The 72,089-nt window shown below is 38.4% G+C and overlaps 1 non-coding gene across 1 annotated transcript; it reads right to left on the minus strand.

Moving 5' to 3' along the window:
• Positions 1-31,968: 31,968 nt before the first annotated feature.
• On the minus strand, positions 31,969-32,183 carry LOC125995116 (small nucleolar RNA U3). Its single transcript, XR_007490718.1, has one exon. It is a non-coding gene; the product is annotated as a small nucleolar RNA U3 (small nucleolar RNA).
• Between the last annotated feature and the right edge of the window lie 39,906 nt (positions 32,184-72,089).

Raw genomic sequence — 72,089 nt, forward strand, 5'->3', positions numbered from 1 at the left:
GAAAGAGGCCTAGTGGATATATATAGGGCACTCCATCCCCAGAAACCTGGATACACATTCTTCTCCAATGTACATGGGACATTCTCCAGGATAGACTACATGCTGGCACATAAAACATACCTCCATAAGATCAAGAGAATAGAAATTTTGCAGACTACCTTCGCTGACCACAAGGCTATGAAATTATTTGTGAACTCCAAAGGGACTCAGAAGAAAAACTTTAACACCTGGAAGTTAAACAGCCTCATATTCAATAACCAGTGGGTCCGAGATGAAATCAAGGAGGAAATCAAAAGGTTCCTGGAAACAAATGACAATAAAGACACAAACTATCAGAACTTATGGGACACAGCAAAAGCAGTACTGAGAGGAAAATTTATAGCTTTGCAAGCACACATCAGGAAGGAAGAAGGAGCTTACCTGAGTAGCTTAATGACACAGTTAATAGAACTAGAAAGTGCTCAACAAAAGGACCCAAAATATAGGGAGACAGAAGGAAATAACAAAGCTGAGAGCAGAAACCAATGAAGTGGAAACCCAAAAAACAATCCGAAAGATCAACAAAAGCACAAGTTGGTTCTTTGAAAAAATAAATATGATTGATAGATTACTGGCAAAACTAACAAAGATAGAGAGAGAGAAACTTGATAACTCGTATTAGGAATGAAAAAGGAGAGATCACTACTGATCTGACAGAGATTCAAGGGGTATTCAGAAACTATTTTGAGAGACTCTACACCACTAAAAATGAGAACCTGGAAGAAATGGATAAATTCTTGGACTCTTATAATCTTCCACGGCTGAAGGAAGAGGATGTAGCATATCTAAACCCCCCATCACCATTGACGAAATTAAAATGGTAATCAAATGTCTGCCGAAAAACAAAAGCCCAGGCCCAGATGGATTCACTAATAAATTCTTTCAAACTTTTCAAGAGGAACTACTACCAATCCTGGAAAGACTCTTTCATGAAATTGAACAAACGAAAGCACTTCCAAATAGCTTTTATGAAGCCAACATCACCTTGATACCTAAACCAGACAGAGATACTACCAAAAAAAGGAAATTACAGACCAATATCGCTGATGAATGCAGATGCAAAGATCCTCAACAAAATCCTGGCAAATAGGATTCAATGCCTCATTAAGAAGATCATCCACTGTGATCAAGTAGGTTTCATCCCAGGAATGCAAGGATGATTTAACATCCGTAAATCTATCAACATAATACACAACATCAATAACAAGAAAAATAAAAACCACATGATCATATCAAGAGATGCAGAGAAAGCATTTGATAAGGTCCAACACCCATTCTTGATCAGAACTCTCAGCAAGATGGGAATTGAAGGAACATTTCTCAATATAGTTAAGGCCATCTACAACAAGCCAGTGGCAAATATTATCCTCAATGGAGAAAAAATAAAAGCCTTCCCTCTAAATTCTGGCACAAGACAAGGCTGTCCTCTCTCACCACTCCTATTCAACATAGCACTGGAAGTACTTGCTATAGCGATTAGGCAAGAATAGGATATCAAGGGAATCCAGATAGGAAAGGAAGAAGTCAAGCTCTCACTGTTTGCAGATGACATGATACTCTACTTAGAAAACCCTAAAGACTCTATCAAAAAGCTTCTAGAAATGATAGACTCATATAGCAAGGTGGTAGGCTACAAAATTAACACAGAAAAATCAATGGCCTTTCTATACCCCAATAGTAATTAGGATGAAATAGACATTAAGAAAACAACCCCATTCACATTAGTGCCACACAAACTCAAATATCTTGGAATCAACTTGACTAAAAATGTGAAGGACCTATACAAGGAAAACTATAAAACTCTGCTCCAGGAAATAAGAGAGGACACACAGAAATGGAAGCACTTACCCTGCTCATGGATAGGCAGGATTAACATCATCAAAATGGCAATACTCCCCATGGCATTATACAGATTTAATGCTATCCCTCTAAAGATACCCATGACATTCTTCAAAGAAGTGAATCAGGCACTTTTGAAATTCATTTGGAACAATAAACACCCTCTAATAGCTAAAGAAATCATTGGGAAAAAGAATATGGGAGGAATTACTTTTCCCAACTTTAAACTGTACTACAAAGCAATAGTTATCAAAACAGCTTGAATACTCAGAAAATGTTCCCCAGACATACAATCACCTAATTTTTGATAAAGGAGTAGGAAATCCTAAATGGAGCAGGGAAAGTCTTTTCAACAAGTGGTGTTGGCACAATTGGATAGCCACTTGCATAAAATTGAACTTAGACCCCCAGCTAACATCATGTACGAAGGCAAAATCCAAATGGATTAAAGACCTCGATATCAGCCCCAAAACCATAAGATATTTAGAACAGCACATAGGCAAAACACTCCAGGACATTACAGGCATCTTCAAGGAGGAAACTGCACTCTCCAAGCAAGTGAAAGCAGAGATTAACAGATGGGAATATATTAAGCTGAGAAGCTTCTGCACCTCAAAGGAAATAGTGCCCAGGATACAAGAGCCACCCACTGAGTCTGAGAAACTATTCACCCAATAACCATCAGATAAGGGGCTAATCTCCAAAATATACAAGGCACTGACAGAACTTTATAAGAAAAAAACATCCAATCCCATCAAAAAATGGGGAGAAGAAATGAACAGACACTTTGACAAAAAAGAAAAAAGACACATGAAAAAGTGCTCCACATCAGGGAGACGCAAATGAAAACAACTATGAGATACCACCTCACACCACAGAGAATGGCACACATCACAAAGAATGAAAATAAACAGTGTTGGCGGGGATGTGGAGAGAAAGGAACTCTTATCCACTGCTGGTGGGACTGCCGTCTAGTTCAACCTTTATGGAAAGCGATATGGAGATTCCTCCAAAAACTGGAAATCGAGCTCCCATACGATCCAGCTATACCACTCCTAGGAATATACCCTAGGAACACAAAAATACAATACAAAAACCCCTTCCTTACACCTATATTCATTGCAGCACTATTTACCATAGCAAGACTCTGGAAACAACCAAGATGCCCTTCAACAGACGAATGGCTAAAGAAACTGTGGTACATATACACAATGGAATATTATGCAGCAGGAGAGATGAAGTCATGAAATTTTCCTATACATGGATGTACATGGAATCTATTATGCTGAGTGAAATAAGTCAGAGAGAGAGAGAGAGAGAGAGAGAGAAAACAGAGAATGGTCTCACTCATCTATGGGTTTCAAAAAAAATGAAAGATATTCTTGCAATAATAATTTTCAGACACAAAAGAGAAAAGAGCTGGAAGTTCCAGCTCACCTCAGTAAGCTCACCACAAAGAGTGATGAGTTTAGTTAGAGAAATAACTACATTTTGAACTATCCTAATAATGAGAATGTATGAGGGAAATGGAGAGCCTGTTTAGAGTACAGGCGGGGATCGGGTTGGGAGGAGGGAGACTTGGGACATTGGTGATGGGAATGTTGCACTGGTGATGGGTGGTGTTCTTTACATGACTGAAACCCAAACACAATCATGTATGTAATCAAGGTGTTTAAATTAAAAAAATTTTTTTGAAAGAAAAAAAAAGAATGTTGATACTGTAATAAGTGGAAATGAACATTATTAAAACAGATATAATAGAAAAAATAAGTTACAAAAGGAAGAAACTCTTAAAATGTTTATGTTTTTAAGAAGCAATGAATGGGGCTAGAGAAATAGCATAGAGGTAGGACATTTGCCTTGCATGCAGAAGGACAATGGTTCAAATCCTGGCATCCCATATGGTCCCCGGTGCCTGCCAGTGGCGATTTTCTGAGCATAAAGAAAGGAGTAACCCCTCAGCGCTGTCAGGTGTGACCCAAAAACAAACAAATAAACAAACAAACAAAAAGAACCAATGAATGGTGTATCTTGAAAATCCATAGCATATTTTTTTCCTTTAAACTAGTTGCCAGTTAAAAATTATCATATTGTAATAATGGAAGAAATTCTTTTTGAAATTAGAATTAGAAAAGATATATTAAATCAAAGTTTTAAAATTCTGCATTCTGAAAAAAAATTCTGTATTCTGTCTTCAAATTATTTTCCACTAAAATATATATACTTTCTATTGTAAGGCAAGAGTTTGTCAAGTTTTAGGAAACTAAGGTTTGTATATATAAGATTTCTCACTTTGTGAAACACTGTTCATGGAGAAATGTGAAGAAGAGATTATAAAATCTATTATGCTTTATATATGAAAAAATTGTTTTATCTTTGATTAAAAGTGCATGTGAAAAATACATTTTTTGAAATTAAAAAAAAAATCTGTGAAGATTAAGCTTCCCTAACCCACCTAAAATGAGTGAACTCCTTATTGAGAGAAATATGATTTAGATTATAGTATCACTCCCCTGCTAAACAAGAAAATAACACTCTGAGTATCTGTGTGTAGAGGTGGATAGTGATGAGTCTGATTCAACTTAGAAGATCTGAGTTTATTAAAAACATGTATGAATTCAAACATGTATGAATTCACTACATGAAAATGTAGTTACACAACTAAGAAAGACATGAAAGGAGAAATTGCAGTATCAAGAGAAAATGTCGATAGAGCAAACTTTTCAAATCTGGAACTTTGAGTCAAATATAAGGGTGATATCTTGCATGCAAAAGGCCAAGGAGTTCACACTATATATTACATGGCAGCTAAAACTGGTTGTGGCCATGTTAATGCCTTAGAACTGTTCGCACTTTCCTTGATGTATCTCTGGTATCCACTAAGCTCCATTTTCTGCAACCATTGTTAAATTGCTCCCCATAATACCATTGACAATATTTTAGCTTCTATTTAGAAGCACCAAGATTTAAAGTGGAAAGGCTGAAAAACACAGATCATTGAACTCTTTTGATTGAACTCTTTGGGTACTTAGATGATACAAGTGACTGTTGGCTCATAAAACATCAGTATGCTACTTGGAACTATCTAAAAACTACCTGAATTGAAAAGAATTGCTCCTATTACATGGAAGTTTAAAATTTCATAACACTTTAAACACTGGTGAAATGGGAAAATGAAACTATTTTATGTGTCATGTTTTGGTAGAAACTCGTCTGTATATGACATTTAACAAAATAAATATAAATAATTTAGTATATATGGCTATAAAGTTAGACTTTTTAGAATAATTGTTTTGGATTATTATTCAGCTTAACATCTGCAAAATCACGAAAATAAGTTCTCTTTTAGTTCTCATCAGGAAGTGGTTAATATTTAGGGTAATGAATAAAATGATGCTATAAACCAGAACTTAGAATATTTATTTAACTTTAATAACTATGAGTATTTTACTATGGGATTCTCTATTTAAAAAGTAAATGAGCACTTCAATTTTGAGGGTTTACTCAGACTACTAAAATCTCAGAAGTTTTAACTCAGAGATAAAAGTTGTCTGCCCAAACTTGAATTGATTCATGACAAATGAAGTATTTCCTTCCCCTCTCCTTCCCTCTCCTGCCTTTTACTCCCCTTTCCCTCCCTTTTCTTCCTTCTCCTCTTTGTTCCTTTCCAGTCCTTTACCAGCTCCTTCCCTTCCCCACCCTTCCCTTTTTTCTTTCCTTTCCCTCCCCTCCCCTTCCCTTCCCTTCTTTTCCTTTCCCATTCTTTCCCTTCCCTACACTTCCCTTTCCTCCCCTTCACCTCATGTCCCCTCCATCCCCTCCCCTTCCCATTCTTTCCCTTCCTTTACCTTCCTGTCCTTTCCTACAAAAGAACAATTCCTTAGTACTGCCTGATTCCATGCCCCCACCAGAATCAGTTAGCAGAAATTAACTCCCAGGCCAGGCAGACCAAATGGATGTCAGGTGTGGTTTAATAGCTAGGGAAGCTGACTGGACTTGAGTTCCATGCTGTTCAATGGCTCATCATATACTGTTAGAACTAGAATTCCTCATAGGTTTCTCTGCTCAGCTGGTGGGGGTGGGTGGGAGAAAGGAGGGGGAGAGAGAGAAGAGAGAGGAGAGAGACAGAAAGACAGAGAGAGAAGGGGAGAAAGAAGAGAGAGACAGAGAGAGAAGAGAAAAGGAGAGAGAGAGGCAGAGGCAGACAGATTTCTTTTAAAGGCTATTTTATCTCTCTTTCTCACATCAAATAAGTCACCTGGGAATCTCCAACAGTATCATAATCATGGTAATATTTCTCTGAACCTAGGTTTATTTTTATATTTTGCAAATCAAATAAAATGACATAACCTGAGTTAGAAACATAACTAGAATTCTTAACTGTACATAAAAATAATTTCCTCTAGTTTACCACAGGATTTGTAACAATAATACCCATAAACTTTGATGTTATTAAATCTCAGGCACACAATATCCCAGTTTAGTCCTAATCTGATCAAATCCAAGCTGTTCCAGGAAGGCAGGGTGACCCTGTAGGATAAACTTTGGGAAGTAATAAATTTAACTGAGATAGCCTAGGCTTCAAATAGCCCAAAGACATGTAGACCTTTCATATTCAAATTCTGAGCTTTTTGGAGAGGAAAAAGGAAACACAACCAAGTTGCAGAAATTCAAGACCCCACACAGAGATATGTGGATGTCTCAGAAAAAAAAGATGCTATAGAAGAATCTATGAGATTATGAAAAAGATCATCAACAGAGCAAAGCTTTTCTTCTGCAAGTTCCCTGATTAACTTTTATATATGTAGAGAACCCCAGGAAAAACCTCTTAGAAACATTGCATAATCTCCTAAAGAAAGCCATTCTAAACTTGTTCTTCAAGTCCCTGTTCTCCCTTGAACATATGTCTTGCTTGTCTCTTTGCTTGCTTGTTAGCTCTTTTGAGCTCCTTTTTCTCTCTTGAACACATGTTCTTTTCCTTTTCCTCACAGTACATCTTTGAAAATAAGTTAATAAATTCTGTTCAGTAACAGCTATCTTGTTTCACTATTTTACCACCTCCTGATTTTTTTTATTATTAGAGAAAATAGGATCAGAATGCTTGTGCCAGTATTAGGATGAACTTTGCCTTCCTGAAAATATCAGTTCCTTGCTTTTCTGTGGGTCAGTGCTCCCTGGGAAACAGGAGTTTAGGTCTCATCTCATTATGCGCAAAATAAATGAACTTCAGATGCAGTATGACAACTGTTTTTGAGATGGCAATACAAGACCAACTCTCTCATGTATGTGATGACAATAGATTTCAGTAGTCCTGATCAATGTCAGACATTTTTCCTAGTGCAAGAGGGTCCAGCAGTGAAGTGGAAGCACTTTTCTTAAGTCCATCTTTTTCACTTCCAAATTTACAGAGCATATACTTTTTCTGATATAGCCTTAAATATAATATTCTTCTAATTACTTTCCTTATGTATTTTCTTCATGTTTGGGTATGAAAAGGAAGAAATATTAAAAGGTGATAGAATTGTCAATTTTCTTCTGTCTTGTTTTCAAAATTCAGTAATAAGAACTTTCAGTAGCAAGTATTTTTAATGACTATACCTTAGCAAGCCAAAGATAAAGCAAAATGATAGTCTACTATTATTATTTGATTATTATTTGCCACGAATCAAGAGAATATTCTACAAAGAAAGGAAGAACAAGTAGGAGAGTAGAAGAAAATTTCCACTTCTGAAAACTATAAAAGTAAAATAAAGAGACAAAAAGAGCAGCAATAACAAGAAATTCTAACAGTAAAACTGCTATCTGGCACCTTATGAGCATCAAAGTCGTATAGTAAGCTTAACCAGGTAGGGGTTCCTTTTGGTCATGCAGGGTGAAAATAGAACACATAAAAAGTGGCATCCATTCAGTGCTTTTTTTTTTTTTTTCATTCTTTTGATATATTTCAAAGTTAATTTGACCTCAAAGGTAAAAAAAAATGTCCAAAGAAAAACATCAATATGTTCCTGCCAAGGGAACCTCAGGTAAAGTTTCAGCTTTCTCTAGGATTAGGCAAATCCCTTTGTCACGAAAAAAAAAAAAAAAAGGGTCTGAAACATGAACATACAAAGGCAGCTTGGCTTGCACTAAGTCAGGGAATTGTTTTTGTTTTGGATATCTTAATTTAACCTCACATTATCCAAAAGCACATAGCTAATTTGAAAATGGTAAGAACATATTTACACCTGAAAAATAATTTCTGTAAAATGTGTTTCAGTGACTCTTAGTTCTAATAACTTTGGAAAAACTATGAGTTATAAGGCTTTCTTTGTGGTTTTTTTTTTTGTTTGTTTGTTTTTTTGTTTTTGGGCCACAACCAGCAGTGCTCAGGGGTCACTCCTGGCTGTCTGCTCAGAAATAGCTCCTGGCAGGCACAGGGGACCATATGGGACACTGGGATTCGAACCAACCACCTTTGGTCCTGGATTGGCTGCTTGCAAGGCAAACGCCACTGTGCTATCTCTCTGGGCCCTTTCTCTGTGTTTTTTTTTTTTAAATGCAGGCAATGAGAGTGTTTTTAAAAATCTCAATTCCAATTCTGTTCTGAGGACATGTTTTAAAGGAAAAAGTAAGAAAATAGATTTTAATTGTAATATATTTGTTACTTTTTGTTTATGATTGGTGGTGTTCAACATCAAACCATCAAGATATTCTGTATTGGGGCCAGCCAGAGTGGTGGCATGGAGCAGTAAGGCATCTGCCTTTCTGGCGCTAGCCTAGGATGGACCATGGTTTCATCCCTTGGCATCCCATATGGTCCCCCAAGCCAGGAGCGACTTCTGAGTCCATAGCCAGGAGTAACTTCTAAGCGTCACCGGTGTAGTCCAAAAAAACGAAAAAAAAAAAAAAAAGCCAAAAAAGATATTCTGTATCACACTAGATAGGATCTCCAATACATATTCAATTTATTTTACGGCAAATGTATTTACTGTATTTATATCATTTATTAAATATTTGAACTAATAAAAAGAATTCTAAATTAGCTAAATTTAGTAAACTAATTATTATTTAGTAAAGTAATTGTTATTCTTGGACAGTTGACTAATTTATATGCTCTCATCTAAATACATTCTCTTCTCCTTATTGTGGAAATTGGGAGGTAGCTGAAATTTAATTGTGTTTTATACATTACTGTAGTCTGTGGCTTCTTTTTATATAGTCTTTTATAAATAATTACAAATTTGTTCATGATTGAGTTTTTGTCATAGATGTATATGACCCTTTCCAGTGTAGTTTTTTCTCTCAGCAATGTTCCCAGTTACCCTCCCACATACCCACCATACATACCACTGGGAAAGGCATTTAATCCCCCCCCTCTCTAATCTCTCTATCTATTTCACTTTCTTTCGTGACTTTTGTGATTTGTACTATTGTTAATGAAGGGGTACCATGCATATCATTTTATCTTCTTTCAGTACCCAGTTTGTGTCCAGAAAGAACAGTTCAACTATTGGGACTGAGTGAACAGTTTCAACAATTGTAATAGTGGGCCCATCTCTACCCTAAATGCACTCACAGCTCTTTGTGGAAAGCTACCTTCTGTGGATCAGTCCTTTTAGCTCTCAACTCTATTGACTCTGGATATTATTACCATATTATTGTTTCTGTTTTTTTCTTTATTTTTTTAATTTTGTTTATTTGTTGGACGACACCTGCAGTGCCCAGGGTTACTCTTTTGACTTTACACTCGGAAATCAATACTGGTACGTGTGGAGGAACATATGGAATGCCAGAGGTTGAACCTAGGTTGTCCGATTGCAAGACAAATTTCCTATAGCCCAATCTTTTATTTTTTTACGTGACTTCTTGGCTACAATACTTTATGTTAATCATATTGTGTTCCCTACTTCACTTATGTCAAGGGGTTTTGAATGAAAATACCAAGTATGAATAACTGAATACTTACCATAAGGACTTGGAAAAGTATATAATTTTCTTTTCATTTTTTACTGGTAGGAGTGTTTTAGCCACATAATGATGTGCTCAGAGCTTAGTTCTAGCTCTGTGCTCAAGAATCATTCAGAAAACCAAAAGTGTTTTGAGAATTTAACTGGTATTGGTCATAGCAGGTCGAGATTCTTATTCCCTATCATATATCTTCTCCTGAATGGTGTATTTTCAAAAATTATTTGGTTTATAATTTTGGGTTTTTTATTTTTTATTTTATTTGGGGATTTATCTGTTATCTGAGTTAAATTAATAGTACTTCTCATAATATGAGACATACTCATTTCATTAACACACTATTTTTATAGTAAACACTTGCTGGTTTTTGAAGTACATATTTTTAAACTGTTTTAATATTATAAAAGTTATGGTATAGGAGCTGAAGAGATAGCAAGGAGGTAAAGCATTTGCCTTGCATGCAGAAGGTCGGTGGTTCAAATCCCAGCATCCCATATGATTCCCCAAGCATGCCAGGACTGATTTCTGAGCATAGAGCCAGGAGTAACCCCTGAGCACTGCCATGTGTGACCCAAAATTTAAAAAAAAAAGTTATGGTATAATAAGATTTTGTAGTTTTCCTTTTATAAAGTCATTACATTTGTAATTTTATTTATTTTTAAATTGTTAAGTTTTTTGGCATTAACTTAATTCTAAATGTATCATATTTCTTTCTTTTTTTTTTTTTTTTGGTTTTTGGGCCATACCCGGTGACGCTCAGGGGTTACTCCTGGCTATGTGCTCAGAAGTTGCTCCTGGCTTGGGGGACCATATGGGACGCCGGGGGATCAAACCGCAGTCCGTCCAAGGCTAGCACAGGCAAGGCAGGCACCTTACCTCTAGCGCCACCGCCCGGCCCCAATGTATCATATTTCTAAAGTGGAAAGTTGCCACATTATATCCACAATCAATATGCTAGTAATCCTACACTTGTGTCCATAGACCCTCTTTCCTTACCACCATAGATAACCTCAATTCTGTCAGTAGAATCCAAAGATTTTTTTTCATTAAAATTTCATATTATTTTGTCTTTTTTCTCTCTCTATAGTTCCTATCAATGAGGTCACTTGGAATTTGTAATAGTACTGATTTTTTAAAATTTTTATTGAGACCATTGTGAATTATACATTTCATAGTTATATCTAATTTAAATATTTATATTTAATTTAACAGTTATATTTAAAGTATATAGTGAGAGTGAATTAGGGCAATTCTTACCACCAGCGATGACCTTCCTCCACCAATGTTCCCAGCATGCAACCCATAACTCTATCCTTAGACCCCTGGACTGCTAGTGTAACAGAAACCATTGGTGTATAGTTTATTATAATTTGGGTCTCTTGATTCTATTGTCATTAACTTTGAGTTGTTTATTTAAATCTGATAATTTTTTATTTTCACTCAATGCTCATAAGAGTGCTTTGCCCCTGGTATCATCCATCTTTTTTTTTTACAGTAGGTAGAAAGACATAGAAATATGAGGCAAAATAAGATGATTCATTTATAAGGTTCTGATAAAAATGCAAAAGAAAGAAAGAAAGAAAGCAATAAAGCAAGAAAGAAAGAAAGAAAGAGAGAAAAAGAGAAAGAAAGAAAGAAAGAAAGAAAGAAAGAAAGAAAGAAAGAAAGAAAGAAAGAAAGAAAGAAAGAAAGAAAGAAAGAAAGAAAGAAAGAAAGAAAGAAAGAAAGAAAGAAAGAAAAAAGAAAGGAAGGAGGGAAGGAAGGAAGGAAGGAAGGAAGGAAGGAAGGAAGGAAGGAAGGAAGGAAGGAAGGAAGGAGGGAAAGAAGAGAAGTAAGGGAAGGAAAGAAAGGAAGGGAAGGAAGGGAAGGAAGGAAGGGAAGGAAGGAAGGGAAGGAAGGAAGGGAAGGAAGGAAGGGAAGGAAAGGAAGGAAGGGAAGGAAGGTAGGGAAGGAAATGAAAGAAGGGAAGGAAAAGAAGGAAGGGAAAGGAAGGAAGGGAAAGAAAGGAAAGAAGGGAAAGAAAGGAAGGAAGGGAAAGAAAGGAAGAAAGGAAGGAAGAAAGGAGAAAAAAGAAAAGAAAAAAAGAAAGGAAGTAAGTAAGAAGAAAGAAAGGAAAGGAAGAAAGGGAAGAAGGAAAGAGCCGCTCTCTAGAAGTTATAAATATGAAATTAAAAAGGGAGTGTGGGCTGGTATGGCAGTTGGTATTGGGGAAATTAGAAAGGAAATTTGCTTGGCCTAAGAGATACAGGATGTCCCTATTGCTGAATCATAATTTCATATGTCTCCACTGTTACAACATAGCCCCACTACAGGTTTTGGTCCTGCTCATTGTCAAATACAAAGTCTTTGTGGTGTCAGGGAATGATCTGCGCAGTTGTGGTTGTTAAAGTCAGTCCCCTGTAATTGGAGATCTTTTTTTTTTTGCACAGATCATAGCATGAAATCTAGGATAGAGTCTTTCTTTATGGTTCCAAAAGTTCTGCTCAGTCACAGTAGTTGTAATCAGTCTTCTGTATTTAATGATCTTGGTTTTTGCACAGATCAAAGGATGTAATGTCTTTTGATATCATCTTACCGTTAGGTGATGAGGTAGGGCAACCTGCCCTTTGATGAAGTTGTTGCTGCTAAATCATCGTCAGGATGTCATATGAACCTACCCTGGGCAAGTTGGTACAAGAGCGGTATTAAGGACTACATCGGACTACCCTGGGAGGAGTTTACTTCTTGGTGCTGCTGCAGGGAATTGTACCAGTTCTAAGGTAGGGATCATTGGATTGGGGATGGATGTTTGATATTTGATCACATGAGGTTTAAATCAAGTCCCCATGACATAGTTCAGGGTGGAAGGAGACCCAGTATTGTAAAATTTATGGGTTTTTATCCTTATTAGATAAGAACTTGTTTCTGGAGCCAGAGCTGTGGCACAAGCAGTAGGGCTTTTGCCTTGCTAACCTAGGATGAATTGTGGTTCAATCCTCCCAGGGCCCAGGGTCCCCTATGGTCCTCCAAGCCAGGTGCGATTTCTGAGCACATAGCCAGGAGTAACTCCTGAGAGTCACCATGTGTGACCCAAAAACAAAGACAAAACAAAACAAAAAAAATAACTTGTTTTTATACATAAGATTTACCCGTTTTAGTGTATCTATGCAAAAAGGAACAATGCCATATTACATCGTTGGTGCATTTGGAAGTAAAAATGACAAGTTATTCTATCCCTGTGCCCTGATTTTGACATGAATTTTTATCTCAAGCAAGAGTAGAATTTTGTACTAAGAAAATCCAAAATAAGCAAAAATAAAAAAATAGAATTAAAAAAGGGAGTAGGTCAGGAGAGGTGGCACAGCAGTAGGGCATTTGCCTTGCATGCAGCTTACCCAGGACAGACCTCGGTTCTATCCCCAGCATTCCATATAGTCCCCCAAGTCAGGAGTGATTTCTGAGAGCACAGCCAGGAGAAACCCGTGAGCATCACTGGGTGTAGCCCAAAAACAAACTAACAAAAAAAGAAGGAGACTACCTTTATATTTGGAAATAAACAAAATAAGTATAATACTAAGATGTTAAATATACAAGGAAAGTATAAATATCCCTATTAAGTCTTTTGAGATAGTCTTTGGAAGGATGACCAGGGTCTACCGATTTATTTGGTTTGCTCAGTCTCAGATATATGGAATGTAATCAGTTTCTTTTATTCAATAATCTGTATTTTTGATTTACTGGTAGCTTATTTTACTATAAAAATGCTTCCAATTTGATTTAATCCATTTGTTTATCATATTTTGTTTTCTTGTCAATAGTATTGCGTTATTGATGACACCAGTAAAATCTATATCATGGAGTACTTTATATATTTATTTATTTTGGATTTTAGGTCATAACTAGTGACCCTTAGGACTTACTCCTGGCTCTTCTCTCAGAAATCGCTCCTGTCTCAGAGGACCATATGAGATGCCCATACCCGTATATCTACATTCATCCTGTGTCATTCATGTGCAAGGCAAATGCCCTACCACTGTGCTACCACTTGGGCTCCTCACAGAATACTTTAACTGCCTTCTTAAATTTATTGTATAGAACCTGTCTTAATCTGTCTAGATCTTAATTTGAGTTAACTATTTACACATGATTTGAGATAGTGATCCAATATTATTCTTTTGTATAAACTTATTTTACTGTTTTGATTGCTATAACTTTCTTGAATAATTTAAAGTTGGAGAATATAATATAATCCTTCATTTTTTCTTAGAATTGCTTTTAGTTTGGGGGCTGGAACAATAGCAAGAAGGTAGGGTGTTTGCCTTGCATGCAGAAGGATGGTGGTTCAAATCCTGGCATCCCATATGGCCCCCCGAGCCTGCAAGGAGTGATTTTTGAGCACAGAGCCAGGAGCAACCTCTGAACGCTGTTGGGTGTGAACCAAAACCAAAAACAAACAAACAAAAAGAATTGTTTCTAGTTTTTAGAGAGTTTGTACTTGATAATATTTCCATGGAGGCAAAGACAGCATCCTTATTAAATATTGATATATTCAAAATCCAGATAAAATAGGGAAATAAAAGTAATTTTCAATAAGTATTTTAATTCTTTTCTATATCTTTGAGCTCTTTAATCTTTATGTTGACTTCCACTTTGTTCATATTCTTAAAGACATATCAAAACAAGGAGAAAAGCATTCATTATTGTCAATATCACTTTTCTTATTTCAGACTAGTTCTAATATTTCACTTACTTAGAAATCCAAAAATATCCCTTTCTGTTACTCAAAATATGGGTTCTTACTAACTTAAATTTTGGAATACTTTTGTGTGGTTCTGAGACCTTCAATCTCTGCTTTACCAAAAATCATAGAGCAAAGATGCCTGTCTGCTATGTTGATATTTTTGAGGAATAATTCTCTTGAGTACCAACTTCTTTAAATCTTATGGTTTCTTTATTATTTTTATAACTGTTAAGGAAGTTAAAATAAATGAATGATGACATTTTCCTCTATTTGTTTCTGTTCAGCACAAGAACATGATTCAGCACATGCAACTTGCTAATTTATATCAAGTATATTCATATTAAAACACATTAGAGGTGCCAGAGCAGTGGTGTAAACAATAGGGCGTCTGCCTTACACGCACTAACATAGGATGGACCACAGTTCCATCTATCAGTGTCCCATATGGTCCCCTATGCCAGAAGCAATTTTTGAACACATAGCCAGGGATAATCCCTGAGCATCACTGGATGTGGCCCCCAAAACAAACAAATAAAAAACCAAACAAACAAAATAACACCACATTAGAAATGTCTCTTGCCATCCCCATTGAACTAGCATTCTTTACACTATATTGTTTGACATCAATAATTTCTATTGTGTTTTCTTTAAATGATCACTTTGCAGTGACTAATTTAAGTTTGTTTAAATGGTGTCTGGTTTCTACCAGCGGTTTATGAGTATATTTCTTAACCTGAAAATATACTTAAACTACTTATTCATTGTAAAAGTACCATATATTATGTTTACATCTACTATATACATTAAATCATTTCCTATAATCCTAATGTAATTTTATTTCATAATACAATGGTTATGAGATAATGTAAATTTAGTTAGCAATATTGTTAGATGCTGTCTCTCATTCTACTAAATATTTAATAAAAAAACTTTGGCATTTTAAAATGTTTGGAAGTTCTAGGATATATTAAGGAGGTCCAAATATTTTAAATTAAATGGTACAGAGTTTTATATAATATCGACATGACATTTTATATCAATATTATAATTATGATGTGATACTTGTAATACTAAATGTATTGTATTCTCCAACAAAATAAGTTAAGATGGCATAAATTAAAATTATAATATGGTAACTTAGTTTTATGAATATGTATTAATGAACATTTTTAATTTTTAATTTATTTTTACTTATCTTTATTTTGATTACAAGTATATTTTTGGTGCTAGAAAAGTCATACACCATGATAAGTTATACAAAATTCTCAGATAATGCACATTCAGTAATTCTTAACAAAAATTTATGTCGGAAACATTTTTAAGTTTTGATAATTAAAAAAATTTCTATATTATTTATCTTTTTCAATAATTAGTTAATAATCATTAAAATAAATAATGTATTCAATAAATAATTGAATAGATTGCCTTACTTATAAGAAGACTTTTTTTTATTACTCCTGTTTCTTCATTAGCTCATCCTATTTACTAGTTATACGGTGTTTAGCTGTTTCTTTTAAAAATTTTTGTGTAGGGGCTGGAGCTATAGCTATAGCGCAGTTGTAGGGCAATTTGCCTTGCATGCGGTTGATCCAGGTTGAACCTTGATTCACTCCTGGGCATCCCAGATGGTCTCCCAAGCCAGGAGAGATTTCTTTAAAAATTTTTGTGTAGTGGCTGGAGCTATAGCTATAGCGCAGTTGTAGGGCAATTTGCCTTGCATGCGGTTGATCCACGTTGAACCTTGATTCACTCCTGGGCATCCCAGATGGTCTCCCAAGCCAGGAGAGATTTCTGAGCACACAGCCAGGAGTAACCTCTGAGCATCAGCGTGTGTGGCCAAAATCAAAATAAAACAAAACAAAAAAAAAATTCTTGCATAACTTATAAGCAAAAGCCTTGATTAGAACCACAGATTTTTTTTAAGAAATCTAATATATTTAAGCACCTTGATTACAAACATGTTTTTAGTTGGGTTTCACTCATAAAATGTACACCCCCCTTCACTAATGCAACCTTCCTACCACTAGAATTGCATGCTAAGTGCACCCGTTCTGAGCTATATCTATCAACCATCATCATATCATCATCCATCATATAAAAGTATGTTTCTATCTTTTATTACTCAAATTTTATATACTTGCTGGCATAATTATTGATCAGTCTTCCAAGATACTTTCTGTGTATTTAAAGATGAAACAACATAATAATCCATAATGTTATAACTAAAGACAAATATTAGTAATATGAAAAAATATCCTTATAATACTTATGCTTACTAATCAACAAATTGTTTCTTGCCCAATCACTATGAGGGTGATGGTAACAGTACATTGTGATGGTGCTTTTCTTGTATATAACTGACTTAGATTTAGTCCCTTGTATCATATAGAGCCCAAAAATTCTAACAAGAGTGATTCCTGAATATAGAGCCGAGCCAGGAGTTGATTGTGACTATAATTCCGTGCCTCAAATAAGTTTGTAAACGATAAGAAAGTATGCCAATCATCATACTAAAAAGTTTTGATTTTATCTCTAAGTATACTACTTTGTAATAAGGTTCTATAAGAGTAATGTAATAAAGTAATATATTTTATATAAGAGTTACTGTGTTTGTTTATTAATCATTTTTATTTGGCTGGTTTTAAGCAATAAAGCAGTGCTCCAGAGCTACTTTTGGCTCTGTAACCAGAAATTGTTCCTAGAAGTTCTTGGAGAATATATGGACTGCTGGGGGTGGAACATGAGCAAGCAACATACTCAATACTCACTATATCATTTCCAGATCCTACCATATGTTGCCAATTTTATCTAATTTGTTAAACAAATATTATTGGTCAATTGTTAAATAATATTAGTATTGGATCATAAAGTTGTTTAGATTTAAGGACCTACAAGATCCTTGATAAAATGTGCTAAGAAATTCATCTTTGAATACTAATTGATCTAAGAGAAATAGCTGCAATCTGCACCGTTTTGCTCTCCAATATTTTATTTCAAAATCAATTTTGAAAATTCATGTTCATAAACAAAAATACCTGCTTCTAAACCTACTGAGCTTTAACTTATTACATTTTAAAGCACATGATTTAGAAATACATTTTCATGTTTTCAAACCTAAATATCAATAAGATAAAAATGAACAAGCAAGTCCAAATCCAATGGGACCTTGTCTTATGAAGCAGATCAATGAAGATTTCAGCTAAGCTCCTAAGAAAAGAAAAATTGTCCACCTGCTAAGAAACCTGTATTTCTTCAGGCTGTTTGTATATTTCTGTCATTGAAACAGAGCCAAATGCTATGGCTTTATCTTTTAGCTTTTCCATACAGGTCCTTTCCCTATTAATATAGCTCCACCTTTAAAACAAATTAAATTATTCATTTTGAGTGTTATATGTGAGGAGAATCATGGGTTTAAAATATAAAACAAAGATAAAATTTCAAAGATAATTTAAATTTGAATAACTGGTACATTCAATTTTATATTTTCCATTTAAGTTGGTCTAAAAATAGATTTTGACAAGAAATAGCAAACTAGGTCAGTTAAGATTTTGTGTGAGCAATTTCCCAATGCATGTGTGATAAGAGAGATACATCAAATAACATGGACATAAAAATTTCCCCCAACTGCTATATTTGAGAGCATCAAAAATCAGTGGTGACTATTGGTAGCAAAATTCTTTTCCAGGCCACTCAATGATGCAGTAACTTGAAGGGAATCAATAAGAGAGAAAGATGAGAGAGCAAAATGCCTTTAAGCTATGGAATAAAAGTTCTCAATCTTTCTTAAAAGTCTCTTATGGTCAGGTTGTCGAACTACAAAACATAGAAACCCTGTGCAGCTGTCACAGAAAAAAGATGCTTGACTGTGAAAGCTAATTCTGTTATAAACCTTTAACTAAAAACACACTTTAGTTTAAAGAAGGAATTTGTAATTGGAGAAATCTTTATAAAAATCCTATTTATTTTATTTCTCATATAATTTTCTGTGTGCCTAGTTTAGATTTTTTTCACTCAATATTTATATTTTTGTTCAGGGGTCATTAGCGCTTCTCAGAGTTTACTCCTGACTCTACACTCAGAAATTATTCCTGGCAGGTTCAGGGAACCATATGAGGTACCTGAGATCGAACCTGAGTAGGCCACCTTCAAGGCAAGCATAATTCCTTCTGTACTATATTTCTTTCCTCAACACTGTTTTTCTTTCTTTTTTTTTTTTTTTTTTTTTTGGTTTTTGGGTCACACCCGTCGGTGCTCAGGGGTGACTTCTGGCTGTCTGCTCAGAAATAGCTCCTGGCAGGCACGGGGGACCATATGGGACACCGGGATTCGAACCAGCCACCTTTGGTCCTGGGTCGGCTGTTTGCAAGGCAAACACCACTGTGCTATCTCTCCGGGCCCATTTTTTTCTATTTTTAATTATGTGAACAATGATGCAAAAAAAAAAGGACAAGGTAAAGTTACAGTGGAAGGACAATCACTCAAAAACAGAGTTCTCAGAAGAAATCCCCCTGCTGACACCTTAATTTTGAACTTAAAATCAAATATCATTAAGAAAAATAAAACAGAACCCATATACAATTACTTTGTTCCTCAACCCCCCAGATTGTAGTACATTACAACATTTCTTAGCAGTATACAAAGCAATCCAAAGCCATACAATTTATGTAACTTCTTAAATTTGAAGGCATAGTAGTTTTTTACATTTCCATGCACACACATATTAGTTTAAGTTAACCTCAAAAGTTTAAGTGATTTATTTTTAAGGTTTAGAGTCAAAGGAACACAGTAAAAATGATGTTAGAGTGGCAAATATTGTTTTCATAAGCCCACCAAAGTATGGGGGACATGGAAAGGAAAAGCCTTGCCCTAAATACAAGGAGACCCTACCCCTGAAGTTTCCTGACATAAGACCAACTCTAGGCTCCAGGCAAACTAGTTTGTCCCATCTAGGTCATTGTCTGTAGTGCAAATACAGTTTTATTTTTCACAAAGTCTCTGTTGTTGGTATCATGACTCTGTATTGAAGATCCTGGAATCTGTATATCCTACATTGAAGTCAGGATGATGGGGAGTGTCCTTTAATTTCAACTCACAATTAAAGGGCAATGCAGAAAGCCCTGTCCAGTAAGCAAGTTGTTGTTATTGTTTAAGCCTTCTCAGTGTTAAGGGAAGAATCTTTTGAGTAGATCGATGTCAGAGCAGCAGTAGGGTCTTCCCTGGAAGAGGAATGCTTCCAGGTGATGCCATAGACAACTTTGGATGTTTCATAGATGGTTTCCCTGGTTCAGGGGTGAATGGAGAATGCCCATTCTTCTGAGGCCTGTGCCAGGTCATCATGTCAATGTTCAGGGTGTAAGGTCTCATTGCACTGTAAGATTTGTGTGTTCCTATCTCTATTATATAAGAACTTATTTGTATGTATAGTATTTTCCATTTTAATATGCCTATGCAAACAAGGAATAATGCCACGTGGCATTATCAGTGCACATGGGGGCCGCAAGAACAAGTCCAACAATTCCCGTGACTTGGTTCAAACATAAGCATTAAACCGGGGGACTATTTCACAAAAAATTCCATATTGAACAGTTCACAAAGAGAACGAAAGATAAAAAGTGGGGAAAAATAAACAATCTAACTTAAGACAGTGGACACAATTGTCACCGTTTAAGGGGATATTCAATAATAGTTATAGCGGTTGAGGGAACATATCTACAATATTCAAAGAAGAAAAGCATGTCCTTTTTATGTCATTAGAAATAGTAGGGAGGAGGGTGCTGAATCCTGGACACCACTTTGGTCTGTGATTTAGCCTTTGGGAGTCTGCAAAATGACTCCCCGCTGTTCCATATAGGGAAATGAATTTGAGTGGGAACTAATCAGAAACCTAGTATAGTAGCAACCACAGTTACACAATGAAAGAAGGAAGAGGCCAAGAGGGCGCTGAGAGTAAACAAGTAGAAAAAGAGTACTGGTCTCTTCCCAGCCTGAGAGTCCATCCTTTAATTTTTATTTTGAATATAGCACCCCCACATGGTTTTTAAAATGGAGACAAATGAGAAAAAAAATTACCAGTGAATGTCCTGACATATACCAATGCTGCATCGGCCCGCCCTCCTCCCCACATGTACTCCCTTAGTATAGAGAGAGAAAGGGGGAAAGCCTGAGGATCACTATAGAGTCCACCTGGGCCAGCAACCAGGGAAGGCCTGAAGTCTAGGGGAGAAATAGGGGAAAGGCTGGGGGTCTGCCAAGCCTCCCAGAACCCCCTAAGCTAGGGAGTAGGCCTCTGGCATGGGGTGTCCCCTAACGCCATACCTGGGAAGAGCTGGCCTCCAGGATCAAGGAACCAGAAGCTAGCTATCTGCCTGTCCTCCTCCCCATGCTCCTCCCCCCTAGAGTAGGGGGGAAGCCTGAGGACTCCAAAAGAGTTCACCTTGAAGCCACTTCAGGCCACCCGAGCTGGCAGTCAGGGAAGGCCTAGAGTTCAGGGAAGAAATAGGGGAATGGCTGGGGGCGGCCTGCCACACCTCCCAGCACCCCCCAAGCTAGGGAGTAGGCCTCTGGCATGGGATGTCCCCTAACCCCATACCTGGAAAGAGCTAGCCTCCTCTGTTTTTAATCTATGAGCTGAATAGGTAATCTAGAAATCATAAATACATAAATAAGGCATGTAATATTCACTTATTCAATATTAACTTAATGTTTTGAAGAATAATTTTTGAAGTATGTTCTATTTAGTTTTCTGTTTCTTTATGACTTCCATCACAATAGTGTGTAGGAATGATTTTTTTAAGCAGTAACATTTTAGACCTATGTTGAAGGGCAATGCTATTCTGTTAATTGTCCAGCATTTATTACAATTTTAGCTAATTTATTACTAAGATACATGGTATAATGACATTGAAACTATAGTAATTAACCTTGATATATTTTGGACTCTCATGCAACATGTCTGGGGTTTTAATGACATTATTTTTAAATAAATTTGTTGTTTAAAGTATATAATGTTGATATTCATCTAGTGGGGCATAAGAAAACCACTGTAGTCTAATAAGACTCTTAGACCAAAGGTATAACCTACCATTTCTGGTGTAAAAACACTCTATTTATGTTTCACTTAATAATAAATGCCAACATTAATCTAATGAGCATGACTGATACTTTATCTGAACCCCAATTATCTTTTTATCTAATTGTATTTTTACCATAAAATCATTATTTTATGAAACCTATTATTTCATCTTTCAGGAATATATTTCTTCAGTTTATATGAGGTCAGATTTTATCCTTATATCAATGCCATATTTTAATTAACTTCTATGATTACTTGATTACTGTTGTTTACTTTCTTTACTTATTTTACAAATAATTTCATGAAATACAGTGGCCTTCTGCACAGTTGAAGTCTTCATTCTTCCATTACAAATGTATTCTGTGAAAGTCTTAAACAGCAGAAGCAGAGACTACTTAAAAATTCACGTAGTAGATCAACAGACTCATAAAATTATTAATATTTTCAGATAAATATTCATTTATGTATCATTTCATATAGTGTATAATTATATTTGAGGATAGTTATGAAAAATTATAAACATCTGGCAAGGATAAAGATATTACATTAAAGTAAATTTGAACATATAATGAAATTAAATGAATAAGTTAGAAAAGGCTTTAGAATTATTAAGAAGTTAATGATGAGTAGACTATAATAGGCATTAAATTTCTACAGAAATTTCTAAATTAGTGGTATTATTTCCTAATTTCTTAAGATAGATAAATCTTGAAACAACATGAAGAAACAAGAATTCTGGAACATTGTTGGTGGTAATAAAATCTGTGCCAACATTATGGATAACAGAGTTAGGTTTTCACAAACATCGTGTTTATTAAATATGTTATGTGGAATATTTTAAGGACATATTTTATCTATATACATATATCTTCCATATAATCCAGCAACCATGCTTGTGGTTATATAGATTCAGTAATTAAATTAGAATCTTAGAAATAGTATTTACATCTTCATCAAATAATTATTTATAATAGCCATGCCATTCATACAACCTAGTTGTCTTTTGATAAATTAATTATCAAAGTTTATGTGGAATATTCATGTAATGGTGTTATGTATCTTTTAAACAGAGGGATCCTTGAACCTATAGATCAGAGGTCTCAAACTCGCGGCCCGCGAGTACAACATTTTGTGGCCCTGCCCTAGAGAAATCTTTTTTTGTTTTGTTTTGTTTTAGTTGTATGGGTCACAATGTTCAAGGCTTACTACTGACTTTGCACTTAAGTATCACCCCGACTTTGCATCCTGTGGCCCCCAGGAAAATTGAGTATGAGACCCCTGCTATAGATAGTACAACTATTAGGACTCATGTTTAGGATGAACTAATCAGGTTTAATTCCCATAGCCACAAGGTCTCTTGAGCATTACTATGTGCAGCCCTGGTTTTCAAAAACTCTAGCAGTTTGGTACAGGTATCCCTAACACTTCAAGACTGAGATGTATCATTTCTTCTAACAATTATACTGAAACTTGCCCTTATAGTCAAGAATTAGTGGTGGAGGAGTCAGGGACTTCTTGAGTTTCAGTTGAGGGTTAAGGTTCCTCTCCCTCTTTCTGACAAACAAAACAATAAGCACAAAAGAATTATAGTTCCTCTATAGTTTTCAATGTTGATATATGAATAAATATAATAATAAACTAATATGAACACAAGAAGAAAGAAAGCAAAAGAAAGAGAAAGAAAGAAAGAGAAAGAAAGAAAGAAAGAAAGAAAGAAGAAAGAAAAGAAAGAAAGAAAGAAAAAAGAAAAAAGAAAGAAAGAAAAAAAGCAGGAAAGAGAAAGCAGGAAAGAAAGAAAGAAAAAGAAAGAAAAGAAAGAAAGAAAAAAGAAAGAAAGAAAAGAAAGAAAGAAAAAGAAAGAAAGAAAGAAGAAAGAAAGAAAGAAAGAAAGAAAGAAAGAAAGAAAGAAAGAAAGAAAGAAAGAAAGAAAGAAAGAAAGAAAGAAAGAAAGAAAGAAAGAAAGAAAGAAAAGAGAAAGAAGAAACAAGTATATCATTATACTCAAATTAACTGGATCCAGAATATCAAGTGCTACATGAAACTGGTATGAGGGATCTAAAATAGACCATCAGACAGCAGAGAGTAGAAAAAGGCATAAATAGGCATTATTAGGGAGACATAAATCAAAGGGAAATGGCACAGTAAAAAAAAGATGAATTACTTCTAAAATCTATCTTATTGCATTGCCATTTAAAAATACTAATAATGTACTTAATTGTGTTTAAATGGAGTAACTTAGATTAATTCTTCTACTTCTTGTTTGAGTATTTCCCAAAATTACTCAATGATTTAGGTATTACTAAGATGAACCAGCTGAATGGTTGAAATGTGAGAGTCTGGAAATGTGGTCCAGAAGGACACTACAGGTGTCAGTGAAATCTAAGGCCATCTTAGTTGATACTTGGGGGCACCATAGTCATATCCAGCAGTACTTAATGGCTTCCAGAGTTTATACCTCAGAGATGCTTGAGAAGTTAAATAGTGTCAGATTCAAACTGGGTTATGATGTATGCAGACTAAATCTACACCCCTATAGAATCTCTCTAGTTCCAAGGGTACTGTTGTTGCCACAAAAGGTAAATAGAGTATCAAGAAACTTTTTGATGGTACTGAACAATACACAGTAGCATTAGAAGTCTTTTAATTTTGATCATAAACATTGTGTTGATTTAATTTATACAGCCTTCATATTTACCAATTTGCGCTGGGATTAATTACATTTTAAAATAATGCCAATAAAAAATTATAAGTGTTTTATTGCCCAAAATGCAAAATACAACTCCATATAAATCTCAGAAATATCAGACAGATTCAATATAAAGGTGACTTTACTAAATTATAAAAATTAGTAATTGGAAAATGTCAAGGTTATCAAAGACCGAGCAAACTGTTATATGCTCAGTAGTCAAAGGAAACATGAAATTTTAAATGCAATGTGAGCTCCCTCAGTCGAATCTGTAACATGAAAATACACTACTTGAATAGGATGATAAGGTATTAATAAATTTATATAATTTAAAGTTATTGTATTATTATAAGCTGCTTTTATATGTTAAACATTTGTTAAGTATCACACTTTAGTGAATATCAGTCAATTCACTGAAATGTCTTGTATTCATAACATTTCTCTATATCTAAAAAAAATGTTCTATGCCAGATTTTATATGTTAAAATAAAAGCTTTCAGAATAACCTACATTGTTCAAAACTATAAATTTGAAAACGTTTTTTATATTTTAATTTTAGTCTAACTTACCTGGTGATATTAGGTATTTATCCTGGCTCTGTACTAAGAAAATACCTCCTAGAGGTGCTTAGAATGTCATAAGTTCTGTAGGATATTCATGTTCAAGACAAGGTCCCTTACCCACATACTAAGATATAGAAATAAATAAAACATATGAAATATAGACATAATCCACTTTATAAAATATGATTTTGGGACAGTGCTATTAGTTTTAAGTTGTAAAATTAGAATGCAGTGCTTTATGTAAAGCCTTCATCGATATTTCTCAACACAGTTATACATTTGTCAAATTGGCTTATAGAGTTTACTTATTACATTCATGAAATATTTCTATTCCACAACCACACACACACACACACACACACACACACACACACACACACACACACAGATATAATCTTTTTTTTTTTTTTTTTTTTTTGGTTTTCGGGTCACACTTGGCAGCGCTCAGAAGCGCTCCTGGCTCTATGCTCAGAAGTCGCCCCCAGCAGGCTTGGGGGACCATATGGATGCGGGATTTGAACCACTGTCCTTCCACATGCAAGGCAAATATGCCTTACCACTGTGCTATCTCTCCGGCCCGACACATATTTTTAAATTTAACTATATTGTTGATAGTTTACTAAACTCATCATTTTAATTAATATCTTCTTAGAATTTTTTGTCTTTTTTTCCTGAAATTTGTGTGCGTTAGTGTTAGGTCACCCTAAATCAGGGGTCTCAAACTCGATTTACCTGGGGGCCGCAGGAGGCAAAGTCGGGGTAAGGCAGGGCCGCATAAATATTCGCAATAAAAATTGCATTAGTTAGAAAAAATCGCAAAAAATCGCATTAAACATTTGCATACCCTGAACGGAACTGCTTGGGGTATGCAAATGTTTAATGCGATATTTTTCTTACTAATGCGATTTTATTGTGATTATTCGGTAAGAGAATAATCGTGAATACTGCAATATTTGAAGGCTAGCCCTGGGCCACAAAATGTTGTATGGGGAGGGCCTCAGGCCGCGAGTTTGAGACCCCTGCCTTAAATAATATGGCCATATTGCCCTTAACCCAAAACAATGATGTCTTCCTCTTTTTATATGTCAAAGACTGACCAAGGTGGGATGAACTTCTAGATATGTTCTTTACCTTAATTCCACACCTCTCCTGTAGGTGGTCTTATCTTCCCAATAATACTGTGGACTGTCTGGGCTCCTTTTCTTGCTTCACATGTGGTGGAAAAATCCCTGAACCCATGTTTCATTTCTATTTTAGCCTGGGTTGGATTTTTTTCCTGTGGTGGTCCTGCCTGCAGACTTGCTTCCCCATTACCATGGGCTTAGAGAATGTGGATTTAGTCAGATCTGGCATGGATCCCATTACACCTCGTCAAAAGCAGAATTCTTACAAGTGATGTAGCCAAGCCACAGATTCCTTCTATGGGATAAGGAACATTCCAAGCTGAAGCGTTCCTTCACTTCCCCACGGACAATACAAACTTCTCAAGAGAAAGAGGAAAGGAAACCAGTAGAAAATCGAAAAGGTAATCTGAAAAACAAGTGGACATATCACACTAAAGCAGAGATTATAGAGATAAAAAGTAATCAAATTCAAAATTTTAGTTTTGCTTTTTGATCCAGCTCTCACTGGACTTCAGAATTTCATTACATAAATTCAATACTATTGTACCTGTGTAATTCTACATGTTTGACTGACTTTTTTTTTTAACCAAAATCATTATTAGGGAGATATAAAGAGGTCAAAATTTTTTAGGCAAAAAGGTTTGTGTCCTAGTTTATGAAAGGCCTAGTTATGAAAGCCTTGTGGGCAATATAACACAGGTATAATTTAAGTATGGTGTATGCATAATCTATGCTTTTCTTTTTTTACCACACTTTCCTTTAGTACATCTTCTTACAGCCAAACTCTAAAATTTTCTCACCATCTTACTCCCTGGCTTTGTATTTAGGCAGTGCTTTGCTCTTTCCTGTTTAACATCAAAGATGGGTCAGTCTTTACAGATGTAATATACTCTTATTTATATACTATGTATGTGTGTGTAGATATGTGTGTGGTGGCCACTGTTACTCTCATTTAATGTCCATCTGTGTCATACATAACTGTCTATCTGTCGTAGCACAAAGTTCTTCTCCTCTTCCCCCTCTCTCCCCCTTCCTTGCCCCACTCTACCAAACCTTTTCTATTGTTTCCCTACTGTTCACTTAACCCTGATTTGTTGCTATCTCTATTAAACCACGTTACCTTTAAAGATCTACACCCCCTTAGACCCTGTTGCTCACACCCAACTCTACCCATTCACCCACTCATTACCATGGACTGCTTCCCTTGACCAAAATTCCATGAACAGAATCAGCTTTTCGAGTGGACCTTACCTCAAGAACTTATCTTAACCCACGACTCCACCCAACAGCTGCAGAACATTTCCACTGCTGCGTGTCTGCCATTAACTAACAGATAACCTCTTTGACTGAAGCAGTAATCCAGATTCTATCCAGCCTAAATTCGTTAACAGACAAATGGAGGATATGTCTATTTCTTTATTTGCATTTATTTATTGGGATGATGTATTGCTCCTTTGGACTTGTTCAGTACAAAATATTAGATGATATATGTATTTCTTTATATGCATTTCTTGAGAGAACAGTGTTGCTACTATACTTATGTATTAGTAATTAAAGAACAAAACATCAACTGAGGGATAAAAACTACAACCAAGCTATAGTCCACCGGTACCCCAGTAGTACTTTTTGGCATGATCCTTTTTCGTTTTTTGCATATACTCAGAAAAATGGGGACATTATGTAAGAGAGGACATCCTGCTATTAGGGTTAGGGACTCCAAAATGTATGTGCTGTATGTGGTACTGTAACTTTGAACATTTGATGAGTTAAGCTTCAGTTGCTCTGAGACCAGCCTCACACACCCTGAAATTTGGGTGCTATCAACAGAACCAATGATAGATTTCAAGTCATATTGTCAATTACTATCAAACCAGGCCAGGTTTTGTGATCTTCAGTCAATAACTAGCAAACCAGGGCAATCTTCATGACACCCTGGCAACTTTAGGTCTTGTAAAGAAACCAAGGATTTTAATTACAGAGCCTGATTACAACAACCATGAGAAGAACTTTTTCAAGGACCTTGAAGAATTAATTCATAGGGTTAGGCAAACTAAGATTGTCTGAATACTGTAGTGTGAAATATGTTCAAATGTTTCCTGGGAAAGGCTACCCTGTTCTTATGCTAAAAGTTTTTTTTTTACTTTTGTATTTCCCCAGTTTTTACTGTGCTTGTGAAAAACTATGCCACCCTTTTAGTCATTTAATTTTTTGCTTTTTAATAAACAGAAAAGAGGCAGATGTTAGGTCAAGCAGCCTTTAACCTATATAATTTGGGCGTTTTGGCTTTCACTCTTAAAGATGATGGCTCCCTCTCTTACATGTCAAAGACCGACCTGGGCAGGAAGAACTACTAGATAGGTTCTTTACCATAATTCCACACCGTCCATGGGGGGTCATTCTATCTTCCAGTAAATACCATAATTCTGACTGGCCTCTCTCTCTCTTGTTCCTTGTGGTGGAAAGGTGTCTGGACCCATGATACATCATGTATACTTTGGGATTGTATTATTTATCCATATGGTCAGGAATCTCATCTTCCTGTTGTTCAGTGTTTATTGCAGCTTGGGTCTCAGTCTGTCCCACCACTCAGCTCTTCTATAAGTAACCTTGTTTCCGTTTTCCATATTGAAAAGTGAGTGAAAATAATTTTAATAAAAGTTATAAAAATGTTGCTAAAATATATCTCTATGGCAAGACAAGTTATTTTAGAGCATTTATTGAGCAGTGATTTATATTCTTTTATTTTAGCTTATAATACTATTATAATAGCATAAACAAACTTTTAAAAACTATTTTATATTAAACTGAGAAAAAGGAAAATCTATAGATAGTAACACTTTTGCTACAATTGCACTTTGGTAACTTTAAACTATATTCTTTAAAAATTTAAATTTTTTAAATTTAATCATCTTTGTTTTGCCATTCTGCAAATAATATAAAAATATGCTTATACTTAAAATTGAAATTCAATTTTCTTAAGACTAAAAAGTGTATGTAGAGGGACTAAATCTGTCAAAATGTAACTTTTGATAGTTTTTACTTCCTCTATTAAATATATATACTAGGGGTCATAGTGATAACACAGTGGTAGAGCATTTGCCTTGCAGGCAGCTTCCCAGGGTGGACCTGGGTGCCACCCCTGCTTATATCATCCCCTGAGCCAGGAGTGATTTCTGAGCGCATAGTTAGAAGTAATCCTGAGCATTACTGGGTGTGGCCCACAAACAAATAAATGTATATATACTAGGAGCTACAGGGGAGAATGCAGGGGATAGGGTGCTTGCCTTCCACATGGCCAACCAAGGTTTCAATCTCTGGCACTCTATGTAGTAAAAATACATGTTTTTACTCTTTTTTTTTTTTTTTTTTGGTTTTTGGGCCACATCTGGTGACGCTCAGGGGTTACACCTGGCTATGCGCGCAGAAGTTGTCAGAAGTTGCTTCTGGCTTGGGCGACCATATGGGATGCCGGGGGGATCAAACCGCGGTCCCTCATAGGCTAGTGCTGGCAAGGCAGACACCTTACCTCTAGTGCCACCGCGCCAGCCCCCATGTTTTTACTCTTATGTGGAATATATTTACAGAATATATTTTACAGAAAATTTCAAACAAAATAAATTCACCGAAAATGATGTTTAAGCATAGAAGAAAAGTGAAGTTCTGTGAAACTGAAATTACGTTTATCAACCAATATAAAATATATAGATTTAAAAAAATCCAAAATTCTTAGTATCACATAAAATGCACTATGATGAACTTTAGGGAATATGTACTCATTTTGTGGTATATTTTTCAAGTGAAATGAATATCAGAATAATAGGAATTAAATTTCTATATAAAAGTCTTTCATTTTTTGATGCAATAGCACGTAGGATTATTCTTTTTCCAAGATCCTGCTTATTTTTTTTTAATTTTTATTGTGACCAAGTGCATTACAAATCTTCCACTGCATCATTTATGGTACATAGTGACAATGAATGAGGGGCATTCCCACCACCCTCCACCCCTGTTCCCAGCATGTATCCTATATCTCCTCTGTTACCCCGCAGAATGCAAGTGCAACTGGTCTCCACTTTACAGCTTGTTGTAGATTGAGCATCCATTCCACCATCATTGGAGAAAAACAGTATAAGAAAAAAGGGAGAAAAAAATTTGGTAACAACTACCAAAAAAAGAAAGAGGGAAATAAAAGAAAAAAGAAAGAAAAATGGAAGAAGAAAAAAGAAAAAATGCACTGGGCAAATAAAAATAAAAATAAATCACCAAATAATAACCACAAGAGTGAGCAGAAAGGTGCCTCCCATCCTGAACACGTGTCATGTGGATATAACGCAGTCTCAGAAGATTGGACAGTGTTAGTCCAATCCCAAACCCCAGATCCCAGACGTACAACTCCAGGCAACACTACCAGGAACTAAGCTCCATTGGGAGATTTATAACACTGCTCTGGCACCAACTTGTGCCAGTTTTGATATGACAACGAGGAAAGGACAACTTGACCTAAAACCAGGTTGTCCTATCACATCACCTAACACTAAATGGAAATCAGAAGAGGTATCATCCTTTGAACTGTGAAAAATATGAGCACCAACAACAGAAAACTGACTTTGACAACCGTGACTGAACAGAACCTACCTTGGGACCAATAAAAAAAACTCTACTCTAGGCTGTAACCCAGGACTCATAAAAACAACAACAACAACAACAACAACAACAACAACAACAAGATGTCTTATTGCAGAGGTCCAACTTGGACAACAGAGACTGAGCAGAACCTTTGGATCCATAATATCCTAGGCTTCGGCTTAGGGACTGAACGAAAACAGGGAGCAAGTGTTACAGAAGACTGAACACAACTACAATGATGAATAGGAACCTCTAGAACCGTAAAGACTCTATCCTAGACCTTGACCTATGCGCAAATACCAAGCTCGCTAGCTACAGTGGCTTGATTTTTCTCACACACAACTGAGAGGAAAGTTTCCTGGCACCACAAAAAAAGCCTTTGGGATGGGGTAATGAGTATATATGGAGCCAGAGGTTGATCACATGATGGTATGCTTCAAGGATGGAGAAACCCTGAATCTCTTAAGCCACGGGAATTCCCTTTCTTCCTCAATGCTTACAGTGCCTATGCAAAAAAAAAAAAAAAAAAAAAAAGTGGGGGGGAAAGCCAAACCCTGCCACTCCAGAACCTCTACGTTTTCTTGTTTTGTTTTGATTTGTTACTTTTGACTTTATTTTCCCTCTCTTTTTTCTTCCACTTTTCTCTTTCTTTTTCACTCTTGTGGTTATTAAAAGTCTTTCATTTTTATAATTGACAAATTCTACAGAGTAAAATCCATTAGAAACATAAATTTCAAACATTTGAACATTCAAACATTTGAAACACCAACACCCCACCTGTCTCTATGGCAGGTATTTTGCTTCTCTCTCTCTCTCTCTCTCTCTCTCTCTCTCTCTCTCTCTCTCTCTCTCTCTCTCTCTCTCTCTCTCTCTCTCCCTCCCTCTCTCTCCCCCCTTTCTGACACTGTTATTTGCACTATTGTTAATGAAGGGGTGCCATACACACCACTGTAACTGTAACCCACTTAATAACCCAGTTTTTGTCTAGAGTGATCAGTTCCAACTGTCATTGTTATAAATGACCATTCCCTACTCTAATTATATTCATCTTTCTTTGTGGCAGACTTCCTACCATGGATTAGTCTTCTTGATCCTCATCTCTATTGTCTCTGGATATTATTACCATACTTTCTTTTATTTACTGAATACTCATGTGTTGGCTTGTGACATTTCCAGATATAAAGATAAAAATGAGGCTATGATCAGTAAATGGCATATTACTAAAACATAGATTTTGAGACAAGTGGATTTATTTAGCATATAAGGTACTTGCTTTTGTATATAGCCAACCTGGATTTTGTTCTTGTTACTAGATATGATTTCTTTCTTTCTTTCTTTCTTTCTTTTTTTTTTTTACCACTCAGACTGCATCTTCTCCCTCTACACCTTCCAAAGGAAGGGGAGAACAATCATCAATGGCCAAAGGTAGTCGCAGAAGCAACACCTAGGTCCGGCTTCATGCTAGGAGAGGATGCTCTGGGTCCTCCTCATGTTTTTGGGTGCTCTACATGATCAGAGAAACTTCTCTCTAGTCACATACTATAGAAATGATCCCTGAAAGTATAGTCTTTAGATATGATCTCTTTAACAACCACAGGTGTGAAATAAAGCATAGAGTCAGAAATAATCCATAAACACAGTGATCCAAACATCATAAAAGACAATATTTTTGTTTCAGCTTTACACTATATATTATAAATTTATAAATTAGCTTTACACTAATTTATACCATCTTATATTTCAGCTTTGTATTTCATCTTGTTTGGAACACATTCTTTTATCCTTTCTAAAAATACTGGCCTGTATAATTAGGATAACAAATAGAATTGCCTTTTAAATGTTTAAGCACCTGGATGTAGCCCTAGTGGTGCTTCACAGCAGAATCTGTGCAGAACAGACCCTAGCATTGAACATTGAGTGTGAATTGCCAGGAAGGAGAAGATCCTGGGCTTCCTTAACATCTCTTAGAAACAGTCTACTTACTAAAAAAATTTAAAATTTGTGAATTTGAGGTTTTTTTTTTTGTTTTTGGGTCACACCCAGTGATGCTCAGGGGTTACTCCTGGCTATGCTCTCAGAAATCGCCCCTAGCTTGGGAGACCATATGGGATGCTGGGGGATCAAATTGAGGTCTATCCTAGGTTAGAGCATGTAAGGCTTACCACCTGTGCCACCACTTCAGCCCCAAATTTGAGATATTTTACTTTATAAATACACCATCAATTTTAGTAGTTTTTCATGTTACCTGTTATATTTGTACAACTTTATTATAGTTATTTATATCTATGGGTTATTTCTAAATAATGATTTACATCAATTAATTTATCATTGTTTCAAATATCCATAATATTAAAACTATTTTTTGTTATTTTTATTTTTTAAATTTATCAGAATTCATTAAATAATTAAAAATAAACAATTAAAATTCTTTGAGGGTTCCTGTAACATGGAGTAAAATGATTCCAATTTCTTCTTATGCAATCTTCACTTCACTAATATAAAAGAGCTGCAAGTCAAGTTAACAATGATGTCATCTCAGAGCACAGACACTCGCATGCATCACACAAAGCAAGAACAACTAGTGCTGGCACAGATGCAGGGAGAATGCTACTCTTTCACTGCTGTTAAGAATTCTGTCTTGTCTAGTTTTTTGGAAAACAATATGAATATTCTGCAAAACATTGGAAATTGAGCTGCCATATAATTCAGCATTATCATTCCTAGGAAACTATATTATGAACAAAAAACACAATATAGAAATGCCAACTGCACTTCTATGTTCACCACAGCACTATTTACAATAATGAGAAACTGAAAGCAACCTAGGTGCCGAAGAACAGATGAATAGCTAAAGAAATCACGGTACATCTGCACAATGAAATATTTAGCAGCTGTTAGCAAAAATAACATCATGAAATTTGCTTATACATGGTTGAATATGTATCATACTGAGTAAAATGAGTTGGAGAGTGATAGATATAGAAATAATTTTACTCATTTACAGGATATGTAATTAAATATGTTGTGGGAATAATATCCAGATACAATTGAGAAGATCAAGATAAAGAGTTCATGGTAGAAAGTTTGCCACAAATATTGGAAAAGTGCAGTTACTGTACACAATTGACCACTATGAAAATGATAATTGGAACTGATTACTCAGATTAATAACAGGGTGCAATATGGAGTTAAATAATATCATTATTAATGATGTAAACCATAGTATCTAAAAATGCTAAAAAAGAAAGAGAAAGAGAGGAGCAAATTTCCTGCTCTAAAGGGAGCGTAGGAGGGAAACTGCAGACATTAGTGGTAGCAAATGTTCATTGGTAAAGGGTGATATACATTGTAAGACTGAAACTCAATTATGAACAACTTTGTGATCATATTATTTAAATACAAATAAATAAATATAAAGGAGTTGTTTCTCACTGAAGTAGAAACAAATTTGATTATTCTTTAAAGTATGTACACATACATAATTTATGAGATTAAATAATGTAATATAAGAAGTTTTTTTATAGAAGACAACTTCTGAAGTAAAGCAGTTAAAAATATATGCTTCTTTTCTGTTAATAAAATGACCCTACTATCTGTGGCTTTTTATTTGCATAAGAAAACATATAGTGAATTTTAGTTAAGTTTTTCCATTGCCTTTCATTTATTATTAGAGGTTCTTTATACCACTGTGTCGACTTTTCTACTTTTTCTTGTATAGCATTTATCACAAATATAACATATACCCACATATGAACACATATACTATAAGCTTAAGTCTAAGTTTTTATAAATTATCAGAAAAGGAGATGATTTATACTTAACTACATATTATTATGGCAAATTATTTAGCTTGTAAACCTTTAAATATTACAAAGGCTTAAAAATTTGGATTAAAAATTTAAGCTGTGACAATTAATTGGACATATATTGTCTCCCAGTAGAAAGCTATTATGTGCTAATGAAAAATCCGGACGACCCGACCCCCCAGTTGCCCAGCACAGAATAGTGAAAAAGGCACGTGCTCAGCAAATTGCAGGCAAGTTCCAAGTTTAATCTGATCGATCAGAGGTTCGAAACGTGCTCAGAGCAGAGCAGAGGTTGCGAACCCCAAAGTCTGAAATCAAGGGGTTTTTATACAGTTTTCAGGTGGGTTGTGTTATTTTTACAGAGGAAACAGGAATGGGCTTTGATATGGGGGAATCCGGAGGTTTTGGGGGTAGGTGTGAGTAGGGTCCAGACTTCAAGTCTCCAAGTGAGCGGGATCCAGACATTAAGTCTCCAAGATGTCTTCAGCACAATTAATGCAGGGTCTGTAAAACCATGGGGAGCCAGCAAATGGATCAGCACCTGTAACTCAGTAGATAAAAGACAAGCAGGTAGTTAACACAGAGGAGAGGTTGAGGGGGGAACATTGCATTGCATGAGAAAGAGACAGACAACTCCCATCAGGAATGTGTAGGGGAAAATATGTTTTTCACTTCTTTCATTTCCCACTCCTTCTTGTTAATAATTCTATTCTTAGAATTAACACAGAAGTAACCGAAGTAACCACTGCTAGTCAAGAACATTGAAGGGATTTTGGGCAGACGTCTCTTCTGTAACTACTTCCTGCTGAGGTGGGGCGGAGTTGGTTTCAGGGGTTAAGTTCAAGGTGCAGCAAGTGGTTACTCAGAGTTTTGTGGGTACTTCCTGATATTGCTGTCTTAGCACCATTAGCTTAACTTCCCCCACTTGAGTGCGGATAAAAGTTACAACTCTGTTTACGATACAGGGTCCTACTGCAACTATTAAGAGTACACTTAGCAGTGGACCAAGTAGAGGCAGGAGGTAGGGGAGGATTCCTCCCCATAGAGACCATAACGGTTGATCATAGAGTTCCTCCCTTCGCTTTGCTAATTCTTCCTGGTGTTTCTTTATTCTGTCTCGTACTATTCCGGATTTATTAACATAAAAGCAACATTCTTCTTGTAAAGCTACAAACAATCCTCCTTTCTCGGCTAGGATTAAGTCTAGTCCCCTCCGATTTTGCAGGACCACCCGGGCGAGTGAGTCATGCTGGTCTTGTAGGTCCTGGATAGACTTGTAAACCTGCCGGATGTCTGAGGCCAGTCGATCAGATAACTTATTATACCGGTCCAATGAAACTCCTAACCCTGCAGCTCCCATTCCTAATCCTCCGACCACACCTAACGCAGCCAGCAGGGGTAGTAATACTACAGCCCTACGAGTTCGAGTTCGGTGTCCTCCCAGGAGGTCTATGCTGGGAAGAGGGACTGGTTCAGTTCCTGGGAGAACATCAATGTTGGGTAGCAGGAAGGCAGGTGCACAAATGCCTGTGCTATTTCTGGGTAACACTGGATAAGCCAAATTTCCTCCACAGACCCAGACCTGTCCTGGGGGGAGGCATCCCAAGTCCAACGAGACTTCGGAGATGTTAGAGCACCTTGTTGTTGGTACTTGCCCTAAATCTATGGTTAGTGAGTAATTTCTAACATAGCAAGTGGAGGAGTCAAATTCCTGAGGGATTACCTTAAAGGGCTTGGTATAGGTGCAGTTTGAAAAGCTACTTATATTTGGTTTAGGCACAGGTATTGCTAATGGCCAATCGTTACTCATTTTCATGCATAGCCAGCAGTCAGCCGCTAAGCTTGGGTTGGTTTGATTTAAGAGATTGTGAGTGTACTTTAGAATCTCGTGTATATTTGAATCCAGATCCTCATTTAGCACCCTAGCTTGAAGGGAGGGGTGCTTGGGCCAGTTTAGGTTATAAACTTCCTTTTCGGCCCATTCTATGGCTTCCTTTTCTTTTTCTTGATCTGTGGGCCCTCCCCCATCTGATATATGTAAAGGGGCCTTTAGAGGCCAGCAGACCACATCTCCAATATTTGCTAGACAATGTGCTGCCCCGTATGGAGTTTTAAAAGTTTCAGGACCCCATTCACCTCCAGTGCTCCCCTTGTAGGTATCAGTTAGTTTCGCCACCAGGTAGAGTTGGCCATTTTTAACGCACTGCTGATAGGTTTTATAGCACCGTGAGTGTACCTGAGTTAGCTCTACACATCCTGGGGGGCAGGTTCCTTTCGTGTCCGGGGGAAGGGGTTGGGGTTTTTGCTTACATACCCACTGAGCCTTGATTTCACCTGTGGAAGCTGTTGGCTTGAGCTGGAGATAGGCCGTTTTAGTGCCACAGTCGACTGCCTGTGTAGCTCGGTACTCAGGTTTGAACTGATGACCTCCGGGGCAGTCACAGGGGTTACCGTAGAGAGTCCTTAGCAGCTTTTGGTGTTCCACTGGCCGATCAAACCCCCCTAAGACTGGGGGCATTAGAAGTAACCACAGGAGTTGAGGCAGGAGGAGCAGTTTGCTGGCGTTTAAGCCGGATTTTGAGCGGGTTTTCTGCTCGCTCCACTGCCCACTCATTCTGATTAAATTCTATTGGTGCTGGCTTTAAATGTGAGGCGTGTATCCACGCCGCAATACCGTCTACCTTAACTGCAGTAGGGGTCGTGAGGAGGACAACATACGGTCCCTTCCACCTGGGTTCTAGTGTTAGAGCACGATGTCGCCGCACGAGGACTGAGTCTCCTGGCTTGTAGTTGTGTGGTACTGTCAGGTCCCCGGGCTCGTATGCCTGCTGAAGATTTTTCCAGATGCACTTTTGCAGCGTGGTGACAGCAGCCAGTCGGGCAGCCAAGGGGGAAGAGGAAGCAAGAGAAGGTTCATAAGTATCAGTTATAACTTTTACTGGGGGAGGAGCCCCATATAGGATTTCAAAAGGGGTTAAACTACACTGGGAGGGGAGAGGGGTGTTTCGAGCCCGGAAAAGGGCTGAAGGGAGGAGGGAAATCCAGTCACTTACGCCAGTCTCTAGAGATAATTTAGTTAAAGTCTCCTTAATAGTTCTATTCATACGCTCTACCTGTCCTGAGCTGTGGGGATGATAGGCACAATGTAGCTTCCAATTGATTCCCAGAGCCCTGGCCAATCCCTGACTTACCTGGGCCACGAAAGCAGGTCCGTTATCGGACCCGATTACCTGGGGAAGTCCGAACCTGGGGAAAATATCATCTAGAATTTTCTTAGATACCATTTGCGCAGTTTCATTTTTACAGGGGTAGGCTTCTACCCAGCCGGAAAAAGTGTCCACAAAAACTAATAGGTATTTCAGTCCATATTTGGTGGGCTTGATCCCGGTGAAGTCAATCTCCCAGTGCTGTCCAGGTCGTGTTCCTCTTAATCGTTTTCCCATTTGGATTCTTCCAGGGTAGGCATTTACCAGCTGACATGGCTGGCACAACTTAACAACTTGTTCTGCAAGTCTTTTTATTTCCTCGGGGCGCGTGTCCCCCAGCCAGTCTCTTGCAATTTCTAACATTTTCCTGGGCCCTAGGTGGGTGAGGCGATGGAGTGTTTTTAGGTACTCTTGAATTCTTGAAGTTTTCTCTTGTCTAGGTACTTCCTTGAGTGGAAACAACCTTCTTGCCTCTGGGTCAGGCTCTTCTATTTCTTCCGGATCTAGTTCAGCAATTTTTGTAGTTTTCCACTCCGGCTTGAGTGGAGGTATAGGGATGTCTTCTCTGACCCATACTAATGCCTCCTCCTGAAGTGGCCTTGGTCCTGCGACGGGGCAGGGCAGTAGTCCCTCAGCTGCAGCCTTTGCCTCTGCATCTGCTTTTCGGTTCCCTGCTGCTACTGCTCCATTTCCTTTTTGATGTCCGGGGCAGTGAACGATGGCCAGTTCTTTGGGGAGTTGAAGGGCAGATAATAATTCCAGTATTTCCTTTTTATTTTTAATGTCCTTTCCCGCTGAAGTCAGCAGCCCTCGTCTTTGATAAATTATGCCATGGACGTGGGCGGTTCCAAAAGCATACCGACTATCTGTGTAGATGGTGGCTTTCTTCCCCTTTGCTAATTTTAAAGCTTTTGTTAATGCAATTAGTTCTGCCCACTGAGCAGAAGTTCCATCTGGCAGCCGTTGGGCCCAAACCACTTTATGATTGCTTACTACTGCTGCTCCGGCTCTTCTTTCTCCTCCTTTTACAAAACTGCTCCCGTCTGTAAACCATATCACATCTGACTGCTTTAACGGCTGGTCCTGGAGATCTTTTCTGGTACTGCTTTCCTCAGCCAGTATGTCTTGGCATTTGTGCAGTACCGGCTCTGCTTCTTCTTCAGGCAGCAGAGTGGCCGGGTTTAAGGTGGCGGGTACTCCGATATGAATTCTGTCTTTGTCTAGCAGAATACTTTGATAGTGTGTAATTCTTGCGTTTGAGAGCCACCGGTCCGGAGGCTGGCGGATGATGCTTTCCAGTGCATGTGGGGCTACTATAGTTAGCTTTTGCCCAAGGGAGATCTTGTCAGCATCTTTTACCAAAAGGGCCGCGGCTGCAATTGCCCTAAGGCACTTGGGCCAGCCACTGGCTACTGTGTCCAATTTCTTTGATAAGTAGGCAACCAGTCTTTTCCACGGCCCGAGTGTTTGGGTTAAGACGCCTCTGGCCACCCCGCCTCTTTCTTCCAGAAATAAAGTGAATGGCTTACTCACATCAGGTAGAGCCAGCGCTGGGGCAGACAGCAGGGCCGTCTTGATTGCATCGAAGGCTTGTTGGCAATCAGGAGTCCATTCAAATGCTGCATCTCCCTTTGTGAGATGGTATAGAGGTGCTGCCAGGTTGGCAAAACCCGGAATCCATAAACGGCAAAACCCTGCTGTTCCCAGGAACTCACGCAGCTGTCGCCGTGTTGTTGGTGGCGGGATTTGGGCAACTACTTTTTTCCGAGCCTCCGTCAGCCATCGTTTGCCATCACGTAGGGTATATCCTAGGAACGTTACCTCCTGTCTGCATAATTGGGCCTTCTTGGCAGAGGCCCGGTATCCCAGCTGGGCTAGCTCTTGTAGCAAATCTAGAGTGGCTTGCCTGCAACTGCCCTCGGTTTTGGCAGCGATCAGCAGGTCATCGACATACTCTAACAGAGTTACCTGTGGGTGTTGTTCGCGAAAAGCACTTAGGTCCTGATGCAAAGCTTCATCAAAAATGGTGGGGGAGTTTTTAAATCCTTGCGGGAGTCGTGTCCATGTCAGCTGGCCTGAGATGCCGGCCTCCGTGTCTGTCCACTCGAAAGCAAACAACGGCTGGCTAGCTGGGTGCAAGGGTAAGCAGAAGAAGGCGTCTTTCAAATCCAACACAGTGTACCAAATTCTGTCTGGACTGAGGGTACTAAGCAGATTGTAGGGGTTGGGCACCGTAGGGTGAATGTCTTCCACCCGGGCATTAACTGCCCTCAAGTCCTGTACTGGTCTATAGTCCCCGGAGCTAGGTTTCTTGACAGGGAGGAGTGGAGTATTCCATTGGGACTGGCATTTTACCAGAATTCCTTGCTTATAGAGCTTTCTGATGTGGGGAGTTATTCCCTGCTTTGCTTCTTGACTCATGGGGTATTGCCTGATTCTTACAGGGGTTGCGGTTGCCTTTAATTCCACCACTACTGGTGCCTGTAGTTTTGCCAGCCCTAGTCCAGCAGTCTCGGCCCATGCTGCTGGTGCTATTTCTAACCACCAGTCCAGATCTGTTTTGGAGGTATGGATTTCTTCCTCAAATATTCTATACTCGTCTTCAGCTCTCATGGTTAAAATGGATGTTCCAATAGGTTGGACTTTTGGATTCCTAAAAATTACCTCAGGGCCTGTTTCCTCAAAAGTAATTTGTGCCCTTAATTTAGTTAATAGGTCTCGACCCATTAAAGGTGAAGGACAGTCTGGAATGACCAGGAAGGAGTGCTTTATTTCTCCTCTCCCCAGATCCATTGTACGACTAGTAGTCCAGGGTCTGTACTTGCTTCCATTTGCTCCCTGTACTAAAGTTATTTTGTTTGCCAATGGCCCTAGTGGTTTCTTCAGGACTGAATATACTGCTCCTGAATCTAACTCAAAATCCACGGGAGTCCCCTCCACTTTAAACTTAGCCCTGAGCTCCGGGAGGGGATTGGAGCCCCGACCCCCTCATTCGGAGTCTATTGCTAGGGTCTTTGTTGAGCGAGGTTTCGGGGGTTGGGAGCACTCCCGTGCCCAGTGCCCTATCTGTCCACATCGAACACACTGGTCCTTCTCGAGCTTGCGCGGCTTCCGTCGTGATCCTAAATCGCGACGCGGGCCTGAGCCCCATCCCGGGTTCTTACGTGGGCCCAGGTCCCTGTCTGCCCTTTCTGCACTGACTGCTACGGCCAGGGCTCTTGCTATTTGCTTAGTTCTCCTGTAATCTCTCTGATCTTCCTTCCGCTCTCTCTCTAATCTTTCTTTCTCTTCCTCTTCCTTCTTACGCTTTTCTCTCTCTTCTTCCCACTCTCTACGTTCCTTTTCTAACCTTTCTTCTCTCTCTTCTTTTGTTTCTCTTTTCTCATATATCTTTTCTGCCTCTTTTAACACATCCTGCAAATTTTTGCCTTGTATGTTTTCTAGCCGCTGTAACTTCCTTCTAATATCTGTTGCTGACTGTCCTACAAAAGCCATGATTACTGATGCCTGATGGACCTCAGAAGCAGGGTCAAATGGAGTATATCGCCTATATGCCTCCATTAGTCTTTCTAGGAAGACAGCTGGTGGCTCCTCTGGCCCTTGTATTATTTCTTTTACCTTGGCTAAATTTGTGGGTTTCCTAGCAGCTTCCCGGAGACCTCTCATGAGTGTCTGGCGATAAGTGGACAGATGTTCCCTACCTCCAGGAGCGTTGGGGTCCCAGTCAGGTCTGCGCAAAGGAAAGATGTCATCTATTTCATCAGGCCTGTCGGTGATTAAACCACCATTCCCAATCACATTTTTCCGTGCTGCGGCCAGGATTCTATTTTGTTCCTCAGTAGTAAAGAGGGTTTTTATCAGTTGTTGGCAATCATCCCAGGTTGGTTGATGAGTGTTCATTAGGGAGTCAAAAAGGTTGATTAATTTAGTAGGGTCCTCTGAAAAAGAAGGATGATTTAGCTTCCAATTGTACAAATCAGAGGAGGGAAAAGGCCAGTACTGTAAGGTAGGCATATTTCCACCATGCCCATCGGGCAAAGGAACGTTGGGGACCACTGGTCTTAGTGGCATTATAGATGCTGCAAGAGGGGCAGAGCTTTGTCCTCTTAGCTGGCTCCGGGTCCCTGCAGCTGGTCCTGTGCGTCCATCCCCTCCCTCTGAGTCAGGGGGGGAGGGTGGATAGTATGATTCCTGTCCGTCTGTTGTTAAAACAGAAGGCAGGCAAGGGGCCCGGTCATGCCCCTTGGTTAATAGTGGTGGTGGTGGCTGGGGAGGGGCAGTGGGAGCTGACAGTGTGGATGGTTCCCCTCTCCCAAATGCAGGCGCTGCGGTGAGCCGCCGCGTCCCCTGGTCTGCACTTCCTGCATTCCCGCAGATCGAGGCAGGCGCTGGGGTGACCCACCACGCCCCCCCGTTTGCCCTTCCCTTCTCCGAACTTTCACAAGTTGAGGGAGACGCAGGTTGGGCAGACGCTCCCCGCTCTGCAGACCCGGGAAGCGGCCACGCCCCCTGACCTGCTCCCTGCTTCTCCGAACTTTCGCAAGTTGAGGGAGACGCAGGGGAGACAGGTGCCTCCCGTTGTGTGGATGCAGGCTGGGCGAATCTCCGTTCTGTGGGCCTGTAAGGGGGGGGCTCGAAAAGAAGAAGATCAGTTGTATCTGGATAAATGTTGGGGAACTGTGGTGGGCATAGAGGTGAGCCGGGAGGGGCTGGCTTCGTTATCTCCTCCGGGGCGCCTCCTTCTTGGGTTCTTACGGGAAGAATGCTATGGTTAGTAGGTGGGGGTAAGGAAGAGCGCTCAGGGTCAGGCGGCAAGGCGACCAGGCTGTCGGGAGCTGTTGGAAACAGAAAGGGGCGCATCCATTCCGGGGGGCTTTCACACAAATCTTCCCAAACAAGAATATAGGACTCCTGTTCTGGGTGTCCCTCGGGTTTGGCGCGGTAGATAACGCTTTTTACTTTCCGTACCGATGGCAAATGAAAAGAGCCTTCCTTAGGCCACCCTACACCAAAGGAGGGCCATTCAGAAGAGCAAAATGCCTGCCATTTTCTCTTCCTTATAACCCAAGACTGTTTTTTTGCCCTTTTATTAACTTCTTTCCAGTGCTCTAGTGTAAGAGCAAGTGGTGTGGATTGTACCTGTCCCATTGCTGCCTGGTCTCACCAGCCTTATGCACAAACAGCTGTTACCAAGCCTCTCTTTCACACAGCAATATATCAAGCCCTCTTTCCACACCTAACAGTGTAACAACCAACAAGGAATAAAAAAAACACAATACAGAGTCCGATTTGGAACACGAAAACAAGGGTAGGGTGTTCCGTAGAGAGAAAACAACAAACTGGGATGAGTGTACCAGAATATGAGGCTGGATTAGTCCAGTTACAAGTAAGAGGACAGAAAGAACTAGTCACAGAAGACATAGAAAAAGAGAATGTCCGACCACTTGAGGGAGAAGTGTATTGCTTAAACCAATGTGTTCCTAACCGGAGCTCAGTTTGTCTTGCTGGAGGGCAAGTCTATCTGGAGAGACTTGACTGAGACCCTTTATTCTTCACCAGGATTTATCTATCGGACCACGTCTTTTATGGAGAAGACGGGGTACCTGGCTCCGGGGGACTTTTGCGGTCGGACTCAGTAGCGTTAGTTTAGATACAGTTAGTGAGAGATCTTAAACAGAAAGTTTTTCGGCTCAACAATCAAAGGACGAGCCCCAAGGGACTCACAATAGAGAAACACAATGACGATATCAGAATTGCCAGATATTCAACTCAAATCGCAAGCCAATATTCCAACAACAGTTTCAAATTCAATAATAGCGACAGAAAGCAAACCTACGACGCAGACAAACCTTTACACAGACAGACCTCCTTCCTGCAACCAGGGAACGTCTTCCCCGTTGCTTTAAATCGCCTCCTAGGCACCCTGGTGCGCGCGGCCAGGGATGTGACTTTGCGTTGGAGTTCGTCAACTCCTTTGCCACTCGGTATACGCATCGAGTGGGAACCTCAGTCTGGGATTCCAAAGTCACACACTTCCACGACTAAGCCCCTTAGTCGATTACCAGGTCTGTTTGCAATAGCGCTTCCCACAGATAAACCCAGAGCAAAGCACACGGGGAACTAGAGAGTGAGCTAAGGGGAGGAGGAGGGAGAAGGGATCCCAGGGAACTCACCAAGCAGACCTTGTTCACTCGTCCGGCTCGGGTGGGGTGTGTAAGGGTCTCCTGGTGGCTCGCCAAAAATGAAAAATCCGGACGACCCGACCCCCCAGTTGCCCAGCACAGAATAGTGAAAAAGGCACGTGCTCAGCAAATTGCAGGCAAGTTCCAAGTTTAATCTGATCGATCAGAGGTTCGAAACGTGCTCAGAGCAGAGCAGAGGTTGCGAACCCCAAAGTCTGAAATCAAGGGGTTTTTATACAGTTTTCAGGTGGGTTGTGTTATTTTTACAGAGGAAACAGGAATGGGCTTTGATATGGGGGAATCCGGAGGTTTTGGGGGTAGGTGTGAGTAGGGTCCAGACTTCAAGTCTCCAAGTGAGCGGGATCCAGACATTAAGTCTCCAAGATGTCTTCAGCACAATTAATGCAGGGTCTGTAAAACCATGGGGAGCCAGCAAATGGATCAGCACCTGTAACTCAGTAGATAAAAGACAAGCAGGTAGTTAACACAGAGGGGAGGTTGAGGGGGGAACATTGCATTGCATGAGAAAGAGACAGACAACTCCCATCAGGAATGTGTAGGGGAAAATATGTTTTTCACTTCTTTCACTAACCCAGTTACACATACTTTGAGCATTACCTTTTGCTGCTTTTTATTTATTGGAAGAAGGGCAGAGTAATAACGCACCATTTGGGGCATTTGCCTTGCAGATGTCCTTCCATGTTTCATTCCCAGCATATCATATGGTCACCTGAGCCTGCCAGAGATAATTTCTGAATGAAGAGCTATGAGTAATTCCTGAGCATGGCCAGGTGTGGTCTCAAAACAAAAACAAACAAACAAAAAATAATTTTTATTTTAAAGAGATTACTCTATTATGGCTGCTTTATATAACATATCTTAGTGAAAAAGTACTTAAATGTCAGACATCAATATAAAACTAATATTTGTATTTGCTAAAAGTATTATATAAAAGAAAATTTAATTTCTCTTATTTTAGTCATTTTATTTGAATTAAAAATATTTTAATTTTCACTTTGTAAAGACTACTGTCTTAATGTCCTAAGGCTATATATAATCCAATATCCCAAATGACTAGACAAAAGTAGTATCTAGTTATTTGGCCATATGCAATCTTTTTCTATATTTTTACATCAGATATCTTGTTAGATGTTTTTATTTTTTTAATATAATTTTTATTTTGATCATAATGGCTTACATATTGTTGACAATATTTTAGGTACATATTTACACAAAATCAGGGGGGCTTCCCATCCCCAAATTGTCCTCCCTAACCCTCCGTTTTTGTCCTACCTCCCATTTCCTCTTCCCTCCCCCTCAGGGCGGCTAGAATATATGGTCCCCTCTGTATCTAACCTACTACTTAGTAGTCTTGCATCAGTTTGGTCTTGCTGTTAGATATTTTTAAATGATCAAAATAAGAAGCAGACTCTTGATGACTATAGTTGAAACTACAATCCTCTCAAAAGTGAAAAGAAACCAAATTAAAAAAGACATTTATGGATACACTTACTGGGGGAATAATTATATATTGACCACAGAGATCATATAGGGGTTATGATTTTTACCTTGTATGTTACCAACTTGATTTAAATTGTGATTTATTTACATAAACCCTGAGTACCTCCAGAAGTGACTCTTCAGCCATAGAGCTAGGAGTAAGACCTAAGCATTGCCTGGTATTGCTCAGATCCTCCTCATTGCAAAATAAATAAAATAAAAACAATTTTATACCACTACAAAAATTGTAATATAGGTGAATTATTTTTATGTTAAATCACCTTTTTAATTATTGCTCATGGTTCTTAATGTCACATCTGTACATTTTGTTTCTCAAAACTAATGCATATATGCCTCCCAAAATGCTAATCCTGTTATTACACTATTTTGCACCATGTTTTTATAATGTTATAATTACTTTTTCTTCTTAATTTTCACTTTTATTTTTCTTCTCTTTATTGATCCACAAAACTTCATTTTTACACTTTTTATTTACCACTATAGATATGGAAATATATTTGTGAAAATCCTGTAATGACAATTTCAGATGCACCAATGTCAATTTATATAATTTTTGTCCTTGATATATATATGTATATATATAATATTGTCTATTAAGACAGATGTCATAGATACAAATTAAATATAGTACATATATAAGTGACAAATGCCATGAGAAAATTACTGATGAAGAATTCCCCATAAATAAACTACCCCTTTTTGGTCTTATAAATTATAATTTATTAATATTTTTACTTAAATGATTTATTAGAACTGTATGCATTTTAAAGTTCATATATTTTACCATGATAAGTGAAAAATTATTGATTTTCTTAGGCCAAGAACTAGAAAAAAAATTAAGGTTAAAACCTCGAAATACTCACTTTAATCTATGAGAAATATGCTGCTATTTCAATTGGGAAGAGGAAGCTTATATGAAATACCAGCTCAATAGTGTAACAAAATAAAAGTTTAAATGAATTAAAACATAATAGGGAGAAAGAAGAATGCATTGGACTTAATTTGAGTAACATATGTGAGGTATATCACATCAAAGCTCTCTAATAATATAGGGAATGTTTGCCAAGTGATCTTTGTAGAATAACGCTTTTTAATTCTCACATGTCTGTAATTTATTTGTTATCCCCAGCACCAAAATATTACTCATAGGACACCACAATACATATGTTCAAGAAAAGTACGTTTAGCAAAGTTGATCAAGAATTTGTCTGGTGATTAAATTCAGAACACATGCCTATTTTTTAAAATTTGAATATTTACAATTAAAAATAACTGAGTCCTGAACAACTGTTGTTGACCACACAAGTATTTGAAATGTAGAAAGAAAATAGGAAAAACACAGCCTGCCTTATGATGGAGTTCATCCAATGACAAATTAAAGGGAGTCTGAGAGGTCATGGTATATGTACATTTTGGGTGGTAAACTCATCTCAGTAAAGGTAGAATAATCATTTCATAAGTAGTTTACTTTGTTTCTTCAGCATATAACAGTATACTTGTATTAAATTCCCTTTACTTTCTTAAAACCAAGTTGAATATCCACCACTCTCTTAACAATAAGAGTCAAAAATTTGCTAATCAAATATCTGAGTATTGGCTTAGTTACAGATGCTGCTTTGTCATCTGTTCTCTGGTACTTCATGATGCTCAGGAACTCTCTGAAGTGAACCATTAGCACTGAACTGAGAAAGCACCAGTATTATGACTTCAACTAACTCCCCCAATTAAGTGGAGGAGGAAGAAGAGGATAAAAAGAAGTAAGAGGTGGGAGAAGAAAGGGGAAGGAGGAGAAAAATCTTACATAAACTAAGCTTTATAGATATTTTAACTGTAAAATTTTTTGAAAGTTGATGAAGCAATGTACAATAAGTATGCCATAATTTTTATATCATAGCCATACTAAACCTAACAAATTTAAATGACATCAATAGTTATTCATAAGACAAATTGATCTAAATTGATATGGAAGTGTGTTTGTAAAAGGAATACATTTTCATGTTTTAATTTTTAATTAATATTTTAAGTCATATGTACCAAGTGCAGATTAATCATTATTATCAATGCTCACATTTAATTTCATCCATGTTTTTTAGAACATATTTGTTGTACTACTTGCCAAAAAGTAATATAGTCAAAAGTAATATAGTCTCCATTTTAAGGATTATATTCATGGACCAATCATTATAAAAATATTACATATTAACTAGTATTTCTGATATCAGTTTATAGCTTTATGTATGTTATATAAATGTAAAATATAGGTGTTGGTATTAGTACACTTTTCTTAACCCTTGATTCTCAAGTTAGATTCTCAAGCAAATAATCAGGAAGTGAAAATGGGATCAAGATGAGCAATAGCACAGTGATAGGACATTTGCTTTGCATGCAGCTGACCCAGGACAGACCTCAGTTCGATCCCTGCATCCCATATGGTCCTCCAAATCAGAAATAATTTTGATAGCGAGGAGTAACCTTTGAGCATCACCAGGTGTGGTCCAAAAGCAAAAACATAAAAAAAAATTTAAAAATATCTGAGGAAGATATGGACACAAATTAGTTTTCTGAGCAGACAGAAATTAGAAAATAGTAGTTTTAATCACCAACTTCTAGTTTTGTGTGTTTTATCAATTAGCACACCAGTAATGATTACTCAGTTGGAATCCACAAATGATTTGCTTATCTCTTAATATGGAGCTAGTATTAATTTAAGGCTTATAATTTTCTTGTAAGATATTCCTCTTTAATAACAGCCCAAAGGCATATATTACTTATTGAATTCTTTGAGGTTTTTGTAACTTAAGTTTTAATAAGGTTTTCTGTGACAAATATGTATATGTACATATATATCCTAGTAATTTGATCCTGCCTTGGGAAACCTATATTTGCCAATTTAATTAAAATAAGGATATGCAATAAGAAAAGCATTGTGGATTAACCAGATAGGTTCTAAATGGCATTCCAAATGTCCCAATAATAAAATGGCAGAGGGAAACTAGGTCAACACACAAGGAGAAAGAAATATTAAAATAACAACAAAGTCTAAAGGTGTTACTATAAACCCAAATGTTATATCTTGTGAAATTGAAAAAAATAAACAACAAATAAAAATCTTGACTATAGTAAAAAACAAGTTGAACAACCCAATTCTATGATTGAGCTGCCAATAAAACCATTAGGCATCATGTCTTTCTATCAAATTATGCTAAATGCTATATATGTGATTTGAACATTTTAAAACATTTTTTACTGTGAAGAAAAAATCATAGACATAAGCACATGGCTAAAATACAAAGAATGTGCTAAATCTTCATTTTTCTTTTCAACATCAAAGCAAATACCACCTGTGCAGCCAGAAATGCCTACAGTCTTAATAGACTGAAAACTGAGAAGTCAAGCAGGTGGTAGAATAAAGGAAAGAAAAAACACTAAATTTCTATAAATGTCCATAGCACTTATTCTCAAGTTTTTGAACATTCTATTTACTTCTCTTCATATATAGATATAGACATAACATATATTGTAGAGTGATCTTTTTTTAGAAGATGGTTTGAGGGTACCATATTGTTAATGTCATGAAATAGATAAATCAAAGGTATTTCTGCTGTGGTGGTGGCTATATTTATGATACTAAATTTGATGATGTTCTTTGAGGACAATTCAAAATGTAAAAGAGTGTTTCCTGTCGAGTATTTTTGTTCATGGGGCCCAAAATATAATGAGCCCAAAATAAAATTAAGTAAATGCATCTAGATAAAAAAAATAATCCTAAAGTTGAAAGTATTACAAAATTATTGTGCAGATAGTCAGTTCCTTAGCTGTTTCATTTATAAGCATGATTTGTATAGCTACAATTAAGATTAAGAGTATCTAGTAAAACTAAAATCATATTTTAGAAATAATACCAGTTATGGTTGTTTTAAATTAAATTATAAAACAATTTTTGCAAATACAATATTCAGATAGGGTACTATTATGCTTTAAATGATCAGTCTCAAATACAACTGAAAAATATGTACTTTTATATGCTAAATCTGTGGAACCTTAAAAGATGTCTTACTCTACATCAAGGAAAAACTTGGAAAAACATCTGGAAAGTCCGAAGGAAGCAATTAAGGTTCTTATTGCCTTGCTTAAAGAAAATACACTCATTGCTTCTCCTGCTGCCTCGTTTTTCTAGAGTGGACTGGTCTCTACTTTAATTTTTAAAGTACATAATAATTTTAGTAGTTTTTCAAAAACAGGCAAACAAATTGTCATCCTTTAGTGATAATCACATTATTTATCTAATTTTCAGTATAACATCTCCCTGAAAAAAAATCAATGGTATTAATGGATTCAGAGAAGAAATGGGAAATAGGGAAATAGATAAAAAGCCTAAGTAAAGAAAAATGATACACTCTCAAGTACTATTTTATTTTTTAAGTATAAATATAGTAAAGATTTATGTTATTTAAAGTTGGGTTAGGTCATAAAATGTTATAATACCAAACCCACCATTAATGCGCTTTCTTCCACAACCAGTATTCCCAGTTTAATTCTCATTGCTCAACCTAACATCTCTTGCCTTATTTCTTGAGAGGAACCTATTTATTTATTTATTTATTTATTTATTTATTTATTTATTTATTTATTTATTTATTTATTTATTTATTTATTTATGTTGGGTCACACCCAGCAGCACACAGGAATTACTCCTGGCTCTGTGCTCAGAAATCACTCCTGGCTCAGGAGACCATATTGGGTGCTGGGGATCAAACCCTGGTCAAACCTATGTCAGCTACATGCAATGCTCTACCACTGTGCTACACTCTGGCCCCTTGAGAAAGAAAAACCTTTAAATTTGTATTTTTATGTTTCAATCTCTGAACTCTTGCTTTTGTAGTTGTTGACTCTGGTTTGTATATTTAGCTATACCAACCCTTTATACTGATATGTTCTGATCCTCTTAAATTCTGCTCCCTTTTATTTCTACTCTATTTTCCATACTCCACCAGATTTAGTTCCTTCTCTGTACTTCTCCTCCCTATAAACTAAGGTCAAGCGTATAGGCTCACACTTTAGTATGATATATTTAGATATATTTTCATATATCTATTCCACTTTTACAGAGTTTTAAAAAGACCTCTTACTGTCACATAAAATCTCATGTAATATTAATGTTAAAATTATAAGAATATAATATTGAGAAAACGTAAGTGTACAAACTCAATTATCCTTCAAAATTATATACATATATCAACATATGTAAACATAACTATGCTCTTAAAAAGATAAAGAGCATACATGTATTATAAAGGATCTTGTTTGTTTCTTTGTCTTGTTTTCAGTTTTTTAGGGGTCACACCTGGCAGCACTCAGGGGTTACTCATGGCTCTACGCTCAGAAATCGCTCCTGGCAGGCTCGGAGGACCATATGGGATGCCGGGATTTGAAACACCATCCTTCTGCATGCAAAGCAAACACCCTGCTTCCATGCTATCTCACTGGCCCCATAAAGGATGCTATAACTGAATTGATTAATTGTAAATTATCTCAGCTTCACCTGTTATGAGTTTTGTAGAAATGGTGCATTAAACTTAGAAAAGACAAATTCACTGGGTGAAGAGGTGTGGGGCTTCCAGTCACCGCATCTGCTACCCTTGATTCAGTCGTTTCCAAAGCTTGGCAAGGCACAAATTGAGGTCTATGCGCCAGCTCCTCGATAACTTCAAACTTAAGTGGCGGAGAGTTGGCAGGAGGGGAGATGTCAGGTGTCAACTGGTCTTCTGAGGTGCATAGTTGTTGGTATAGAACCTTTGAGTCCTTTCTGGTTGCTTCATCCACTTGATTCTTTACGAAGGTGGTGAGTTTGCGAAAAGCCCAAGGACCAAAGGAAACTAGCAACATAAAGCCAATGAAGGGCCCCAAAAAGGCTGGGAGCACTGTTGTTATCCATGGAGTGGTAGAAAACCAATTTTTGTACCAGCTCTCACTCTGCTCTATATCTTTTTGTCTATTTACTAAATTATCCTCTATGTGTTGAATGCTATCTCTAGCTAAGCCGAATTTATTTTAAAAAGCTACATTTTAGTCTAAGGATGACACAAATTCCCCCCTCCCTCAAAAAAAAAATGTTAAATTTTGAACCACGGCGGTTATTCTGCACTCTTTGCTAGGAAATCAACAGTAGTGTAAACTTCTTTAAGTTTGTAAACATTTTTAGCAACAGTTATAAGGCAGTAGCAGATTCTAGAGTATGAACCAATGAATAAATATTTGTGCTTACACCAATAACACCTAGGCCTTTTAATAAGGCTAGGGTGATGGCAGTGTTTGATTTTTGTACTGCAGTGGGGAGAGACACAAGATTATATTTAAGAGGTAATAAGGCAATTTTTGATCTAACAGTCAATTTAGGCATTAAAACAACCAAAACACAGTGGTACTAGGACTAAAGAAACAAATGTAAAACAATGGGGGAGATAAACTAGTGAAACAGGCAAAAAAAACGTTAAATTGGGGGCAATCATGAACTGAAAGGAGAAATCAACGACAAGAATTTGATTACAATTTTTTCAGATTACCGAGGCACGTCTGTCCCTTCTATATTGTATACTAAACAGGGGGAGATGTGGGAGATCGAGCACCCCACATATCAAAGGAACTCTGAATGAATTTTCCACCGCCTGTCTGATTCAAGCCACAAAAGTTTGCATAGCCCCGAACCAACAGAAAACTCTGCAAATAAATTTAGCTCAGCACAAAGAATCTGGCTTAACCAGATGCCTTAACCTTTCCATGGATCCTGTTTTTGTAACTGCTCTCAAGCATGTAGTTATAGATATGTTTTTGTAAAGTTTAAATTATGATCCTTATTGCTTGCACAAAAGATAGATCTAAGTGGAAAATAGGCTAAACAAATAATTGTATTTGCGTAAATATCAATTAGCTATTTGTTTAAGAATTTGCTTCCCCTCCCCCCATCCTGCCAGGTTCCTCTTTATCCTTCCCGCCATCAAAATGTGTTTATGCTCCCATTGGTTAAAATTGTTGTACTTGTACAAATCTGATTGGTTTATGTTTCAATCCTATGTTACTAAAATAGACCCTGGATTGAGCTATTATGAAAGGGGCCCTTGGGCTACTGTGAAGGTAAGAAGTGCTCAGGCCATGGGAGTATTGTTGGAAAGATGTATGCAGAAATAATGTTAACTGTATATTAACTTCTGATCCTCAATAAAAATAAGCTATTATAAAATTAAAAAAACACACACAAAAAATTTATTTTATTACAGCATGATTATTTACCAAGTTGTTCATATTATTTTCATTTCAGGAATTAAATATTCAAACACCAAAAAAAAAAAGAAAAGACAAATTCATTGAAATGAGAGCTAATGCATAATTCTTATCCTACAATATTCAAAAATATTGTTTGTTGTTACCTCAAAAAAGTATTAAAACATTATATGTAAAATGTGTAAAATGGATATTGATATCATTTTTAGGTACCTCTGCAGTTTCAATTTCTGATAACACATCTCATGAGTTTTTTAATTATTCTGAGATTTCTATGATTGTTTCTATGTAGTGATGTATCTACATAATTATTTTATATAGATTTCAGTTTTATATTTGAAAAATATTTTCCTTGTCACTTGTATAAATCTAACTAAAATATTCTAATTCCCACAGCAGTTTTTTCCATATATTTTCACTTTGATCTCGCTTCTGTCAAAGTAAAAATATCTCTAAGTATGTTGACAAAAATTTTGCTGTGTTATACTCAGGGTTTACTCCTGAATTTGTCTTTTTTTCTAATCGTGCTCAGGTGATGCTAGGAATAGGACCTGAATTCGCCACATGTAATATCCTTCAATTCTATATTTTTAACTAAAATTGTAGTGATGTGTTAGCATTTATTTCTATTCCCATGGCTAGGTCATTGTTTTATAATCCAAGTAATGGTAGATACTTAGTACAGTTATCTCTAATGGAGATATGTGTCTAGCATGTTTTAGACTGAATTTGAATCACTGCATTGTATGACCATTCTGTTCCAACATAGTATACAAAATTGGTGATAATCTATCATCATATCTTGAAACTACATGGTTAAATGTCACATATTTTAAATGAAATGGTCACTCGGATGTTTACCTTTTCTTTAATTTGTGGAATTATTATCAACTTTGTTACCAGGAAGAACATTCTAATACCTAGACCTCAAAGGAGTCTTCAATGATGACAAGCCAATATCAATGGCTATAGAATCAAATCGGAATAAATGGGATTACATCAAAATAAAAGATTTTTATGGAAAAAAGAAATGTGCTAAAACTAAAAATTTCTAAATGAATAGGAGAAAATATTTTCACTAAACACATCAGATAAAGGTACACAATTCTCAAAGTACTTACAAAGATTAACCACACTAAATGTAAACCCCCCCAAACAAACCTTACAAAGACCCTTCTATTCTCTCATCCCTCAACCCTGATACATTGTTTCTCACTATTTAATCCTCTTTACTCTCAGCTTTTAATTCCTCAGGAACCAGGACCTTTGCTCTGCCACAATAAATTGTCACCTCCTCCCAAAGTGAAAGGATATTCTCCCAGCCCCCTATTTTTCACCCTAACAGGAAGCTACAGCCACTTCTCCTGCTGACTCATTCCATGAGGTGCTTTTTTCTCCCACCCCCGCTCACAGTGGATTGCAACTTGCTAATGAAACCAGCTCCAGAGGTATCAAAGCTTGAGGACAATACCTGATCCTTGACTAGAGCAAATCATTTCTCAGATGCCGAAAGAACATGGTGTGAGATGAAAATATGTCCTGTATCTTATCCACTCCTCAGACCATCTCAAAACACTTAATGGAGAAATGTATATTTTCTTTGTATGTTTCTGTAGACACTTTTCCTTAATAGTTATAACTATTAATTTTTATTTCCATATGTAGAGGTAGCCTATCCCCAAGTTTTTTACTAGTTTGGTTCTACTTAGTAGAAAATTCTAGTAGAAAAGTCTTGCTTGGGATAGGCCTCAGGTCAAAACCAGGCCACAGAGACTGTATAGCATGTTATTTTTTTACCTACAGATGCACAAATAATATAATATGGCATCATTCCTCTTTGCATAGGCATACTAAACTGGGGAAATCTTATGTATAAAAAGTCGTTCTTATCTAATAGGGATAAGAACCCATAAATATAATGCAGTGACATCTTAAACCCTGAATATTTGTTATGTGGATTTGACTTAGACCTTAATTGATAAGACACTGACTCTAACCTAAAAACCCAGGTCCCAACCTTAGAAATGTCAGAGTTTCCTGCACCAGCACTAGGAATCAAACTTCCTCTGAGGGAATTCCTAATGCCACTCTGGCACAAACTTGCTCCAGGATAGGTTCATATAACACCCTAAGAATGAGGAAATGAAAGAAGTGAAAAACATATTTTCCCCTACACATTCCTGATGGGAGTTGTCTGTCTCTTTCTCATGCAATGCAATGTTCCCCCCTCAACCTCCCCTCTGTGTTAACTACCTGCTTGTCTTTTATCTACTGAGTTACAGGTGCTGATCCATTTGCTGGCTCCCCATGGTTTTACAGACCCTGCATTAATTGTGCTGAAGACATCTTGGAGACTTAATGTCTGGATCCCGCTCACTTGGAGACTTGAAGTCTGGACCCTACTCACACCTACCCCCAAAACCTCCGGATTCCCCCATATCAAAGCCCATTCCTGTTTCCTCTGTAAAAATAACACAGCCCACCTGAAAACTGTATAAAAACCCCTTGATTTCAGACTTTGGGGTTCGCAACCTCTGCTCTGCTCTGAGCACGTTTCGAACCTCTGATCGATCAGATTAAACTTGGAACTTGCCTGCAATTTGCTGAGCACGTGCCTTTTTCACTATTCTGTGCTGGGCAACTGGGGGGTCGGGTCGTCCGGATTTTTCATTTTTGGCGAGCCACCAGGAGACCCTTACACACCCCACCCGAGCCGGACGAGTGAACAAGGTCTGCTTGGTGAGTTCCCTGGGATCCCTTCTCCCTCCTCCTCCCCTTAGCTCACTCTCTAGTTCCCCGTGTGCTTTGCTCTGGGTTTATCTGTGGGAAGCGCTATTGCAAACAGACCTGATAATCGACTAAGGGGCTTAGTCGTGGAAGTGTGTGACTTTGGAATCCCAGACTGAGGTTCCCACTCGATGCGTATACCGAGTGGCAAAGGAGTTGACGAACTCCAACGCAAAGTCACATCCCTGGCCGCGCGCACCAGGGTGCCTAGGAGGCGATTTAAAGCAACGGGGAAGACGTTCCCTGGTTGCAGGAAGGAGGTCTGTCTGTGTAAAGGTTTGTCTGCGTCGTAGGTTTGCTTTCTGTCGCTATTATTGAATTTGAAACTGTTGTTGGAATATTGGCTTGCGATTTGAGTTGAATATCTGGCAATTCTGATATCGTCATTGTGTTTCTCTATTGTGAGTCCCTTGGGGCTCGTCCTTTGATTGTTGAGCCGAAAAACTTTCTGTTTAAGATCTCTCACTAACTGTATCTAAACTAACGCTACTGAGTCCGACCGCAAAAGTCCCCCGGAGCCAGGTACCCCGTCTTCTCCATAAAAGACGTGGTCTGATAGATAAATCCTGGTGAAGAATAAAGGGTCTCAGTCAAGTCTCTCCAGATAGACTTGCCCTCCAGCAAGACAAACTGAGCTCCGGTTAGGAACACATTGGTTTAAGCAATACACTTCTCCCTCAAGTGGTCGGACATTCTCTTTTTCTATGTCTTCTGTGACTAGTTCTTTCTGTCCTCTTACTTGTAACTGGACTAATCCAGCCTCATATTCTGGTACACTCATCCCAGTTTGTTGTTTTCTCTCTACAGAACACCCTACCCTTGTTTTCGTGTTCCAAATCGGACTCTGTATTGTGTTTTTTTTATTCCTTGTTGGTTGTTACACTGTTAGGTGTGGAAAGAGGGCTTGATATATTGCTGTGTGAAAGAGAGGCTTGGTAACAGCTGTTTGTGCATAAGGCTGGTGAGACCAGGCAGCAATGGGACAGGTACAATCCACACCACTTGCTCTTACACTAGAGCACTGGAAAGAAGTTAATAAAAGGGCAAAAAAACAGTCTTGGGTTATAAAGAAGAGAAAATGGCAGGCATTTTGCTCTTCTGAATGGCCCTCCTTTGGTGTAGGGTGGCCTAAGGAAGGCTCTTTTCATTTGCCATCGGTACGGAAAGTAAAAAGCGTTATCTACCGCGCCAAACCCGAGGGACACCCAGAACAGGAGTCCTATATTCTTGTTTGGGAAGATTTGTGTGAAAGCCCCCCGGAATGGATGCGCCCCTTTCTGTTTCCAACAGCTCCCGACAGCCTGGTCGCCTTGCCGCCTGACCCTGAGCGCTCTTCCTTACCCCCACCTACTAACCATAGCATTCTTCCCGTAAGAACCCAAGAAGGAGGCGCCCCGGAGGAGATAACGAAGCCAGCCCCTCCCGGCTCACCTCTATGCCCACCACAGTTCCCCAACATTTATCCAGATACAACTGATCTTCTTCTTTTCGAGCCCCCCCCTTACAGGCCCACAGAACGGAGATTCGCCCAGCCTGCATCCACACAACGGGAGGCACCTGTCTCCCCTGCGTCTCCCTCAACTTGCGAAAGTTCGGAGAAGCAGGGAGCAGGTCAGGGGGCGTGGCCGCTTCCCGGGTCTGCAGAGCGGGGAGCGTCTGCCCAACCTGCGTCTCCCTCAACTTGTGAAAGTTCGGAGAAGGGAAGGGCAAACGGGGGGGGCGTGGTGGGTCACCCCAGCGCCTGCCTCGATCTGCGGGAATGCAGGAAGTGCAGACCAGGGGACGCGGCGGCTCACCGCAGCGCCTGCATTTGGGAGAGGGGAACCATCCACACTGTCAGCTCCCACTGCCCCTCCCCAGCCACCACCACCACTATTAACCAAGGGGCATGACCGGGCCCCTTGCCTGCCTTCTGTTTTAACAACAGACGGACAGGAATCATACTATCCACCCTCCCCCCCTGACTCAGAGGGAGGGGATGGACGCACAGGACCAGCTGCAGGGACCCGGAGCCAGCTAAGAGGACAAAGCTCTGCCCCTCTTGCAGCATCTATAATGCCACTAAGACCAGTGGTCCCCAACGTTCCTTTGCCCGATGGGCATGGTGGAAATATGCCTACCTTACAGTACTGGCCTTTTCCCTCCTCTGATTTGTACAATTGGAAGCTAAATCATCCTTCTTTTTCAGAGGACCCTACTAAATTAATCAACCTTTTTGACTCCCTAATGAACACTCATCAACCAACCTGGGATGATTGCCAACAACTGATAAAAACCCTCTTTACTACTGAGGAACAAAATAGAATCCTGGCCGCAGCACGGAAAAATGTGATTGGGAATGGTGGTTTAATCACCGACAGGCCTGATGAAATAGATGACATCTTTCCTTTGCGCAGACCTGACTGGGACCCCAACGCTCCTGGAGGTAGGGAACATCTGTCCACTTATCGCCAGACACTCATGAGAGGTCTCCGGGAAGCTGCTAGGAAACCCACAAATTTAGCCAAGGTAAAAGAAATAATACAAGGGCCAGAGGAGCCACCAGCTGTCTTCCTAGAAAGACTAATGGAGGCATATAGGCGATATACCCCATTTGACCCTGCTTCTGAGGTCCATCAGGCATCAGTAATCATGGCTTTTGTAGGACAGTCAGCAACAGATATTAGAAGGAAGTTACAGCGGCTAGAAAACATACAAGGCAAAAATTTGCAGGATGTGTTAAAAGAGGCAGAAAAGATATATGAGAAAAGAGAAACAAAAGAAGAGAGAGAAGAAAGGTTAGAAAAGGAACGTAGAGAGTGGGAAGAAGAGAGAGAAAAGCGTAAGAAGGAAGAGGAAGAGAAAGAAAGATTAGAGAGAGAGCGGAAGGAAGATCGGAGAGATTACAGGAGAACTAAGCAAATAGCAAGAGCCCTGGCCGTAGCAGTCAGTGCAGAAAGGGCAGACAGGGACCTGGGCCCACGTAAGAACCCGGGATGGGGCTCAGGCCCGCGTCGCGATTTAGGATCACGACGGAAGCCGCGCAAGCTCGAGAAGGACCAGTGTGTTCGATGTGGACAGATAGGGCACTGGGCACGGGAGTGCTCCCAACCCCCGAAACCTCGCTCAACAAAGACCCTAGCAATAGACTTCGAATGAGGGGGTCGGGGCTCCAATCCCCTCCCGGAGCTCAGGGCTAAGTTTAAAGTGGAGGGGACTCCCGTGGATTTTGAGTTAGATTCAGGAGCAGTATATTCAGTCCTGAAGAAACCACTAGGGCCATTGGCAAACAAAATAACTTTAGTACAGGGAGCAAATGGAAGCAAGTACAGACCCTGGACTACTAGTCGTACAATGGATCTGGGGAGAGGAGAAATAAAGCACTCCTTCCTGGTCATTCCAGACTGTCCTTCACCTTTAATGGGTCGAGACCTATTAACTAAATTAAGGGCACAAATTACTTTTGAGGAAACAGGCCCTGAGGTAATTTTTAGGAATCCAAAAGTCCAACCTATTGGAACATCCATTTTAACCATGAGAGCTGAAGACGAGTATAGAATATTTGAGGAAGAAATCCATACCTCCAAAACAGATCTGGACTGGTGGTTAGAAATAGCACCAGCAGCATGGGCCGAGACTGCTGGACTAGGGCTGGCAAAACTACAGGCACCAGTAGTGGTGGAATTAGAGGCAACCGCAACCCCTGTAAGAATCAGGCAATACCCCATGAGTCAAGAAGCAAAGCAGGGAATAACTCCCCACATCAGAAAGCTCTATAAGCAAGGAATTCTGGTAAAATGCCAGTCCCAATGGAATACTCCACTCCTCCCTGTCAAGAAACCTAGCTCCGGGGACTATAGACCAGTACAGGACTTGAGGGCAGTTAATGCCCGGGTGGAAGACATTCACCCTACGGTGCCCAACCCCTACAATCTGCTTAGTACCCTCAGTCCAGACAGAATTTGGTACACTGTGTTGGATTTGAAAGACGCCTTCTTCTGCTTACCCTTGCACCCAGCTAGCCAGCCGTTGTTTGCTTTCGAGTGGACAGACACGGAGGCTGGCATCTCAGGCCAGCTGACATGGACACGACTCCCGCAAGGATTTAAAAACTCCCCCACCATTTTTGATGAAGCTTTGCATCAGGACCTAAGTGCTTTTCGCGAACAACACCCACAGGTAACTCTGTTAGAGTATGTCGATGACCTGCTGATCGCTGCCGAAACCGAGGGCAGTTGCAGGCAAGCCACTCTAGATTTGCTACAAGAGCTAGCCCAGCTGGGATACCGGGCCTCTGCCAAGAAGGCCCAATTATGCAGACAGGAGGTAACGTTCCTAGGATATACCCTACGTGATGGCAAACGATGGCTGACGGAGGCTCGGAAAAAAGTAGTTGCCCAAATCCCGCCACCAACAACACGGCGACAGCTGCGTGAGTTCCTGGGAACAGCAGGGTTTTGCCGTTTATGGATTCCGGGTTTTGCCAACCTGGCAGCACCTCTATACCATCTCACAAAGGGAGATGCAGCATTTGAATGGACTCCTGATTGCCAACAAGCCTTCGATGCAATCAAGACGGCCCTGCTGTCTGCCCCAGCGCTGGCTCTACCTGATGTGAGTAAGCCATTCACTTTATTTCTGGAAGAAAGAGGCGGGGTGGCCAGAGGCGTCTTAACCCAAACACTCGGGCCGTGGAAAAGACTGGTTGCCTACTTATCAAAGAAATTGGACACAGTAGCCAGTGGCTGGCCCAAGTGCCTTAGGGCAATTGCAGCCGCGGCCCTTTTGGTAAAAGATGCTGACAAGATCTCCCTTGGGCAAAAGCTAACTATAGTAGCCCCACATGCACTGGAAAGCATCATCCGCCAGCCTCCGGACCGGTGGCTCTCAAACGCAAGAATTACACACTATCAAAGTATTCTGCTAGACAAAGACAGAATTCATATCGGAGTACCCGCCACCTTAAACCCGGCCACTCTGCTGCCTGAAGAAGAAGCAGAGCCGGTACTGCACAAATGCCAAGACATACTGGCTGAGGAAAGCAGTACCAGAAAAGATCTCCAGGACCAGCCGTTAAAGCAGTCAGATGTGATATGGTTTACAGACGGGAGCAGTTTTGTAAAAGGAGGAGAAAGAAGAGCCGGAGCAGCAGTAGTAAGCAATCATAAAGTGGTTTGGGCCCAACGGCTGCCAGATGGAACTTCTGCTCAGTGGGCAGAACTAATTGCATTAACAAAAGCTTTAAAATTAGCAAAGGGGAAGAAAGCCACCATCTACACAGATAGTCGGTATGCTTTTGGAACCGCCCACGTCCATGGCATAATTTATCAAAGACGAGGGCTGCTGACTTCAGCGGGAAAGGACATTAAAAATAAAAAGGAAATACTGGAATTATTATCTGCCCTTCAACTCCCCAAAGAACTGGCCATCGTTCACTGCCCCGGACATCAAAAAGGAAATGGAGCAGTAGCAGCAGGGAACCGAAAAGCAGATGCAGAGGCAAAGGCTGCAGCTGAGGGACTACTGCCCTGCCCCGTCGCAGGACCAAGGCCACTTCAGGAGGAGGCATTAGTATGGGTCAGAGAAGACATCCCTATACCTCCACTCAAGCCGGAGTGGAAAACTACAAAAATTGCTGAACTAGATCCGGAAGAAATAGAAGAGCCTGACCCAGAGGCAAGAAGGTTGTTTCCACTCAAGGAAGTACCTAGACAAGAGAAAACTTCAAGAATTCAAGAGTACCTAAAAACACTCCATCGCCTCACCCACCTAGGGCCCAGGAAAATGTTAGAAATTGCAAGAGACTGGCTGGGGGACACGCGCCCCGAGGAAATAAAAAGACTTGCAGAACAAGTTGTTAAGTTGTGCCAGCCATGTCAGCTGGTAAATGCCTACCCTGGAAGAATCCAAATGGGAAAACGATTAAGAGGAACACGACCTGGACAGCACTGGGAGATTGACTTCACCGGGATCAAGCCCACCAAATATGGACTGAAATACCTATTAGTTTTTGTGGACACTTTTTCCGGCTGGGTAGAAGCCTACCCCTGTAAAAATGAAACTGCGCAAATGGTATCTAAGAAAATTCTAGATGATATTTTCCCCAGGTTCGGACTTCCCCAGGTAATCGGGTCCGATAACGGACCTGCTTTCGTGGCCCAGGTAAGTCAGGGATTGGCCAGGGCTCTGGGAATCAATTGGAAGCTACATTGTGCCTATCATCCCCACAGCTCAGGACAGGTAGAGCGTATGAATAGAACTATTAAGGAGACTTTAACTAAATTATCTCTAGAGACTGGCGTAAGTGACTGGATTTCCCTCCTCCCTTCAGCCCTTTTCCGGGCTCGAAACACCCCTCTCCCCTCCCAGTGTAGTTTAACCCCTTTTGAAATCCTATATGGGGCTCCTCCCCCAGTAAAAGTTATAACTGATACTTATGAACCTTCTCTTGCTTCCTCTTCCCCCTTGGCTGCCCGACTGGCTGCTGTCACCACGCTGCAAAAGTGCATCTGGAAAAATCTTCAGCAGGCATACGAGCCCGGGGACCTGACAGTACCACACAACTACAAGCCAGGAGACTCAGTCCTCGTGCGGCGACATCGTGCTCTAACACTAGAACCCAGGTGGAAGGGACCGTATGTTGTCCTCCTCACGACCCCTACTGCAGTTAAGGTAGACGGTATTGCGGCGTGGATACACGCCTCACATTTAAAGCCAGCACCAATAGAATTTAATCAGAATGAGTGGGCAGTGGAGCGAGCAGAAAACCCGCTCAAAATCCGGCTTAAACGCCAGCAAACTGCTCCTCCTGCCTCAACTCCTGTGGTTACTTCTAATGCCCCCAGTCTTAGGGGGGTTTGATCGGCCAGTGGAACACCAAAAGCTGCTAAGGACTCTCTACGGTAACCCCTGTGACTGCCCCGGAGGTCATCAGTTCAAACCTGAGTACCGAGCTACACAGGCAGTCGACTGTGGCACTAAAACGGCCTATCTCCAGCTCAAGCCAACAGCTTCCACAGGTGAAATCAAGGCTCAGTGGGTATGTAAGCAAAAACCCCAACCCCTTCCCCCGGACACGAAAGGAACCTGCCCCCCAGGATGTGTAGAGCTAACTCAGGTACACTCACGGTGCTATAAAACCTATCAGCAGTGCGTTAAAAATGGCCAACTCTACCTGGTGGCGAAACTAACTGATACCTACAAGGGGAGCACTGGAGGTGAATGGGGTCCTGAAACTTTTAAAACTCCATACGGGGCAGCACATTGTCTAGCAAATATTGGAGATGTGGTCTGCTGGCCTCTAAAGGCCCCTTTACATATATCAGATGGGGGAGGGCCCACAGATCAAGAAAAAGAAAAGGAAGCCATAGAATGGGCCGAAAAGGAAGTTTATAACCTAAACTGGCCCAAGCACCCCTCCCTTCAAGCTAGGGTGCTAAATGAGGATCTGGATTCAAATATACACGAGATTCTAAAGTACACTCACAATCTCTTAAATCAAACCAACCCAAGCTTAGCGGCTGACTGCTGGCTATGCATGAAAATGAGTAACGATTGGCCATTAGCAATACCTGTGCCTAAACCAAATATAAGTAGCTTTTCAAACTGCACCTATACCAAGCCCTTTAAGGTAATCCCTCAGGAATTTGACTCCTCCACTTGCTATGTTAGAAATTACTCACTAACCATAGATTTAGGGCAAGTACCAACAACAAGGTGCTCTAACATCTCCGAAGTCTCGTTGGACTTGGGATGCCTCCCCCCAGGACAGGTCTGGGTCTGTGGAGGAAATTTGGCTTATCCAGTGTTACCCAGAAATAGCACAGGAATTTGTGCACCTGCCTTCCTGCTACCCAACATTGATGTTCTCCCAGGAACTGAACCAGTCCCTCTTCCCAGCATAGACCTCCTGGGAGGACACCGAACTCGAACTCGTAGGGCTGTAGTATTACTACCCCTGCTGGCTGCGTTAGGTGTGGTCGGAGGATTAGGAATGGGAGCTGCAGGGTTAGGAGTTTCATTGGACCGGTATAATAAGTTATCTGATCGACTGGCCTCAGACATCCGGCAGGTTTACAAGTCTATCCAGGACCTACAAGACCAGCATGACTCACTCGCCCGGGTGGTCCTGCAAAATCGGAGGGGACTAGACTTAATCCTAGCCGAGAAAGGAGGATTGTGTGTAGCTTTACAAGAAGAATGTTGCTTTTATGTTAATAAATCCGGAATAGTACGAGACAGAATAAAGAAACACCAGGAAGAATTAGCAAAGCGAAGGGAGGAACTCTATGATCAACCGTTATGGTCTCTATGGGGAGGAATCCTCCCCTACCTCCTGCCTCTACTTGGTCCACTGCTAAGTGTACTCTTAATAGTTGCAGTAGGACCCTGTATCGTAAACAGAGTTGTAACTTTTATCCGCACTCAAGTGGGGGAAGTTAAGCTAATGGTGCTAAGACAGCAATATCAGGAAGTACCCACAAAACTCTGAGTAACCACTTGCTGCACCTTGAACTTAACCCCTGAAACCAACTCCGCCCCACCTCAGCAGGAAGTAGTTACAGAAGAGACGTCTGCCCAAAATCCCTTCAATGTTCTTGGCTAGCAGTGGTTACTTCGGTTACTTCTGTGTTAATTCTAAGAATAGAATTATTAACAAGAAGGAGTGGGAAATGAAAGAAGTGAAAAACATATTTTCCCCTACACATTCCTGATGGGAGTTGTCTGTCTCTTTCTCATGCAATGCAATGTTCCCCCCTCAACCTCCCCTCTGTGTTAACTACCTGCTTGTCTTTTATCTACTGAGTTACAGGTGCTGATCCATTTGCTGGCTCCCCATGGTTTTACAGACCCTGCATTAATTGTGCTGAAGACATCTTGGAGACTTAATGTCTGGATCCCGCTCACTTGGAGACTTGAAGTCTGGACCCTACTCACACCTACCCCCAAAACCTCCGGATTCCCCCATATCAAAGCCCATTCCTGTTTCCTCTGTAAAAATAACACAGCCCACCTGAAAACTGTATAAAAACCCCTTGATTTCAGACTTTGGGGTTCGCAACCTCTGCTCTGCTCTGAGCACGTTTCGAACCTCTGATCGATCAGATTAAACTTGGAACTTGCCTGCAATTTGCTGAGCACGTGCCTTTTTCACTATTCTGTGCTGGGCAACTGGGGGGTCGGGTCGTCCGGATTTTTCAGAAACAACAACATTTTGATCTAAGGTCAGTTGCCTTACCTCAATACCTAAGTTGGGATGAAATCAGAATACACTCCATCCTATAATCTGTGCAAAAATCAAGATCTCTAATTACAAAATAATGACTACAACAATGACAACTGAGCAGAACTGTTCCTAGGAACATAAAGAAAGATTTTATCTTAGGCTTCACTCAAGGATATGTGCAAAAGACAAGATCTTAATTACAGAAGACTGACTTTGATAACTGTTTATTGAGAAGAACTTTTCCTGGAGTCATAAAGAAGACATTGGGATTTGACATCTAACATGTCTGGAGGCTGTAGTTTGTCTTAAGATAGTATGCTACAATGGTAGAGACACCCTATATCTCTTAGGCAAAGGGAATTTTATTTCTAACTTCCCCAAAATTTACTGCACCTGTGTAAAACAAACAAACAAATATCTGCCTCCTTTTGTTTTCTTCTTTTATTCTTCTTTTAATTTTACTTATAGATTCTAGATAGGGACTTCCACCATTTTTTTACAGATCCATAGAACATGAGTCATCTTGTTCTACATCAAATTTCTATGTCCTCCTACAAATTGAGAGGGGAAGAAAACTGATGGGACTCAGGGTCTCAGTGAACTCAGGAGCATTGAGTGGAAATAAAAATGTTCATATCTAAATACCCAAACCAAAGTTAATGACAATAGAATCAAGAGACTGAAACTATAACAAGCTATCCAGTAAATGGCCTGTTGCACTAGCAGTCTAGGGGGCAAAGGATTGAGTTATGGGATGCATGCTGGGAACTATGTGGAGGAAGGTCAACATCGGTGGTGGAAATGATCTTAATTCACTGTCATTATGTGCCTGAAATACAATGTGAAAGACTTTTAATTAAAAAAATATATATAGAAATAGAAAATTTAACAGACACCTCTTTGAGAAATACCAACAGGCATATAAAACAATCATGATAACTTATAATTAGAAAAATTCAAATCAAGACAATGATGAGATATCCTCTTACACCAATGAGGATGGTACATATAACAACTATTAAGAATAAGTTGTGTTGGTGGGCATGTGGTGAAAAAATAATCCTCATTCACTGCTTGAGGGAATGCTACTTAGTCCAAATTCTATGGAAAATAGTATGGAAAGTTGTCTTTGAACTAAGAATTGAACTTCCATATGACCAAGTAATTCTGAGGTTGGGTATTTATTCCCATAACAGAAAAAAAAAAAACCCTCACTAAAAGCATGTATGCATGTCGTTAGTTATTGCAGCACTCAGTACAATAGCTAGGAGTTTGGAACAACCTAGATTTCCAAGAACTGATGAGTAGATTATGAAAATGTGGTACATATTTACAATGGAATTCTACATAGTTGTAAACAATGATGCAACCGGGCCATTTTTTGCAAAATAGATGAAACTGGAAGATATCATCATGTTGGATTTCATCTTACCTAAACCAAAGTTTATCCCTAGTTTCTTCTTATCTGTTTGTTTACAACTTCGTTTTACCCAAAACAAAGATTGTTTTATATGTAAACCTGGGCAAGACAGGCTCAGGATAGCTGCCTCACCTTGGGGTGGGTTCTATAAGGTAGTTCTGGCAGGCAGCAAACTCCATGCTAGGTAGAAGATGACAAGACTACAAGTTTTCACCTTCAGCCTGGTTTGGATTATTTCTTGTGTGATATTGATTCAGACCCGTTCACCTGGGCTTGGAGATATGGTGCATGAGGTGATTTTATGACATGCTAAATGAAATAAGCCAGGAGAAGGATAACTAAGGACAATACCTTTTATATGTGGTATTTAGACTATCTGAATGAAGGAATGCAGTGATTTAATGGGGAACACAGAGGATTGTGAGAAGTGAAATAATTGAGTAGGCAGATAAAGACAAATATTAAAGAATGGGACAGGGATCAATATGCCTCACTCATGCACATTGGTTATGTTATAAAAGGACAAAACTAAGTAGCCAAACCAGAGTCAACAACAATGAAATCACAAACCCAAACTTTAACAACTAAAATTTAAAATGTATCTATTATGTTGTCAGGCTGCGATGATGGTGGTGGGAACTTTGGTGTACAAGGGTTGAATCCGGTGGTGTGATTGGCTCTGAAACATTGTATGCTTCCTGAATAACTTTGTGAAACACAATGATTTAAATAAATCTTGTAAAAAGATTGTTACCTAATAAATCTTCTGAAATGTTTACTATGTTAAGCAACTTCACTACAAATTACTGTATTGAATGCTAAAAGGAAGAAAAACAATCAGCCTCTGATTAATTTTCAATATTTTATAAAATATTAGTGACAAAGTTCAAAATCTAGCATAATGTTTGTAATTACTTATTCTTTCTTCAAAGTACTTTATTTTCCCATACTTATTCATGCCAATGTTAACTTTAAGTTAACATTGAATAAGAACATTGAATAAGAATAAGAATTATTCTTCCAAAGTAACATCTTTTATTCTTGATTAAGAAAATAATACCAATCCTGATAAAATATATCTACTTATAAATAGATGAGTTTTCTTAAATAGACTTATATCTAATTAGAAAAGAATCTTTTGGAGGAACAGCCTGATATTTCACCTCAAAAGAACTTTTTAATTTCACATATTAGCTAACTTTGTTTCTAATTTAATTAACCATAGGTAATTACAAGAAATCAACTACTACTGTTCTGTTTGAATAAAACTTACAGTGCATGAGTAAAATTAACTATGATTTATTTCAATTTGTAGATTATCTTTTATTTTTTTCTAAAAATATAATATGGGCCTAAATAAAAAAGTACAACAGATTTTAAGATATTTGCTTTGTATGTATCTGACCTTGGTTTTATCCATGGCATATAATAAAAGTATGCGAGGAGTAGTCCCTGAAAATGATGAGTGCATAGAGCTCTTACATGTTGGCAGAGAGGAAGAAATTAAAAGGGAAATAGAGAAAGAGCATATATTAGAATACATATATTTCTGAACTAATTATCTGTTTTAATATATTAACTCCTATAGTTTTGAAATTTATTTGACTTGATGGATCAGAACTTCTTGAGAGAAAACTCTTAGTCTCACAATGAAAATTTTGAATCAAAAGAGTAGTTTTATTTATTCCAAGATTAAGAAGTTGATTATTCATTACCAAACAAGTGATAGATCTGTCTTATAAATTAAAATAGGAAAAATCTATTTGTTTTCTTTTTCACCACGTCATCTTGCAAAGTAAATGAGAATTCTATGGTAGTTTCAAATAAAACACTATTAAAAATTAAAAGTTAAAATTGTTTGGCATTTTAGTTCACCCAAGTAGGAATTTATAAAATTTAGAATAACTGAATTAGTCATTTCCGAAATATTTTTAAAATTATATTTTGAAATAATATTTTACAAATTTATTTAAAATAATTACTTTGAAGTAATACTTTTGGATTTCAAAATAATATTTTAATACTACAGGGGGCCTAATTATGGATAGTCCCTCTTGAAATAAAACATTTGATAACTGTGTTATAGGACAATGATTAAAATGTCAAATTCTTGTTATGGCAATTTAGGATAACCTGTTAAAATGAAGACAGTGGTTGATTATATTCATTCTATTGTTATAAGGAAAATTATTTTTATATTCAACTCACATGGTCTAATCCCTTTGATCTGAGGGATGTACATATTTTAAATGAAGCCTTGGTACCATCATTCAACCATGTTTTGATTGTAGATTGGCTGATATATCCACTATAGTAGCAGAAAAAAGAACAGAAAGGAGAAGTCTGAAAAGAAATATCAGATCTTGAAGGAATATGAATGACATTAAGAATGACTTTAGTCTGGAAAGCATTCAAGGAGAGTGACATGATCTAACAATACTGTCTTGTGAGTGTTGTTTTCTGTCTATATAGCAAGATTTTAAAGATAATTTACACACCAGAATATATTTATTTTCTTCTCTATGAAACATTGCCAGTTAGTCTGTATTCTTTGCCATTTCATAAAGAAACACTGTCAAGTTCTTAAGAGTAAAATATCTATCATATTCAACTATTTCATTTTATAAATACCTGCTTTTGACAAGGAGGTATATAGGTAAAGAAGAGGTCTTATATTGGGCCAGGCAAAGCCACTAAAATGCTGTGAGATGTAAATTGACAGTATAAAATACACTTGAAGTTTTATACTTGGCATGAGTTTGAAAAATATTATGTAAAGAAGAAATAATAATTGTTTTCTGATTTTTGAAGAAACTTTGTTGTTCAAATAATATAAGAAAATGCATGACAAGTTAATCATTCCTCAGGAACGACTGAGTTGAGTGTTTTTTATATGTACTTTGCTTCTACCTCTTTTTCATTCCCTACACATATAAATCAACTCAATTTAGTTTGTTCCTACCCAGACTAAAGTATAATGGGAAAAAAGTATAAAACAATTAGAATGATAATGGTTTGGTTTCATATTGTTGTGTTTTCCTGGGGAAAATAAAAACTGACTCCATGTATATCTGGACATTAAATAATAAAAAAAAAGTTAGATAAAAATAGATCATATATTTTAAGGCACTGGAATTTAGCTAAAAGCAGAGAATATTTTTGTTGAAGCAAAACAAAAAACAAGGCAGGGTATTTATGTAATATGTAATGCAGGGTTTAACTAAAAACACTCTTTTACTTCAAAAAATATGAATAGAAATATAAACCTAAAATAATTCTCTTACTTCAAAATATATCAAACAGAACATGATAAAATCTTAACAGTTTAATGCTTTTGCTTAAAGTCTAGTATAGGTAGATAAAGCTAACAGTCTCTTTGGCAACATTTTCTTTCAGGATTCCTGGGTTTACTGAAAACACTTAGGGATATGTGTAAGCAGTCATAAGTTATGTAAACTTAATATTTTTACATTTTATTTATATATTTTTGTATTTTCTTTGTTTTTGGTGCCACACATGACTGTATTCGGACCCCAACCTTCCCTCTCTCCTAAGGGATAATTCCTGGTGGGCTCAGGGGACCATATGAATTGCGATGGTTTGAACCCAGGTTGGGCACATGCAAAGTAAGTACCCCATTTGTTGTACTATTGCACCAAACCCCTCTATATTTTTTTGATTAGGCTTTGCCACATATTTTTCTTTATTTCTATTAAATATAGGTCATTGTATTTACCCTTGGGCTAATATATTAGTATATGTAATATTTAATTAAAAATACTTTAGAACATTTTGACATTAGTAATCTTAACACATTGTCTATATTCAATAATGTACTACCTAGATATTAAATATATGGAATTGTGTCCTTTGAAACAAATGGTAGGAATCTTCAGATTATGATGCTATATAAAAAAGAAATCAAATCATTCACTCACATGTGTAAAATGAATTGCTAAAGCAAATAAACTGGTAGTAAAGAATTCACAATAATTCTAATGCTTAAGTCTTAAAATGTATGGTGGTTACCAGAGAAAGTAGATAATGAAGGAAGCATTGAACAGCTACAGATTGTTATTTAGGTAGAGAGATGTTACTATAACTGATGTTAGGAGTGGTCAAAACTCTGGGAGGAAAAAGGTTATAAACAAAAATGCTTAGTTCTGGTTTTGTGCTCAGGGGTGGATCACTCCCTTGGATGATCATATGGGTAACCATGTTGTGCTGGGGTTTGAAGCTAGACTTTCTACATACAAGAATGAGCTATTTTCAGATACCAAAGTGGTGATACCTATAAGAGACACCTATAGTTGACAACTTTAGAAGCATAAAACTAAATACTCATATAATGTCATATTGAATATCTATTGTCAACGAAAAATATTACAAAATATTCATTAAATAATTAAAAATTCAAAACTTGACATTGTTGTTACATTTGAACTAAAATATAGTTGGGAATATTTGGTAAATTTTAAGCTTATGTCATGGTAATTTTAGTAAGTCAAATATAAATTACATGGTAATTGGGTTATTTTTCTTTAGTTCATTATTATGCTCTTTCATTCAATGATTTCTGATCCTCTTTTTAAATTATTTTGTTGGATCTCATGACTATTGTTCTCAATTCCACATATGTCCTTATATATGTTACTTTAAAACTAACAGTTTAAAATATATTATACACTAAGATTTTTTTTATTTGGTTTTTGGGTCATACCCGGCAGTGCTCAGGGGTTACTCCTGGCTCTACACTCAGAAATCGCTCCTTGCAGGTGAGGGAACCATATGGGATGCCGGGATTCGAACCACCATCCTTCTGCATGCAAGGCAAACGCCCTGCCTCCATGCTATCTCTCTGGCTTCTCAGGGTTCATTCTTATTCTTTTTTTTCTTTTGGTTTTTGGGTCACACCGGTTGGCGTTCAGGGGTTACTCCTGGCTCTACGCTCAGAAATTGCTCCTGGCAGGCTTGGGGGACCATATGGGATGCCGGAATTCGAACCACTCTCCTTCTACATGGAAAGCAAATGCCTTACCTCCATGCTATCTCGCCGGCCCCATACACTAAAATTTTGATACTTCCTGCATATTTATCTTCATCCATTTAAGCAGGTGAGTTTTTTCATTGTTTTCTAGCTCATTCTTCATTATGTTTGTGTTTGATGTGATGTTTAGGTATGAGTGTCTGATGTTATACAATTTTGAGTGGCAGCATAGAACTGTTGTTGATTGGATCTATGGTGGTTGCTGGTTTCTATTGACCAGTTTTTACTAAGAGTTTTTTTCTCACAAATTGGATAGCCCAGTATTGACAAATAGGTTTTATGATTGTTGATGCCTACTTTGAATGTAGTGTTGAAATCATTAGGGGAGCCAATTAAAAGGCACAAGCATCCTGTGTATCCCAAAAGTCATACTATCTCCAGCGTGCTTTTTTAAAAAGTATTCTTGGTTGCACTCTCAGCTGTCATTCATGATCAAGCTGATCTTGGAAGTTTCTACAATCTGTTTTGCACCATGATGCCCGTTTAACTGTCTGCTCTTACAGGAGATTCGAATTGTATAGTTTCTATGGCCTGATCTTCAATAGGATTCCTGTGTTTATGTATACTTGCATGTGTGACCAGCGACCCATTTGAGTCTAACTGACCTAGAAGTAATTATGACCATGAGAGTGCTTTTATTCACATCCAGCATCATTTCCAGTTTTCTTCCTGGGTCAAGCTAAGATGGAAAGCTTATGTTATCAGCCTGTTTACTGCTTGTATGCACCTGGCTGCACAACCTGATCATGCTGTCCCTGGAACTTGTCTCCAGACCTGTGTTTTTGTAAATGTTCAATACTCAGATATTGCCAGATTTAAACAATGAGGGGCTGCAGGTGTTGGACTCCTATTGATGCTTTTCCACCTGGTAATACTTGCTCCCAGATGAGCACTATTCCATTCTCACCATGCTCATAACTATTTTGCTCAAAGTAAGCCACTCTAGCACTAATGCAATCTCTTGACTCAGTAGTGTAGTTCCAATAGCTGCTGCTAGTCAGTGTTCTTTTTCCTCTCTCTCTCT

The sequence above is a fragment of the Suncus etruscus genome, chromosome 1 (genome assembly GCF_024139225.1).
Source record: "Suncus etruscus isolate mSunEtr1 chromosome 1, mSunEtr1.pri.cur, whole genome shotgun sequence".
NCBI classification, from domain to species: domain Eukaryota; kingdom Metazoa; phylum Chordata; class Mammalia; order Eulipotyphla; family Soricidae; genus Suncus; species Suncus etruscus.